Genomic DNA, 70,478 nt, shown 5'->3' with positions numbered 1-70,478 from the left:
ATAATATTCTTCACTACTATTTAAATTAAAATATTTTCTGCCATTATATATTTCCTCACAGCAAAAAAAAATTATTCATGACGACCAGATTGATGAGCTTACACCAGCAGAGGGCGGTAAACACAGCTGCAGGGACTCGCGAGACAAGGCAAATCTCACGACTTCGATTTGTGTCTTTAATTCTCGCGACACTTCCTACTTCCTCCTCTTTCACTCCCTTTAGCCAACATGGCAGTCGGCAAGAATAAGAGGCTGACCAAAGGCGGCAAAAAAGGTGCCAAAAAGAAGATGTAAGTAGAAAATGTACAGACTGTTACACTGCGCAATCTTTGTCCTTTTCACCAGTGCCAGTCTAGAACAAGAAATGTGTAGGATGAGTTCGATTTTAATGCGATGTTAGACGACCACTGCTACTCTCGTCGTCGCGGTCCTCTATGGTTCTTGATAGAGCGGTAACATGCTTAGTGTCTATAAGATGCACTTCATTAGCTACAGCATATGAATGAGTTTAAAATGAGAATTTGTACAGCCCGTAGCGAGTTTTGCGTATGCTTACTGAAATTATACATAACTGAACGTGTTTGTTCTTTTAGGCAGAAACGTTATATGCTAAGTGTTAGCATGAATTACCCCGAGTTTACTGAGCAACATGGCAGTCAAACTACGTTTAGCTACAAGCTAAATTGTATTCATCGTGGTTGCGTACGACCTAAGCAGACTAGTCCTTTGTATATCTTGTCGTTTGGGGTCCCCGTTTATCCGAGCAATATCATTTGTAGTGAACGCTTAGCCGGCTTGCTAGCAGTGAGTTGACCCCTTACCGTTAGCCCACATGCTGTTCACTTTAACGTGTTTTGGAAGGTTCTGTGTCTGCATCTAAACTGATGTCATCAATGTGTTTCCCACTCTCCTGCAGTGTGGACCCGTTCTCCAAGAAGGACTGGTATGATGTCAAGGCACCAGCTATGTTTAACATCCGCAATCTTGGCAAAACCTTGGTCACCAGGACTCAGGGAACCAGTAAGTCTGTAGTGTAAATCTTAATTTTTGGTCACAACGTGATGCGCACTATGATCCAGCAGCCATCAGACTGCTATTACCTTTTAGTCATTTGGTAGACACTTTTATTCAAAGCTGTTAGGTAAAGACAAGATCAATTCTTCGTAGGGTGTTGACAAATGTTGTAAATACAGATACCAATGGCAACATACTGAATTCCAGTTATTACTTTGTTTTAATTTGGACATTTGTTAATGCAATGGGAATGTTATGACAAACTGTTTCAGTCCCAAATCAGTACTGATAAGTTTAATGAGATGAACCGATTTGCCAGTCAAGTTCCACAACTCCAGAGATAGCTTGTATATTGACTACTACAGCTAGTTGTTTTCTAACCAGTACATTTTATTTATTTTTACCATAAACCAGGAATCGCCTCTGATGGTTTGAAGGGGCGTGTGTTCGAGGTAAGCCTCGCTGACCTTCAGAACGATGAGGTGGCCTTCCGTAAGTTCAAACTCATCACTGAAGATGTTCAGGGCAAGAACTGCCTCACCAACTTCCACGGCATGGACTTGACCCGTGACAAGATGTGCTCAATGGTCAAGAAGTGGCAGGTAATGAAGTTGTTATAAAGTGCTGAAGATTCAATGAATATTTTGACTGTTTATTAGAATACATGTATAACATTTAGCTGATCCATGGGAATGGTGAGAGTTAAATTAGCCAGTGACGGAGGCTCACGGTTTTTGGTTCCTCTCTTGTGATGAATCTTAAAGGTTGATTTTGAACTTGCTTCTTTGGATCATGTTTGGGTAGTACATGTATGTAAATGCCTTTTAAACTTCTCCTTGATGTCCCAATATCAAAATATCTCTACTTCTAGTTGAAACATGCCTCCAGATGACATCACTTGAAAGTAACCTTCAGTTCAGAACATGCTATGTTGTTGCTCCTACTATGGAGTTTGTCATCCCGCTCTTCCAGAGTTGCTCCAGATGACATTGTCTGAACTTCTTATGATGGAAAAACATCTCCAGGTGATGTCATCTGTGGGAGGTTTTCAGCTAGAAGCAGAAAAATATTTTAATTTAGGAAAGTCTGAGGGAAGTTTAAATCAATTAATGTACAATTACACCCTAAACTAAAGCTATAGAAAGCAATTGAAAATCAGGTGAAAGGTTGCTTTTCAGATTATGGATTTTGATCAAAAATATTGGTGTAATCATTTGACCATCTACTCCTACTTTGAAATGCCTAACTAATGGGACATTGAGTTTGCTTGGAGAAAGGCACCGAAACAGACATAAATGCTGCATTGAACCATAAGTAATAATTTAGCCATATAAGTCTTGAGCCATGAAACTCAAAGCCATAATTACAAGAGCATCGGACTGAGAGTCCAACGACAGTGGCTCACATTAACCTGAAAATGTGTTGTGCTTTGAAATTCAATGTTGGAATTAATTTTTTTAATTAAAACTGATAATAAAATAAACTGTTACAGGTGATAGTAAGTTCTCCTGAAAGGCATATTATCTTGCAGCTAGCAAATCAACTTTGATTAGAATCCTTTATTTTCACCTATTTAGATTAAAATATTAACGATGTACCAATGTCTTTATCATTAAGGCAAGAACTTTTCAGCCAAGACATTTATATGTAGCCTCTTGTAACGAAAACACAAAGGCGTTTATATTAGCTCTGTGTAGTAGGAACAAGTGTAGTTTAATATTTTTGTGTTGTAAATCAATGGGTTGGTGTCTCAAAAGCTGAATTACCTCACATAATTTGATTGTAGGATGCAGTGAATATCCAACTGTGTAGGTGTTAGTATGAAACTTGTGAATGTCATTTTACTGACACTAATGAGGTTCTTTTTCCTCAGACCATGATTGAAGCCCATGTGGATGTGAAGACAACTGATGGGTATCTTCTGCGTCTTTTCTGTGTGGGTTTCACAAAGAAACGCACCAACCAGATTAGAAAGACTTCCTATGCTCAGCACCAGCAGGTCCGCCAGATTCGCAAGAAGATGATGGAGATTATGACCCGTGAGGTTCAGACCAACGACCTAAAGGAAGTTGTCAACAAGCTGTAAGTCATGTATTTTGTCATTTTGCTGAATAGATTGATTTAAATGTATCAGCTGCACATTCAGGGGATGTCTGTCTTTTCCTGATGAACATCTTTGTCTCTGGATGAGTTCAGAGACTTCACTTAAAAAATAAATTATCATTTGCATTAATGTATTGTGTATTGTCATGATCCAGGATCCCTGACAGTGTTGGGAAGGACATTGAGAAGGCCTGCCAGTCCATCTACCCTCTACACGACGTCTATGTCCGCAAGGTCAAGATGCTCAAGAAGCCCAAGTTTGAGTGTAAGTTAAACAGCAGTAACACTGGTTGCACTCCATCCGACGTCTGCTGCTCCATCCATCTCCTATACTAGTTGTGGGAACATGTGATGACAAACTGTTTCGGTCCCATATGATGCCCTGATTACTGCCTTTTGAGATCAGCTGACGTTCCCTTGTATGGAAAAGTTTACTTTGCAGTGATCAAGTAAAAAGCGATAGGTTTGCTGATTTGGGTTTTAGTATGAAACCTGAAAAGGCCATTTTTATCTTAGACTCCTAGATATAAATCTTTAGCTCTGATACAGATGAGTTCAAAGCTTTCTTTCTGTTGCAGTGGGCAAACTTATGGAGCTCCACGGTGAGGGAGGTGCTGGAAGTGCTGCAAAGGCATCCGGTGACGACGCTGGAGCCAAGGTGGAGAGGGCTGATGGCTACGAGCCCCCCATCCAGGAGACAGTCTAAACACCCTGACAGATTTAATAAAAAATGTAAATTACCAACAAGCTGTACTGTTGTCTAGCTTCTGTTTTTGTGCATAATACCAAAACCTAAATCACATGTAAAAGGGATGGACAAACTTAAATCAAACTCAGTAACCTACAAAAGTTCAATTTTATTCAGTTTGAGACATTACCAGTGTGAATTGGTGAGAAAAAACACTGTTCATTATACATTGCCCCCATTCCTTTTACACTCAATGTGATGCTAAAACTGCATGTTACTCTGCATTAGGATACAGCAAAGCAAACTGGTGCTTTGAAAATGATAAATGTTTTTGGCAAAAATTAGTGGTTAATGATGTACAAAAGTCACAAGGTTGTGTCAAATATGGCACTGATTTTAATACAGCTCAAGGAAAACATTGTCAGGTGATGCCATAACTGCAGGAACCACTAGATGGTGCAAATAAACTTGGAAGAATCAAAAACAAGCTAGTTTTGCTGTCGGTTTTACAAAAGTAAACAAGTTAATGGTGAAGGTGAAACAATGTTACATTTCTTGGACATAAAATACTGTTTTCACGTTAAAAGGGTGGATTTCCATTGACGAAGCTTCTGTCATTGAATCCTGTCTCAGATCTGGTTGCCTCCATGTCCCCCTCTTTTTGTAGTGAAGGCCACAAGTCACTATCCCAGTACCTGTACATAGTTTTTAGGGACTAGGCCACGTTTTCCTCTCAGGTCACCCACGAACCATTCGTCATCAATGGATTCCACATTGGTTATAATGTTTCCAACCTGTTATAAAGGAAAACGTGCACTCTAAAAATCATACATCAGAATCTTAATTTTTTTTATGTGTGTGTACAAGCATCTGTACCTGCAGAGAGAGCTCTTCATCACAGTCCGATGTGAAGTTGTACAGTGCTCTGGCTTTCACACCACCAGCAGGTTGATTTTGCTGATTATTAGATGACTGCTGACCTGCTGAGGAAGGCTGGGAAGTCAGTGAACTGAACAATCCAATGGATTCTTAATAAGTCACAGAAAACCTCACTGACAAAATTCTTAGCTGCATAGCATGTAATCTGTAGTTAGTGACTAATAAAGACGCTGTAAATAGCAATGCTTAAATATTTTTACCGTATAAATACTTAGGAGGTACTGCAAATTGATGTTATAAATGAGTGTTGGAATAGATTTGCAAAATTTAAAAAAGTAGTAGTTACAATTAGGTTAAAATTACTCATTTAATAGGCAAAATTATGTTCAAGTATTTTAATAATGCCACAGCCAGATTTCCTTCTTTCCTGTGTCTTATAAAATTATAAATTCATTATGTGAGCTTTGGACATGTGATCAGTCGCTAAACAGTAAACAATATGTGCGTCACATTGGGATTTGGAAATTGATATTGGGCATTTTTCACCAGTCTGTTACAGTTTATGGGCCAAATGATGTGTCATCAAAATAAAAAAAAATATCTGTTAGTTGCAACAGTAATGCCAATCATATTGGGTGTTAATGTGAAATGCTACAGCTTCAGTGTTTTAGGCATGATAACCATTTCATCAACACCATCACACCAATGGCAATTTTGACACTTCTTTTAACACGTAACACACAATTTTAACACATTTTCTATAGCACCCACACTGCAGCACTGGGACACTCAGTCTAGCACTTTGATATTTGCCCACAAATGTAAAGTGCTTTATAAATAAACAGAATTATTGTTGTTATTACATAAGTATTTGTCCTCATTACCCTCAGTGATGGTGATTCAATGTAATTAGTGGAGATAATGATGAACTGTTATCTGTAGGTAGAAGAAAAATTATTTTGTTTTAACAACAACATTATGGGGACTTCATACCTGTGGTACTCTCAACAAAAGACCTGGGGAACATCCCCTCTCTGCCACTGAGCCTGCCATAACTCCAGTCAGTGTCAAGGTGATGGATGAGCTGGATATAGTCGCCCTGCTTAAAGGACAGGTCGTCGTCCGATTTCCCAGCATAGTCATACAGAGCCATCACCCAGGCCTCACTGGGCTGAGATGCCTACAGAGTGAGCAGGACACGAGAAGAGATGACAGTGACTGATTTGACTGAAGAACTGGCATCAATTTTTTTTGTCTGCCTTGTTATACAGGACCTATTGGTCTGTTTCATAATCAACATCTTAACTGATGGGCCTGCTGCTATAAATAATGGTTACCTCAGCAGGGGGTGCATTGAGAGGAGCAGTCATGCCTGTAGGGAAAAAAGATGTTTAAATTATTAAAACACATCTTATTAGGGACCAAAGTTTTACACCGTACTAATGGGGTAACACACCCTATTCAGAAACTTTGATTCTAACTGAATTGTGGTGATGATGTAGCTGAACAGGTGATGAATACAAATAGAAGATCATTTTAAGCAGGGGGTAGTAGCTATGGGGAGATGAGCCCTGACCTATGTATTCTATTTATTAACAGCCGTGAATGTGTTAAGGCTTCAAGTTCATGGTTGAGAGACTTTTTGTACACAACCATTTAATGAAACAGAAACAGAAGCACAAATTCCTGGCATGCCACAGAGGAGAAACTGCCAGCTGGCACAAAGGAACAGGAAGGATAAAGGCTCTTCAATGAGGGGACACAGCCACTCTCGTTTGGTTTGTGGATCGAGTGGAAAACATGCTGATGTTTATGTAAGTAAATTCAAACTCACTTGGCATAAATTAAGAATAAATGGACTAATCATACCAGGCAGTGGTATTCTAGAGGGCTGCTTCTGCTGCTGACTAGTAGGTGGAGGCAGATCTTCAATAACTTCCACATAGTTAAGAGGGAAGATTCCAGTTGAGGCACCAAGATTTCCCCGAGCCCAGTCGTCTCCCACGTACTCCTTCAGCTGGATCACATCCCCCTCGGAGAACGACAACTCATCACTGTGCTCCCCCTCAAAGTCGAACCTGGCCACACACCGCGGACCACTACGCAGGCCACAAAATAATTTCTAGTGTTAGGAAGATGAAGGCTAATTTTTAAAGATCAGTGTGGAGGTTTTATGATGTAGAAATTGTACCTGGTTGTTGCAGGTGGTGGTTTTGGTTTCCTTTTCGGTAGAGTCTTAGGTGAATCTGACTGAATGAAAAATTTACACATTTTAAACAGGCTTCATTTTCACAAGAGATGAGGCCAGTATTTTAAAATCGATTGGTTAAACCTACCAGGGCTTTGACGTAATTGATGGGGAAGAAACCAGTAGATCCTCTGCAAGTGCCTCTGTACCACTCGCTGTCCACCTGCTCCACCATGGTCACAACATCTCCTGCTCTCAGAGTCAGCTCTCCTGGACCCTCTTTGTAAAGAAAATACACATCAACTGTCTACTAGTTTCAAAAATAAACCATGCTTCCTTAATTTCAGCTTGTATTGTTTCCAGTCAGCCAGGTTTAAATACCAGCATGCACTAAATGGAAGTACAATTTCAAGTATGTGAAATTATGCTTTGAATGAATCCTTATTTTAGTCAGTTCAAACAACCGATTGGTTGGAAAAAAAAAAACAAAAAACTGTTATGTCACCTGGGATGAAGTCATGTATGACCTGCACCCTTTGTCCATAACCATCTCCACCAGAAGCAGCTGGACTGGCACTCTGTAGGAAACAAAGCCCCTTAATGTTAATGTAACAAAGAAGCAAGACAGCCACAGGTGTCCATGCATTTACTCATTAAAGGTGGGATGCGTTACCTGTGGTGGGAACACGTCTGATTCAAGAGGAGTTATGACCGTCATATGAGACTTATGGACTCTGCCCCTGGTTTCTCCCGCTTGGCACTCAAATGTATTGTGGTCAATCTCCTCTAGCAGCAGAAGTACTTCGTTTTTCTATTGAAAAAGGGCAACAAAAGGCATTAGATGGATTGGCTTAGTTTGGACTGTGGAAGAGGGACAGTGTCCATGAAAGCAGGTATGTCACCTGAAATGACAGCTCTCCTGCATTACTCCCATTGTAGTCAAAGCAGGCAATTCCATGGGGAAGTTCAAGCTGGAGGGAGAAAGCAAAGGTCTAAGAGACGCTCATCATGTTATATTTAAAACAAAATAAAGCAGTCACGCACAGAGCAGGATCTCTCACAATGTATTTGTTGTAGAGACGGTGGCCTGGGTTGGGCCGCGGAGGTAAGACAGGTCCTTTCCTCTGGGCCTTCTGGGGCAGGGATTTAGGCGAAGTGTCCCATGGTGTTGAATTTGATCGACCTGCTGCCTGAAGGCTCGGCGGGTGAGGTCTTCCTGGGCCTGGTCTGGTTAGAGGTGGACGAGGTGGTACGGTTTTGGTTGAACTGGCCCTCCTAAAGTACAAGGCCACCATCAAATTGAGTAGAGTAGAATCATTACAAAGTCCAGCAACATTTTAAACTTTATGTAAGAAGATGTTTTTTCCCCCCCCCTTTTACTTACCGAGGTGGTAGTGACGGCTCTGGGCCAAATTGGAAAGAGTCCTGCAGAAGATGGGGATTTTATTAGACACAGACAGACACAGTGTAAATGTCTAGAGCATTAGAAACCATGGAAACCAGGATACAACGCACAGCATTCAGTCAAGGCTAGCTCCAGCTCCACAGTAGGCAGCGTGCTCATGGAGCTACAATAGTTTCTTTGTTTTTGATGGAAAGGAGAGAAAATAAAGCAGGTGAACAACATAGCTGAGAAACACGATCAACCTGACTGAAAGATGTTCAGGAGTTTGAATGTCGTAGTCTAGGACTAGATTAAAAGTAGAAAAACTTTTGGAGACATTTGGACGGTGTCTGTGAAGTAATAAAGGTTTGTAACTGCACCGTGTGATCAAAAGCTAACCTGGAAGGCAGTGAAAGGCGTTGGGCTCTGTTTTTGGTTCATGGAGCTGATTAAGGAGCCGATAGGCTTCTGAACAGGAAGGGGTGGAGGATCCTCCAAGAAATTATCTGGGACTGAGAAGAGATCTGACTTTACCATGACATGCTGAAAACATGCGCTCCATTATGAATTAGAATACATTTCAACAATCATAAGCTTTACCAGAATCAATAGATTTGCTGGGGACCCTGATGGTGGTTGGTCTCCTTGTTATACTTTGTCTGGGGAAAGTTCCCCCGTTGCTGTCCACACTGCTTTGGGGCCTGACAGGGACGTGATCTAAACAAAGACACATCTGATGCGGTAGCTGTACTGTGTTTATATTAGTCTGAGAGCAATATCTCAAAAACAAAATCAGCCAAAAATCGATTTACCTGAGAAAGTTTTCATAAAGTCATTGTCACTGAACAAGGAGGCTGAGTTGTGGTTGTTCATGTTCAAGTTGGCTTTCAGAGGTTCCTTAAAAGGCCTCGATGGAAGTGTAGGAGGGACTGGTGGAGTTTCATAGGATTCGTAGAGGTCGTTGGCTGTTTGCTGCACAGGAGGAGATGATCTGTTTTGCACGGCCACCTTGCTGTGTAAAGCCTCTAGCTCGTCTTTTATCGACATCCCTGCAGGTTTCTTAGGGGCCTGAGGCCTGGGGCCTGGTGTAGGGTTTTGGGGTTCATAGGTGGGTGCTGCATTTTGATTATCAAAACTGTTGCTAAATTGAGGTTTAAGACCTACAGAGGGTTTAGCCGCAACTGGAGGTTTGACTGACGGCTTCCTGGGTAGCGGATCTGGTTTGGCTGGTTCAGCTGCATTCTCTTGCTCGGCGCTCGCCTGGTTCTCAAAGGCCTGGATCCTGGCCCTGATGTTACGCTGACTGTGGTTGATGTTCATTTCTCCAACAACATCCTCTGCTTGAAACACCTTGACTGATTGGTTAGTGACGTCACAGTTCTCCTCACACTCGTTTTCTGCACTGAAGACCTCCAACAGCTCCTTCAAATACTCATTTGTGTGAACGTCCTGTGAATCACACGGAGCAGCGTCACAGTTTTCACTGATCTTGACCAAAGGCTGAACTTTGACCTCCTCTTTAACCTCCTGCTTCCGAGATTTTATCCGAGGAAGTGGAATGGGGCGTTGTCTGAGTTCAGAGCTTGGAGAACAGGGGGGAGTTTCACTGGGGCTAGAGAGGGGTCTTGCAGGAATGTCCCAGTGTACAGTAACAGATCTGCTGCAGGTGGAATCAGCTGGATTGGGTTGTTGTACATGTAGCTTAGAGTTGCTTCGGTCCTCAGTGTTTGTGGATGCTGTAGTATTTGTTCCAACCTTCACCTCAGTGGATGCAACAGTTTCAAAGGTGGTTTCTTGTTTTTTTAATTTTGGCAGCGATGGCCTTAGTGGTTTTGGTGGTTTTTTACCTAGAAAACATCAAAAACCATTGTGTGGAAATGAAGTAAACTGAAACTGATAAGCACCCACTATCAACACCACTGATGAGTGTACGATTCCTCACCAGCAGATGTTTTCTCAGCTGGCTGTCGAGCAGCAACACGCTGTGGAACAGTACTGCTGGGGTCTTCCCTCACAGGGTCAGTCTGTGTGGCACTTGTGGCGGTGCAGGTGGACCGGCGGGGGGCTGCAGTGGGCTTGACAAGGTGCTCTTCCTGGGTCTTCTCTTGGATCACCTGGTCATAGGATGGTGGGGGCTGAGTCATGAAAAAGAGAGGTGTTCACACACGCACACACTTTATTGGCCCATATACCGATTTCTACTTATGCTGTGGTTAGTAATGTGTTTTCTTTTAATAATGTTAATATTGTGAAGTTATAGTTTTAAACATGGTGAGTAAAATTTATAACCTTATTTGAATAATTGCAGACTTAATTGTACCAATTTTTAACAAAGAATATGGAGGCAATATGGAGACAGGCTTCTTAAACACGTTTTAGTCACAGATTAAAAAACAAAAAAGGCAATTCATGCACCGGCATTCACAAACACTGGTAGCCTACATGGGAGACAGCCTGGACATCTGCAGACCAGCCTGACTGAGAAGGAGGAAGAGGAGGAGGAGTGAAAACCACAGGGGTTCCTGGGAACCAGTTGTTAATGGCCAGAGGCTCTGCTGAGACGATGGTGATCTCTGGTCGCCTTTAAGACAAAGCATAACAGGAATATAAAGACTGCACATCTACGGCAAACATCCACTAACATATGCTATTTGTACTCATTACTTGCTTTTGCTTGCTCATAAATCTTGGCCAGAATTGTGGTTTGCATATAGAACAAATAAGACGTCAATTTCATTCACCGTCTTTGAGAATAACAGTCAGGAAGTAAATATGGGTTTTAATTTACATTACCTTCTGTCTCTAGGATGGTCAGCCGGAGAATGTGTTCTTGCTAAAAAAAACAAACAAACAGCAGATTCATTTACATTGCCTTTTCCTTATTTTCTGATTGGAAACATATAGATTCTCTTTCCAGCAAGCTGGCATACATGGTATAATATTCAACGGTATATTGTAGACTATCACAAACCACACTTAATATGGAGGAGGAATTGTTAAACAACTTGACTATATTAGAAGGTATAACTGATTTTCAACAAAAGCTTATCTAAGAAAACAAACCCGCCGTGTGGTGCTGAGCTCGTTTCTGACAAACTTACATCGTTTGATAGCAGCTCGTATAGAAGACAGAGGTCCTTGACTGAAAAGAGCAGAGGAGGAATCACATATGAAGAAGCGAGAGATATACAGATGGGCAGGTTCATACATTTGTGGTGACAGGGTTGTTAAAAATAAATCTGTTTTACAATGATGCAGAATTTAAAATGATAATTGTTGCTCACTGAGAGAACAGAAAGATGCAGTGGAAAAGGCGCATGTAAATAAAAGGCACATTAGATAGAGTTAACGTGACATGAACATATTTATCAGATTAAGATTCCATTTCCTTTCTTGTTTACATGTGGAGGGATTAAAGATACACAAACAGCCTCTTTGTCAAAGCTGGGGTAAATTCTCCTGACAGAGGAGCCAAGTGCATGATGGCTGTAAGAGGATGGGAAAACAACAATCCATGGCTTTGTTTCATCTCACGTGGTTCATTTTTATTGATTATCCACTCTATAAATACAAGCAAAGACTAGAAATACCCTATATCATAAAGCATCGAATAATTTTCCATAATCAGAAACTTGTTTTGAGGGAATACTTTAAAAGGGTCAGTTATGAGACCGGGATTTATTTATTGCCATAAAGCAGCAATTCAAAAAGCAGTAGTTATATTTTCCCCCTCATGGTGACCTTCCCTCTGACAGTCAGTGAGGATACATCAGTGATTTGTTTAGTCCATTCACAAGTTCACCATCAACAGATCTCATTGTTAAACAGGTTAGTGTCCTGTTTCCAGCAATAGATACACTTTTGATGACAAAAGCATACAGAAAAAAACTGAATCTACTTCAAGTACTCATGCATAACAGAAAACATTTTAACAGTACATACCTGTAATGTAAATGTTCAGTCTTGCTTCTATCAATATGATCTGCGGAGAAAAACAGGCGGATGTGTTATAACAAAGAGGTCAGTGGACCAATGCTCTGTTATGGTATGGTTCATATTTACTGTCCCATTGGTGTAAACATGATGATACAGTAAACACATTTCCATTCAATAATTAATTAAGAATCTGTTTGAGAACAGAGTCACCAGATGGGAATTCAGTTTATTTTATCTTGTCAAGTGAACTAAATGCCTAATAAAAATAAAATCAAACAAAAGAAATGTTATCACATTACTGTAGTAAATTAAGTAAAGTAATTTTTACCATAAAACCTCAGGTTTGCACCTCTTATTTACACATAACAAATGTCCGTCTGTTCAGGTGTGTTGCATTTAAAATAAAACTATCAAGGTTAAAGTCCTAATATTCCTTAAGCAAGCTTACGTTTCTGGTCACACAGTATCATTGCTCCTAGGATAATAAAATAACCCAAACAACTCCAGACTTATCCCACCTGTCATCTAATATCATTTGTTTGACAAATTGAATTCCCCCAGAGCGATTAATAGTGTTACGCTGACCCTATATCAAGTCTTTGAAGACGCTGTGGTTTTAAACATGGGTGCATTTTTCTTAGGAATTTAGTTTTTCATGTTTAAGAAGACTGAGGTGTCCTTTTTCACTTCAATTCACAGCCATGGTTTCATTTCAGTTGATAGTTGTTACAACTTACAGGCAGGACTGTATGAACTAGAAATACAAGAACCTAACTGCAAGTCACAGGAAAAAACAGGACAAAATCCTGATCAACCAGTTAGCCTCAAAGTTAATGTGTTGCTACTTTGGAATTTAAAAATATGAAGAGACTGTTTTTACGCAACCACATATGCATGAAATGAAATATGAGAAAAGTGGTGCTGTCATTTTTGTATCTCATGAATGATAATTTAATATCTCTAATTCACGTACAGCGGTATCTGAATAATCCTCTGACCACAATGACTAAAACCTCGGCAAAGCAAATTTTCAGTTGTGTTAATATAAGGTCTTGATGAATGGGAATAGGAATGCTGGTAGCATGTACATCATGTTTGGGAAAAACAATGGACTGTTTGAACCTGAATGTTTTACTCAAACAACAAGCGGTAAAACTGGCTGCCAGGCCAAGAAACACTGGGAGGTACATTAACTCAAATCGGTTCCTTCATACTTGAGAGTAAGAAAACCACAGGTGGTTAAAGCCAGCTTTGTTGTTAATGCTGCTGACTTGAAACCAATCAATTCCACCTGTCGCACTTGTTACTTGCTATCTGCTGGTGCCCCGGTGCTGCTTCATCAAGTTCCACTTTAACAAAATGCGAGAAAAGGAACTGCTGCACTTTCAACTAATGAGGATTTAGAAACTGCAAGACAAAGCTTTAAGCTCCAGTACTTTTAAAAAATTGCTATCACTTCCCTTTACATGTGCAGTCCAGCATTACATACCACAAGGACACAGCTGTCTGACTGTCTAAGGTCTTACTACTTGTCTCTTTGGTGATGCCCCTACCTGATGATGAGTATTGATAAAGGATCTCCAGGATCAGCTGGATATTTCCACTAAAACCCTCCTTCCTGGTCCACCGAGTGTGAGAAAGAGCTTCAAAGTGGCAGTCACACACCCACAGAGATAAAAACAGAGGGCGGGCCCTATCACACCTGAGCTCTCCTGTTTACCTGGCCAATCTCGTGAACTGGAATGTGGTCACACAGGAAGTGGCGGTTCTGCCAAACAACACTGCACTTTGACAAAGTAAAAGGTCCCACAACTAAAATGCACTAAAATATTTTAATTTATCATATATTTATCAATGGACTGGCCATCAAACAGACTAACTCAAAGTACTGAGCACATAATGGATGTAAGAATAGTTGGTCAGAAGAAATATGTAAAGAAAGTACTCTAAGATTAAACCACTTTAAATTCAATTTATATTTGACAAATTATCAGTAGGAAGCCATAACACTTGGGCTAATTTTAACTAATTTAGTTTATTTAGGTAAGTATTTAGGTAAGTAAATAAACTGAACTTGAAATTAAATGCAGCACCTGGATTTTGCATGTTTGCTCAGTTAAGTTCCAGTAAGTTAGTAGAAGTAAGAAGTTAGTAGGCCCTTAGTTTGAAATGGCCAAGAGAGTAAAACAGCAATTGTTTTCTCCCCATAAATCTTATATTTAATGGACAATTAGCTTTTATAAATGTGTCTTCATCAGAAATTAATTAAAGTCCAGCTCCACCCTGGACAGGTCTCCAGTCTATCTCAGGGGACCGGAAACCTTCTAGGTGCAGCACTATGGATGCAACTGGACTGAGTTGTCCTAATTTTCCTACTTTTTTACACTCTCCTTGACCATTTGTATTACTTCTGATGATGAAGGAACATGTGTACTATGTACAACATTATTATGTTTAGGGTTAAGGTTTGCATCCCCTTACACTGAAACTGCATGTAGGGGGACGCAACCTCAACCCTAAACTTACAATAAATTACATTCAGCTACTACAATTTTTCTTTCAATACCAGAAGTAACAAAAATGTTCAGGGAGTGTGTAAAACAATGAAAATCACAAAAAGTGCAAACGTTTTTATCCCCCTAAATAAATGAAATAAAATTAAACTTTAGTGATAGTCAATTGTAAATTAAAAAATGTTTTAATTGGAAAAAAATACCTTGTTTTACTCTTTTGGCCATTTCAAAATATGAGGCTTCTAACTTTAGCACATGACTGTGTATGTTTGTATCAAAATTCAAAGCAATCCCTCCAACATCTAAATCTATAAAGTCACCAAAGTCATCTAGGATATCTGTTCCAAATGTTTTGCTATAGATGCTGTGTTATTTTACTGCACTGCCATCCCTGAAACCACACTGCTAGTATATTGTATTATTTGTCTTTTTTATTTACGACTTATTTTTATTTTTACTGCTTTTTATTACTTCTATAATACATTAAAACCTTGCATTTTATCACGACCTGCTGTTTTATCAACATCATAGTGGCACCATTAGGCCTTTTATAGTTTGTACACTCTAGTTTTTCAATGTGCTCTATAAATAAACTTTACTAGTTCTGCTCAAATCTTACATTGAAGGACTGAGAGCAATCGACTGGAGAAAACGAAACACATGGTGTTTCCAACGTGCCTCCTAAATACCATTTACAGTTTTAGACTGCATTAATAATTATGGCTACGCCATTTGTAATTTGAAGAGCATTGATGGCTGTGAAAAACATAGCAAGAGGAAGATGCAGCAGTAAGCAGGAAAGGTTTACCCTTCACAGCTGCACTCTCACTTAAACACATGCTGACACTACTCAGCACAGCAGCAACAGTCACAGAGCAGGTGGTGAAACGGGTGGCAACACAGGGAAGGAAAGGAAAACAATCTGCGGCTGCAATATTACCCCTCCCAGGGCATCTAAGAGGCGTATTAAGTTTGATAAAGGGTTTAACTTTGTCTCTTCTGTGGCATTCTTCAGTAGGCTTGGGCAAGTGTATTGAGCAACCGGGACATATCAGTGTGCTGTGTGTAGCGTGAGGTCTCGAACACGCTGCAATAAACACATCATTTACAGGTTTCCAACTAAATAGCGGCTCATAATGTAAACACAAAGCACCAGTGTGTCCAGAAAAGTCTTTGTTGTTAACTGGTGACTGCTCAAAAAAGATTTGGCCTCACTTGAAAAACAAGACAGGCTGACAGATCATGGTGTCACGCGTGTGAATAAGGGGATGTCAGCGGCGTAGGTAGACCTTTAGTAAGGGATGATTAGATGGTGTCAATGCAGACGAGTGATCTGAAATAGTCACTCGTGATGGAAAATGTCGTAACATTATTTTGAAAGGGAGAAAAACTGCATGAAGTCCCGACAACAGCTTGTTCATGACACAGCAGCTTGTCTGCGCAGAGACTGACAGGAATTCCCATCCAGGCAGCTGGTGGGGTTCAGGGTGGGGTTTGCCGTTGTGTTTTGTGTGTGTGTGTGTGTGTGTGTGTGTGCGTGCGTGCGTGCGTGTGTGTGTGTGTGCGCGCGCGATGGGGGGGGGGGACTAAAATGATACACTGGGTGCGGACAGCAGGGCAGAGCACACGGGACATGGAGGGACATTGTATCTAAGACACATGCAGGTTTACTGCCTGTGACCAGACCAGAGACTAAAGCCAGTTTTTGTTCATTAAATTACCAGGTTCGTAGGTTACTATAGTCAAAAATAACTGGATGAACAGTCTTGTTTCTTTTTTCAGCAATAAATGACACGTGTGGCCAAAGTCTGTGTAATGACTCGGTGCTTGACTGAAAACATGAATGATGTCATAAAGTTTTCAGCTTTTTGTCAGCACCGTGTCTTCCAGCTACTAAGATTAGTTGAATCGAAAGTTGTGTATTTTTACAGCTTGTGAAATTTCATAAATGCAATGATCATTTATTCACTGTGTTCCCACCAAAACATAACTAGAACTGAGTGTTCTAGTTCTAACTGAGAGTGGGCCATGCCACTGTTTTAGCTGCTTAACCCCTCTCCCCAAATTATTTCTGCTCTACATTTTGAATGCACTGGTTTCCATTAAGTTCTGGATGCTGGGAAAATCAACCAACAGACTCTCAAAGTGTGTTTTGTGACAGTTCCCTCATTTTGAAGTAGCATTTCATATGAATACACATTTAAAGCGCAAAAAAGGGCATGTTTTTTTATGTAGCTGATATCATCCAATCGCACTTGAGTGTCAACTAAAAATAAAGTTTCTTCTCTATGCTGCATTTCAACAACAGAACATTTCATTATAGAGACCTTTGTGTGTCCGTCTACCCCGCTACCAACCGTACCTGGTGTCTGACTTCTGTCCCGATCTCTGCGCTCCCGCTCTCCATCCTCTTCCCATCGGGCTTCGGCCATCAGGATTTTAAACAGAATTAAGGAAAACTAAATAAAGCAAACTTTCTGAGACGAGCTGGGTGCTCATTCGTCTGTCTACGACAAAACCTCAAAGACTGACCTGTCCACTAGAAAGTTCAGTGTGTCCTGCCCACAGCGGCGCACACCCTGCGGATGGAGGTGGTGCCACTGGCTGTCCGGAGCGCAGGGCAACCGATTCTGTTGCCAACCACAGTAAAAACATAATTATTTTTAAATACAAGCCATTATTTATTAGTTGATCTCAACCTCAACTGCATCTGTGTAAAAGACGTTCGTAGAGAATTTGGTTGCATTTGCAATTGTCTGCTCCCTTCCAGACAGCAGTAAAGTGTCTTCTAATCTCTACTTAGAACATTTTGGGAGAAAGATTCACTGTGTAAGAATTCAGCTGAAATAATTTTAACCTTTTTTTTCTTAAAAAACAAATAATTTCTTTCATAATGGGGAAGTTGCAATTTAACTACTATTCCACTAGATGTCGCTCACAGACTATATCATCTGTTTACCCTGTGTGATTCCAAAACAAAAGACTCCGGGCCCAGAAGTTGTCTGATGTCAATGTAGTAACCACCACCAAGTTACGTTTTCTTCCGTTTACATCGGGGTTAGTATAAAATTGAGCCAAACGTAAACCCTACTTGTGTTTTTTTTTTAATTTTGCATTATTATTTGATTATCCTGATCTCAGTGAAGCTGTGATTACTGAAGCCTTTATTAGGATGTGTTCAGCAAACAAATGCCATGAAACACACACAACGTATGTCCTTGTGGAATTATTAAGCCCTTCTTAACGTGCTAATGTACTGCTTTGTAGAGCAGGGACTCTTGTTTAAAAGCCATTGACTCAAAGAGACCCCATTAGGATTGTAGGGTTTGGTGGGACGGCTGGACGTTTCAATCCGGAGCTACAATGTTCTTTAAAGCATAGGGAGCAAAGTTTTTACTTTTCTGTGCGTTCGAAATATGGAAGGGGAAAAAGAGAATATGATTTTCATACAGTTTCAAGATTTTGGGGAAATTATTGTGCGTTTCAATAGGCCAATAGGTCTTATTGTGTTGTCACATTGACTTACAAGATGAGGTTTGAGGGGCTTGGTGGTCCGATCAGTGTGATTGCTCTGTGCAGACATGAAACGGATGAAGGTTTTAAAGAGGTGGACACTGCAGAATGCTGGCGCTTTTGGAATCAGGGACATCAAACAACAGACCCAGGACAAAACGTCCCCACACATAAGGGTTACACCTGCGCACACTGTACCATGTTTTGTCTTCTATAAGTCATTCTTACTGTGATTTGTTTCCTGGACATGTACTGTCCTTGGTCAAAAGTACATTCCTTCTACGTACAGGCATATTTACTCAACAAAACCGATATTTTGCCTTTTCTATTCTATCCTGGTGGGGTTGGATTCGAACCCGCGGCCCACTTTTGCATCGCAGCACATGAAAACACTCCTCTGAACGTGGCCTGTTGCATTTCTCAGGGGGAGGGGCTTTCAAGAGACGATTAGTGCAGTTGCACCTACGTGCGCGTGTGTGTGTCCGCGCGCGCCACGGACCAGGTTGAGTCGACCGGTAACATCTGTATCATTTCCGCCCCGTGTACTGTTGTTATCAGAGGACGTCGTTGTGGAGCTGTGACCGAAGTCGAAGACGGACAGGACGCAGTGATTCTGTAGGACAAACCTGCCGTCGCTGCTCAAAGTGTTGTGCGCTCTTTCCGTCCAACTGGAGGATCCGTCCCATCCCGACGGTAAGAAAGACGCAGCTTTTGCGCTTCTTTCGTCTGTCAGATGAAATTTCCCGTAAAACTACAAAATGACAAATTCGTTTCTAGCGTCGTTGTTGGACCGCGCGTGCGTTTTGTGGCTTTCTTTGACAGTTGCGGACTCAGATCGACATGTGTTAGGGTTGGGTGTCTCCAAAGTGGTGTCTCCTGGGTGAACTGGGGGATTCCAAATAAATTCTGACTAGTTTTTTCTTTCGTATGAGGTTAAAGAAGTGAAACTCCACACTGCGCATCGACTTCACTGACCTTTTTCACCGTGTTTCCACTGTGAAGTGTGTCTCACTATAGAGACCAAAGCCGATCCGCCCTGTCTGTAATCACTGGTCATAATTTATACGTCACTGCTTATTTATATTTTTAAAAACCAAATCAGGCTTTATTCCTTATGGAATAGTGAACCCAAGTGATTTTACAGCCCCACAGGAGACGCTGTGAGGTGCAGCTTTCCTGTTTCACCTTTCAGGCCTCTGGGCGCAGGTACACAGCGTGAGGGTGTAGAGTTACCAGCGAACACCATCAGTGTTTCCTGGCTGGACATCTTGTGTGAGTCTCATTCCCGCCCAGGTGTTCAGTCCACCTGCTAAATCAGTGTTAGTTGATTCACATGATGCAAAGGAACATTTTTTGACGCGAGTCCCTGGACGGAAAAGATGTTGAACAGGAACCTCTCTCTGGATAAGGTCCAGAGTAACCTTGTCCTCACTGTGATTTGTTATTGTGCTGCAGGAAAGGTTGTTTTTTTCCCCCGGGCTATCACAAACCTATATATTTTCACTGTGGACTAATAAATTCTCCGTTAAACAGTTAATTGTTTACAGAATAGCAAACCTTAGTTGCTGGTCTCACAGAGCCTAAAATGACCAAATGACGTTTTGTTACCACCAAAACCGAAGACTCAAAAGTGTTGGATTTTCCCATTGCTTCAACTTTTTGACAACTTGCTGGTCAATCAATTCACTAATATTTTTCAATTTTATACATATGGTTGATTAGACATTTAACAACTTTATATAAATGCACATTAGTGAAACAAATATCTCATGATGGCTCAGCCCTACATGTGTTTTCATCATCTTCTATTATTACGCACTGATGTCTTCTTCTCATGCCATGATGCCGAGATGAAGCCTCGCTGAGTTTAGATTTTGAAGGTCTCCGCCGGCATTAGGAATAGATCTACATAGCAGACCCCTTTTCATCCATCCATCACACTATAGTGACTATTCTCAGTTGTAATCAAGATGGTGAAGTAGTTGCTGCATAAGCTGTGTGGCATTTTTGTCCCCCTCTCACAGTAGACAGCCATGTGTCATCACGTGACCAAAAACTCCTATTTTAGTCACATGATAACAAGTTGTTTTTACGGTGTGTTTTATTTATTTATTTTTAATACTTGTTCAATTATAAAAACAATTGTTTCCTCCTTCACACATGGATACACGTCATCATCAGATTTGGCTGCTGTGGTCACTGAGCTGTTTGAAAGCCCACTGGCTTTTTTTCCCTGCTCTCTGTTTACAGCTGGGCAGCTCGGAGGGGACGTAAATATATCACAGCTCGGTTCTGAAGAGGTGTTCGGGCAGCTTTTTTTCAACGTCAGTTCTGTAAAGAATAGACAAGTGTGAGGTTTTGGTGATTGTAGGGAAGTACTGTTGGTTCGCTTGCTCTGGACTGTTTTATGGAGAGATCTCTGTGTCGCTGTCGGAATGTTTACAGTGTGCTGCAGCTCTGCCTCGTAATCTATTCCACTCGGCGGGCAGCAGCAAAGATCTAAATCTCAGCCCTAAACATTAGGGGTTCATAAATACTGAAGTGCTACAGGCATGATGAAAAATTGAGTCTATATTTTTCTTATGATGCAGTTTCTGAGGAATGGGAGGAATGTGTGGCTACTGACGTTCACAGGGAGTCACATAATGAAGAGTCTGTTAGAGACACATGTCAATGACCTGAAACCAACGTGTTCACACATTGCAGCAATGTGTGTGTGTCCATCACAGATCCGTAGACTGAATAATGGTCATACTAATGCACTTACATGTGTAGGTCATAAGTGTGTGAGTAGGATCAGGTTTGTCAATACTGAAAACAGTTCTGCACCAACACGAGGGACATTTAAGTGAAACTGGTTTTAAAGTCACTGTAGCAGGTGTTTTTGTGTGTTAACCTGATCCCTCGTTCCCACCCCAGACACTAGCAGCACAGCTTTGTCCCGTGTTTGGGATTAACCCCACCCTCACCAGTCATGCCCCAGTGCTCACCCTGAGGGAGATCGTGAAAACTATCTGGCAATGATTTCTTAAACACCCAGCGCAAACTAAAGAGTCACTGTTATTTATTTTTTATTTGGGGAAATGCACCTTACAGTTTTTTTTTTTGTTTTTTTTTTTGCAGGAGTTTAATTAGACAGGCGTTGCAACTTTTCTATTTGTGCAGTTTGTAGCCGAAGCTGAGAGCGGATTATTTAAGCTTAATAAAAAAACTCAGCAGGTTGGTACAGAAGATCTGAAAGTCGTTCCACTCTGCTCCACCCAGCCCAGATTATAGCTTTAGAGGTGTTTCAGAGAGAGCCTGTGTGAATTTGAACTCCATTTTCTTTTTATAGCTACCTGAGAGTGGTATCCATCTGATTTTAAATTGAACTCTTAGAAAGAAATACGGCAAAACTACATTTATTATCTAGAATGTTTAAATAATTAATAATAGTAACTCAACTGAAACTGAGGTTTTGTGTATGACTTTGTCTGACTTTGGGAAGCTGATGGTGAAAGTAAAAAAAGTTATGCAGACATAGAGGACGGTGTTTACTATGGCACAGTGACATCAACATTATTTTGCATGTCGTTTGCCTTGAAAATTATGATTGCGAAAACTCAGAATTGAAGTTTGTTACTTCAGATTGAGTATTTATCCTGTCTAGCGTGTCTAACAAATATTTCACAAATGAGCCTGTGAGACATTTTCATCTAATTTAGCTTTAAATCATATAATTTTGTGACTTACTTTTGGATCAAGTCTGCTAATTACATGAGTGCAGTGCTGCAGCCTGCTCTCTGATAAACATCCGTGAACTTCAGACATGCCATATCTTACGCTCTCCCATTCAACATGCAAACATGGCTTTTTTTTTATCAGCACATGAAATGTGATGTAAACGAGCTACAAAGGAAGCAGCAAGAGTAGAGATAAAATATACCCACACTAATCACATTCTTATCACTGACAGAGAACCTGTTGTAGTGTGGAGACAGACTGAAGTCTCCTCATACTAATGGGAAAATATGAATGATGTCACACACGCCTGGGTTACTTCCAGGCTGGTGGTGAAAACAGTCAGTGCTTATATACCAAATGTGTATATACAGTATATGGTGACGTCCCACTTTGCTAATATCAGAGACTGGAAGCAAGATTCTGTATCTGTGTCTGGAGTAAAGGGGTCTTCGAACTTTCTCTGTTGGCTTTAGACTAAACTCTTCTCCAAGAGTTGCAGTGAAGTTGACCACATGTGTTTGAAGTTGATAGCAGGGCAAAGGGGCTATTCTGTCCTCTGTATCTACTGTATGTGGAGCATAGTATGTAGAGCAGTGTATTCATTTCACTTTAGGGTCTGTGCTGCTGCTGAGCATGTTGACCTTCTTTTCCCTTCTCTTGTTTTTTTCTCCCTCCCAGCTAAACTTAAGCATTTGTGTGTTTAGACATGTTAATGAATCTCTTCCCATGATGACTGAGCCGTATGGTAGGAACAGCCTGTTTCTGGAACCAGTTTCCAGCCAACACCCTGTTATCCTTCATGCACATGTGAAAATCCACTGACATGATGCATGGAGCAACATTATGTGGTTACATAATCACAGTAATGCCTCACGAGCTACAGTTTTTGTTTAGGGCCAACTGGGGTTGTGTTGTTTTGATTAGAAACACCTGTAACTTTATATAGAAATTTATAATTTACAGTGTTTTGGTTCTGTCTCAGAGCTCAAAGCCCTGAGATTTGATGTATCTGCTTCATGTCAGACTGAGCACCCTGGTCACTCCTCAGCGGAAGCCCCTGTAGCAGTCTTCCTTTGTCAGACCATTTATCTATGACTTTCAACACGGCAGTCAAATTAATAGATGGGAAATTTGTCCACTACCATGGGTAGAAAATTATCTGCAAGGAATTTTTTGGAGTTGCACAAGTTGTACAAACACTGGGTCACAACAATTCACTGGTACTGTATTAGCCAATACTGAATTTTACCCCAGGAATCTTTAGAGCTCAAGATTTAGGCTGACATGGGACTTTGTTGTGACTTGTAAGCCACTGTATGCAACAGTCTAGGACAGGGGGGTTCAACACCAGTGACTGAAAGGCCACAGCCCTGCACAACCTTTTTCTTTTAGCTTCTGGTTGCCTGATTACAGGCCATAAACAGTGGGTGAGGACTGAAGTTGGCAACCCCTGGTCTAGGAAGAGACAGTCGAAAGTTCCAACCTAACCACTGACGTAATTTAGAAGCACATTTCACAAAAAAAATGATTGTTTTGCATGTAACAGCAATAAAACGAGAACTCCCCTGGTCTGCTATGTCAAAACAAAACTCGGGCCTCAGTCATTATACTTTACTTGATGCACTGTCCAGTCACGCACATACTGAGGCTTCCCCATTGTGTCAAGGGCATCTCTGCATGAAGCCTTTAGGAACATTAACAAAAAGGTGACCAATGTCTGGTGGACAGACCACTGCCTCTTATCTAACATATTGATGAAGGCAGCAGTGTTAAATATCCCACGCCTAAAGGCTGTAGTGTAATCTACATAGACAACAGGAAGTTCTTTGCAAATTAAAAAAAAAATATTATTGTACAGTAATTGTGTAAAATCAAACAGAGTAAAATTAGAAGTCACCTGGTGAACATAGTGGAGCATTTAGCAGCTAAATAGCCAGATTATCTCAGAAAACCGACCATAGTAACTTAAAAGGTAATAAAATGTCCCCGTTGTGTTCACAACTTGTTTCTGCTTAAGTTACCAAAAACTTGCTTATTGCAGGTTTAACTAAGCATTGCTCATGTTGGAAAAAAGAAATAACAGATTGTTCCTGGTATAGATAGTCTGACACCGTGAGCTGCCAGCTGAAGGGAATAATGAAGACATGTGAATGGCTTTTTCCTTTTTGCTTTGTTTTAGATTGGATGAGGATAGTGAGAGCTATGAATAGTGTGACCAGGCCTCATCTGGCCTTTCAGCGCCTTCACCTGTAGCCTTAAATATTTCAGCATCTGCTATCACTTGAACAGGCCTGTCTGTCACTGAGTCACCATGGCTGCCACCTGCAAGGCCACTGCAAGTATCTCCTCTGTGATGCTAAGGAGAAATGAAACTCTGCATGAAACCTGTTCTTCTATCCATCACCCAAAATGATGAAAAGACCAAATGTAGAATGTTACAAAGGAACTGTGGGTTTAATGCCCAAGGTGGATCAAATGTGTCTACAGACTGGAAGTTTAAAACTCCTGTTTAGCAAGAAAGATGATCTTTACTGAGAGTAAAGGGTGTGCCTTGCCTTTCAGCTATTTGCCCAGACCACGCCTGTGTGTGTGTGTGTGTGTGTGCGTGTGAATCTGGAATGGCAGAAGGCTAACAATGCCAGGAGCCAGATCAGACAAAGAGGAAAAACCTCTTGAGGCAATAATTTCTTTTTCATCTATACACTGAGTTAGCTCCTTTCAAACTGGGGTTTTATTTCCTGTTTTGATTTTCTTGTAACCAGATGCAACAGCACAGCCAAGCCCATGGTCTTATTTTGTCATCGGGTTTGCCTTGGGAGTGAGGAGACAAAAGCCTGTTGCTCTTTATGTATCACAACTAGTGGTAAATTCCAGTGTACGGCTGTATTTGTGTAAGAATAGTCAGAATTATTTAAGCCAATGCAGAAATTTGGAATGAGTGTTTGTTTGTTTGTTTGTTTGTTTGTTTGTTTCTTTAAACAAACCCTCACTATATAAACTCTTAATTACTTACACATTTTCTAATGATTACCACATGGCTGTAAACTGTAGAAGATGGGATTAGTTTTGCCACCCTCTGCCAGAGCCATTATTAGAAACAGTACACAGTGAGGGTAAAGAAACTGGGCTAAGGGTAAGATGGTGAAATTAGTGTACTAATTTGGTTGTACACAAGACACTTATATGTAATTTCTCTCTGTCAGTTACTGTTTTATTGCTATTTAAAGCTAAAGCGTTACAATGTAAATTATTATTTTTATCTAAAGCTACTTACAACTAAGCAGCAGACACTAGGGACAACTTGAAAAACCCTGGGACACCAAATTTATATACTAGATAAAGGCACATACAAATTCACCTTTTTGAGTGCAGTAAAACTTAAAAAATGAACTCAAAATTAAATTAACTGCTCTTTCTCCAAATCAAATTCTGATGATGAAGGGAGCGTTTATTACAGGTCCTTTTACATTGTAAAATATTGGTATATTTATTATAACTAGAATTGTGTTATTTGACCCTTCTGATCCCCTCCTGTAAGGAATAAACGTTATTGTAGGGTGCAGCTATGTGGATCTCCACTGAGGAGAAAACCTTGGCCCGATGAGTCTGCTCTGTTCATCGTGTTTTGCTGTGAACACTTGGAGGAAACAGGCATGTGATTATCAAATTGGTGTAATTGGATAATTGCAAATTACCAAATTGGTGGAATCCAGCAAGGCTTGCATTGCTGTGATGCCGGAGACGGCACAGTAAAGGGACAAATCTGCACATACACAGCACAACTCAAGTCTGTGTGATTCAACAGCAGCTACAGTAAATGAGAGCATGACATTAATTAACAAGCCTTCAGTAGATTATTTGAAAAACTCGTTTATTCTTCAAAATCAAGTAGCTCTCTCTGTTCTGCTGCATACAGATGTTCTTTTCTCCGACCTGTATTTAATTGCTAAGGGTATTATTCTTAACCTAATTGGCTGGTAGTTCAAGACACAAATATTCCAAACCAAGGGGGCATTTTTGAGCTGTTGCCTGTGTATTGTTGTCTGAGAGGGGCTAATCACTGCTTACCTCAGGCCTCAGGCTACAGCAGTCTGTTGTAACACCCACAAAAACTATTTTGAACTTTAGAGGCTCACTGCAAGAGAGTGAGAGTTTTTTTCTTTTTTCTTTTGGATAACCTGTCAGCATCATTAGCTCAGACAGCTGTACCAACACTGAGACAGCCGACCTGACCAAATGAACAGCAGCAATCAACTTGACTTATAACAGGTGTATATTGCACTTGTGAGGCAGCGTGGGGCAATAAAACAGGCAGGACAATGAACAGGCTGCTTTGAAATGTAAATGCAGAAAAGATAGCAAGCTGTGATGGCAAAATGTTGCAGCCATTAATAATTCTCAGAAAATAAAGGACCATATTTAAAGCAAAGTCTTTATGTACACAATATATTAGCTTTTTTTTGACAGTGCAAAAAAACATTTTCAAATGCCCTGAAAAATAAACTTGCCAACGGTCCCTGTTCGACAAACCATGTGGTGGCTGCATTACCTCTGTTATACATCTTTTTTTTTTTGCCATTTTTAAAAAGTAGTTTAATTGATGTTGCTTTTTTTTGTCTTATCAAAGTGTTTCATGTTTCGTTTTCACATTTAAGAATCAGGTGATTGACTATTTGATGGATCAAAGCAATTGTTGCATCATATTCATTGATAAAATTAAGACGAATAAATATATAAATGTAAAGCTGAGTCACAGCATCTTTAGTTGATTCCAATTTCAGTGAGAGGGAGACACAAACCTGCATTTACAATTTGCTTTGTAAAATAATAAACCTTTCTTTCTAAGACTTCTGTTGACCCTTTCTATCAGTTCATTCCTGATCGCCTGCCTGGGAACTTTTTTGTTTAGTTTTTTTATTTTTAAACCCGCTGTTTGGTTTTAAATAGGAAAATGAAGTCACATTTGGAGCAGCTGTATCTCAGCTGGTAGAGCAGGTTGTGACTGTAGCTAATCACAAAGTTGACGCTTCAATTTCCAAACTCCTCCTTGTCCATGTGTCGAAGTGTCTGCAAGCTGCCGAACTGAGAAATGACCGTAATGTTCACAGATGACAGAGAAAAGTAGACTACAGAGATTGTAATGTAGAAATCTCATTTATATATAAATGTCATGCAGAGCTTGGTGTGTGGTCTCTGTTTAGTGCTGCTGGGGAGAAAATTGCATGTGTGAGTCTAGGCCGTGGCACAAAACCAAGCTAAAAGAAAAAATTAGTTTGTAATGACTTTTCTTTAACACGCTCACCCACACATAGAGACACACACATCATCTCCCGCCATCTGTCTGTTTACACGACATCATGCTTTTATGAAAGGTTTTATGTTTTTTATAAACCCTTTTATTTTTCATTTGTTACCGGCGAGCCTCACATTAGAGCCCAGAGTTGTTTATGTGGTCAGTGTATAACTGTGTGCGTGCGATTTTAAAAGTTAGATTCTTTGTGGCTGCTGTGTCACATCTTAATAGTGGAGTGGAGCAGTAATGTAATGTTGGTTGAGGAATAGACCTCCTACAGCTGAGGAGGAAGCCAGTTGCATCATGCCGCTAATTGCAAAGGGACAATGGTGGTATTCTGCCATGACTGAGGCATCATGAGGATCTGACTTTGCCTTTTTTTTTCTTTTTTTTTTTAGTTTAATAGTTAAGACAGAGCTAAGTCTCCTCATTTGAATCTACAGATTTACTTTTTTCCGTGCATGTCACCACTTTTGCTGTCATTTTTCTGCTACCTGCTCTTTTCCTCTCACCCTGTTTTTTTTTCCTTCTTACTCCCTCCCCCTCCTGCTCTCTCCTCCCTCGCTCTTAACCTCCTCCTCCTCTGTCTCCATCCAAGTGGCGCTCAGAGCAGCTTAGTCATGTCCAGTCATTTCCCACCATGCCTCGCCTCTCACATGGACACTCACTTCCTACTCCTTTCTTCACATATCTTCATCTCTGCATTTTGTGTTTCCATACAGGAAAAGATTGAGCTCGACATCTGCTTTAGGGTCCCGTCACTAAGATGGTTCAAAGAAGGTAAGAAACCCCTCACTCAGTCTGACACACACTCTCCCCGCTGCTTTTACATTCCTTCTCAAGAATCCAACCTACCAGCACGCTACTCTAACTGGAAGCAGATGGTGGAAGATTGACTGTGTGCTTTACACATCCCCAGCAGCTCTGCGGTGGGTGGGGAGGTGTCGGTGGTGGTGGGGCAGAGTGAAATTATTAACAGGATAGAGCGAGCTGTGATTGGTTACAGCAGCAGGACATGAGGTACAATAAGAAAGGGAAAAACAATGCGCAATCCAAAGACAGTGGTTATACACATTCATACAGAGCATGTCTGAATGTTTGTATATTTTCTTTAGCACATGTCTTTGAACTGTTTTCATAAACCCGAGCACAGGAACAAACTCGATGTACTAGTAAGTGCAAAACAACTTCCTGTCTCTTCCTTTGTCCTATCTTTGCAGATTAATGATAGATGTCATAAATATTCACTGTCTGCAAACGCAGGAAACATGCTGTGATGGGCCACATCCCATGATCCTTCCTTCTGAAGTGTAGGCGTGTAGCTGGAAACCAGTTCAAGTAGAAAAAAAGAACTGGATTGGATTTATTTAGTTTGTTTTTGGTTGTTCAACATGTCAAACAGTCTTGTTTAACCAGTAAACTACACTCTCTCTGCTTCTGTGTGGTTTCACTACAGTCATATTTTCCATTAATGTCCTCACCAAGGGAAACTGGAAATTATTTCCTTTCTCTAAATTACTACCGTGCCAATGGGAGTGTTGGAACTGGTCTGTAAAACTATATAATATATATATAATATCCCAAAATCTACAAATCAAGCATTGTTCTTTTTATGGTTCCTCTTCAGTGGTTCACACTGTGTTGATATTCAGCTTCTGGTGTCAAGAAATGGCTCTTAATGAGAAAGGGGGAGGGAGGGGCAGGGAGTGGGAGGGAGGGGCAGGGGCAGAGAGTGGGAGGGAGGGAGGGAGGGGGGGGGGGGGGGGGGGGGGGGTGGGGGGGGGCTGCAGAAGTCCAGTGTGGGTGGATGAGGTATTCCAAAAGCAATTTGACAGCTCAGTCCCAAGTCCAGAGTGCATCAGGCAACTCTCTGAGCCAAAGTCGAGCGAGTTGTGTCTCTTTCCCCCCTCGACTGAGTTCTCTTGTTATTGTTCTTTCCTGCGTGCCTGTCATAGCTGCTGTCTAGCTATGCAGAGGCAGAGAGGGAGGGAGCAGTACACTGCAGTCATCAGTCATGTCATTGCATCAGAGCTGCTATTTTATTAAGCCACTTTTTTATGCTCTCTGTATGATTATATCTGCTTTTTTATTCTGGTTTTTCAGGTTTGTTGTGCTGATCCCTCATCCTGTCGTTAGAGTTCCACTCCTTCAGCCATTGGGAATGTCCTCCCTCTCCTGCCCGTGAGATGGTTAACTTGCATATGATTTGGTCACCATGATGGCCTCCATGGTTGCCAATGGAAACCGAGACAGGCAGTCTCTAGTCTTAAAAGGGGTGGATCCAGAGACCTGCATGATTGTGTTCAAGAACCACTGGGCTCAGGTAAACTACAGCATGTTCACTCACTTGCCGTATGAGAGTGATGCTATATCGCAACTCGCCAGCGTGTATAAAGTGGCCTGATAAACACACAGTATCTTATGTGGTTGATGTCCAGGCGAACAGAAATCAACAATCTGTGGTTGTACAGTGGAGACGATTATATGATGTAACTTTTTAACTTTCCTGTGCAGCACTTCAGCTGCACAGGAAAGTGCAGCTGAAGTGCAGCTGAAGTGAAGCTTAACAATGACAACTGAACTTGGCAAAGATTCATGTAACGCTCAGTAAAACCACAAATCTTAATTTATGTCTTTGTAGGTGCAGGTTAAACGGATGAGAACCAGGTTTATTAGTGAAGTTAGATGTGTTGTATATCTGTGTTTCCCTCTGCCTTTAATTTCTGCTTGTCCCAGTTTGCAAAATTGTGTTAGCAGTTGAGAGAGTTTTACATTTTTTAAATAACTTTGAGTAACTTTTACAGACCTGATAAGGTAACAATTACAGAAAAGTCAAAAGAGGAATTTCGCTAATTTATTCTTTCCCATGCTGTTCATTGTCAAGTTACCCTGTCCTTTATCAATTTAGATCCCCAATTTGGGAACAAGGTCACAAATTGGGGGTCGCAAAATGCAGTGAATGGAAAGGTGTACAGAAAACACAAACCCAATACACTTCTGCTGTTAGAAAGTGACAGGCTAACTCCAGTCCCTGCAAACTGCAGTGTGGTCATGGCAGTGTGAAGCTGACTGGCTCAGAGTCTTGGCTCTTTGCAGCAGCATGTGTCCCTGTTCACCACTATAGGACCTGGCAGTCTGCTAGTCCCACTTCTCCCACGCCAAGATGAACAAACGTTACACACATGCTGACCTGTGTGTGATACTTTGGGGGGATAGAAGCATGTGTTGGTAGCTGTCAGCTGCCTTTATGTCTGCATTAGCTGTTGTCAGTGTGGGGTCTGACTCTGTCAGTGAGGGGGCTCTGTGGGGTAAAAAGCTAAATGAAGTGAGCAAATACCACTATGTTTTTAATAAACTTAACACCGGGTGAGCTTGTAGGGATTAGTTGTGTTATTGTGTATGTGTGTCTAGATTTTTTTAATTGTCTTTCCATTTATTCAAAATGTTTTATTTTGTGTGTGTGTGCAGTATGTACAGTTTGACACTCTGACAGATGTTTTAAAATTTATCGGCTAACCGGGAAAAATTTCCTTGTGTTAATATTCAAGCTACACAAGTGGGATAGAGTAACTTGGGAAGCTCCGGTGCATATCACGTAGAGTGTAGAGGGTTTGTTTTGTAAAGTAGGAGACATCTTGAATTTTTGCATTTCACACCTACTGGATTTTACCCATAAGGGGGAAGAAATAGATCGATTTTTAACTAGATAGTGGAAATTTTTTTGTGCATGAAAATCGTCTGAATCAAATTATTTCAAGCAAAGTATTTTTATGTCCTTCATGGTTTGCCATAGTTTAGACAGTGCAGAGCAGTGACAGATGGCACAGAATAAATCTTAACCATGAAAACGGTGTTCACTATGCAGCTAATGCTTACAACACATACAGACTCAGATTCATATACAGCAGGCAGGCGTTTGTCACGATACCTTAGCTGCTTGTTTTTACTGTGTTTTTTGTTGGGTCAGGATAGGATTTATTGGGACCAAAAAAGACTGACTGGTCCAGCTTCTGACTCTCGAGAGAAGAAATGAGAACTCCCTGTTCCAGATTAGGGCTTGTTTTGTTTTGAGCAAACTGGCCGCACAGTTCCACTCCTGCAGAGTCTTATTACCATGCTTAGCTAATCTGTACTCTGATAAGAGGGCTCCTGACTTTGGTTTCACTACGGAAAACCTTGAAATCCGAGTAACATGTCATGAGTAATATTGGTCTTGTCCTTCTGTAAGAAGCTGTGTCAGAGTTGAAAGAGTGGGGTTTCTGTTGATTTGCTGTGTCTTATCTGCTGCTCTCCAGGCCTCACTGAGCTCATTGTGTTTGTCGTGCAAAGTGATCTGTTGCTGTGGCTGCCAACAGTCTGACTATAGACAGTGGAGTGTGTTTGTCACCATGGCCCTTCAGAGCTACTGACTCCTTCATTCATGGTCGATGCCACGTGACCCCCCCAGAAGCCTGTCAGTTTCATGAATGTTGTTGTGTTTTGTTTATGGTCATTAGGTACATTTGCCTTCAGCTTTAGTTCTCAGACCCAGGAGTAGATGGAGCCATATCTTGTCCTTTTTAGGCATCTACCAACTAAAAAAAAAAATTGCATGTCATTTTGCATCAAACACAACACATGGATCCAACTCAAACAATCTTTAAACCCCGGAGATTTTAAAAAGAAAGCACAGGACAATCAGAACTTTTACTTTGGAGGGTGTTGTTTTTTTTGTTTTTTTGTTGTTATTTTTTTTAATTCAGGGAAGAAATCACTAGGAGAAATGTTTTTAATGATGGCTCTGTTCCCAGCTGTGGAGTTTCATAGATTTCCATAGACCTAGGAGCTGCCCAGTATAACCACAGTCTCATCTGCAGGCCACTGAGCAGCTTTGCCGGAGCAGTTGAGGATTAAGGGCTTTTTACGGTGGCAATAGTATAGAGGTATACACCACACTTTTGCCTTTTGCCTGCCAGTTGTGGGCTGTGGTTGTCTTATTTTTAAAAATAAAGACTTAAATGCAGCCGTTTTTATTTTGAAGGTCAAATGCATGAACAAGTTTTCCGTCCCGTGGAGCTTACGTACACAGTTACCGCTGCTGTTACTGCTTGATCTGCTTTACTGGAGTCCTGAGTTACCTCAGCACAACACCACCACAGTGAGGATATGGAGCCTGGCACTGTGTCGCCAACTTCAGTTTGACATTATAGGTCTTCCATCACACCTACAATCTGACCAAGCCATCCCACCCATTTTTACCTGGATGCCTTTTGCAAAGCGTGTTCTGAGATTAAAAATCAGAACCTGGTCCTTTTTCATGTTGGCCCAGCCTATGCCTAGTGCTTGGTCAGATGCTTAGGTCCACTTACATTTTTGGGACCCATATTCTGCAGGCTGTCTGCTGACTTGTCAGCATGTCAGGAAGACTGAATACAATAAACATTCACGCTTACATGCAGCTGCTTTGGAAATAACATGTAATGTGTTTTACTGCAGTGACCTTAAAAATGTCAGGATTATATCAGCAGCCAGCTCAAGACCACAGTCTAAATCCATGTCCATTATGTAAAATCCTGGCTCCTGTCTGTCACTTGAATAATAACTGGAGATCCTAAACTGGCCCCATCAGGTTCATGTTGGAGGTTACAAACTTTGTTCTCTTATTTCCATCAGTTGTGCACAGCCTGACATTGTCATGGCAGCAGCGGCAGGCCGGGGACACTAGCTCCCTTTATTGTGTCTCAGGTTTCTACGTAGCGGACTCACAAGGGAGGGACTCCATACACAATGGACTTTTTCACTGTGTGCCAACAAACTGAGTTTATCTGTGCTGTGCTGCTGGTTTGTTTACACCTCATATTTGATCATACCTGTCACGAACAAGGGAATAAATTAACCTGCACCAGGTAAACAGTCAAAATTGTTGTTGCTGGTCATTTACTTGATTTTCTTGTGTGACCCACCAAAAGAATTGACCTTTTCCAAACAGAGTTTTGCAATAATTTTTTTCCCATTTTTAAAAAAATATTTGACCTAATTAACCTCAGATTTTTAAAGTATTATATAGTTATATGTTTCGTTTGATTAATATTTCTGTTGTCTATTTCTTATCGTAGGTGGTGAAGATCCTAGAAAAGCATGATCCCTTGCGCAGCAGCTCCAGCCTACCCTCCCTTGGCGTTATCAACCTCAGCGGTGGCTCCGCTGGCAGCCCCCGTTTTGGGCCCGTCCCTGGAGACGAGGCGAATGCGGTGCAGAACTACGTTGAGCACATGCTGTTCCTGCTGATCGAGGAAGAGAGCGGTCAGGGCGGGGCCATGGGACCCATCCTGGAGTTTGTTGTGATGGAGAATGTGATGGAACGCCTCTTTGTTTGGAGCCTTCGCAGGGAGTTCACAGATGAAATGAAGCTGGAGCAACTGAAGATGTACGAGATGCTGGTGGGACAGGCACACCAGCCGCTGCTGCATCACAAACCCATCCTGCGGCCTCTCATGATGCTGCTGTCTTCCTGTTCAGGCACGGCAGCACCCACGGTCGAAGCCGAGCTGGTGCTGCTGCTCAACCAGCTCTGCTGTGTTCTAGCGAAGGACCCTTCAATTCTGGAGTTGTTTTTCCACACCAGCGAGGATCAGGGAGCTACGAACTTCCTCATCTTCTCTCTGCTCATCCCCTTCATCCACAGGGAGGGCACAGTGGGCCAGCAGGCCAGAGATGCCCTACTGCTCATAATGTCTTTGTCTGCTGAGAATGAGAGAGTCGCCAAACACATCGCACAGAACACCTACTTCTGTCCGGTCAGTTCCAAGTGATAAATTACATTTCCTGCATGTCATAGTCAGGCTGAAAACCTGCAGATTATTTCACTAAATGTTAAAAATATCACATGTAAATAATGAAATTTAGCTGCAGCTTTAGGCAGGGTTTTAAAAAACAGGAGGAGTCAGAATTTAATTGTTTTACTGGCAGGCTGCAGTGCTAATCCTATAGACTATGTTTACATCAATGTAAAACTGATCATTGAAACCCTACCTTCTAATATACCCACTAACCTCTCCATTAAAAGATATTGATGATTGTTATGTGGAGATTCTGTTTAACATTTCTGCATTAATTGGTGACCTTGCTACTATATATCTGAGATTATTGCAGTCTTATAGGCAGTAAATCCTTTGCTGCTCAAATATTTATAAAGGCATCTGAGCTGACCTGTAGGAGGCATAAATCTTTACTAATGTGAGGAGAAACAGTTGATATGTGAGCTGCAGTGCTGTGAATTAAAAGAAATAATTTAGATTTGTGAAACCCAAGGAATAACTGACAGCAGAGGAGCTGAGCATTTATCAATTAGGACAAAGACTGCATCATCATCATCAGTGAAGCCTGTAATATTCTCTCTAAATCACTTCCGATTATTTTTCATTATACAGTATCAGATACTAGTTAGTTCGTAGCACAGTCTGCTTTTTCTACATTTCAGGTGAAACTTCTTTTTTCTACATTGTAGGGAAAAAAGATAAAAAGCTGTATGGTGTTAGAAAGCTTAGTATTGAACTCGTTTGCTACTCTAGAAAATAGCTGTTACATGTATCCATATGTAAAATAGATAATTTAACACATGGCCAGCTGATTCGGGCAAATGCATCAGTGTTGGCCCAACGGTTGCTGAAATGGCTTTTGTTTTGGGTGTATGGATTTGGGCCAGTTTGGGCTGAGCGTCGGCACAGTTATCTAGATTCCGTCCGACCATGTACCAGGACCCCAGGACCCCAGGCTAGCTGAGCCAGACCAGTCGTGGCTGTTGTGGCCCAGTGCATCATTCAAACTGCACTGGGGCTGGATTATTTCTTTTGGTCTGCCAGATCTGGACCATTGCAGGGCCAAGCCAATTTTAGCATACTGGTTATAACAAGATCAACTGTCTCCAGACACTTTCAAAGGTCTGAGGCTGTCTTTGACCTAAATGCTCACAGTGTGCATGTTTGCATGCTAAAATTAGCCACTAAATTGAAATTACAGCTGACTTTGACTTGATGATGATGAAGATGAAACATTAAGGGATGATCAAAGTTTTTATCCTGATGGGAATATACAGAATTTTCTCAGTCCATCCACATTTTAGTCTACAATCAGTGTGGATTTCAAGTTGACACTAGGGAAAGTGTTATGATCATCAGTGGATTAAATCTAAAATTGACTAAATGTCATTGATATTTAGTTTGTGACCTTATCTCAAGTACTGTCATATTTCTCCTCTCAGGTGTTAGCCACAGGGCTGAGTGGCCTGTACTCATCTCTGCCCACCAAAATAGAGGTTCCCAGTGAAGAGTGGCACTGCCTGAACAAGGAAGACTTGCTCCACATGCCAGCGCTTGTGCAGTTTCTTAATTCACTGGAATTATGCAATGCAGTCATTCAGGTGAGTTCACCTGAGTTCTCATCATGTGATGAGAATGCACAGCCTTCAAGTTTCTGTGTGATTCAAGTCTTTACGGACATGTTCCTCTCATAACGACTGTTCCCAGGTGGCCCACCCTGATATCAGAGACCAGCTGGTTTGTTACATCTACAATGGCTTCCTTGTCCCTGTGCTTGCACCAGCTCTTCACAAGGTCAGTATGCGGCTTTCTTTTCCTCTTCAACTCCATGTAGCCAAGTTCAATATTTCCCATAACTGAGTGCTACATGTAGCTTTCTATTTTACATGACAGCAGCATCGATCTAATCAGTGTATGACATACAATATAAAAATCACTTCTGTTCTTATAGAGAAATGCCACCTGTCAGTAGTTTCAATCCTAACAGACAATGGAGATTGTTCTATTTGCCTTTTTCTCTGTATAGCAGAAAAATTGCAATATATAAATTAATACAGTAAGCATAAAAGGTTTGTCTTATTTGGTCAGTGATCCACAAAAACATACTTTCTTGCTGACTAATGATTCCTACCCTCATGAAGCTGACCCTAGAAGAGGTGATGACGACCACAGCATATCTCGACCTCTTCCTGAGAAGTGTCTCTGAACCGGCCCTGCTGCAGACTTTCCTCTCCTTCATCCTCGTCCACAGACACGAGAACATCCACATCTTAGACACTCTGGTCAGCCGCATCAACACCCCCTTCCAGGTACAGGATGAACCTAACAAACTGCAGAGAATGTACTGATGTACATGTTTTGTCAGTAAAAACAAACACGCACACACACACATATGACTCACATTTATTAAATCCTGAACAGGTTTCTTAGATTCGAAAACGTCTCCAGAAGCTCATGGGGAAACTTTATATCTCAGTTCCAAAGCTGGCAGATTGTTGCCATGGTGATGCCTCCGTTACAGCAACTTATCCTGTTAATAGCAGGATGTTAATACAGCCCTACATGCTGCAACATGTTGTTAAAATATTTTGGTACTGTAGACTTGAACATCAATAAATAATGTGTTTTTACTTTGCTGTATGCCTGCATTAACGGCTTAGGGAGTTTCCTCTGGTGTTTGCTATCAGTCAGCTCGGACTGCCTGCAAGTCAGGGAAAATGAGAAACAAATTTGCTTTTCATTTTTATCGTTTTACCTTGGGACAAGTTAAATATTGACTAACATGCAAACATCCCACATTTCTGTAATTTTTATTTTCCACTTGGCTGCTTTTACCTTTGATGTTTAATATCTTTGGCATGTTTTAGGAAGTCACGCAGTTTTTTTAGAGATGGTTTGACTTTCAACGGAAACATCTAACACTGTAAACAGGGAATGCATTTGAATTTTTAACTGCACGTTTTACAAAAAGTCAAAAATATTTACTCCTTTCAACCTTTCTTGGTTAACCAAATCAAAAGTGACCTTAATTCTGAGACGGCATTTTCTGATTAGCTCAGGAACACAAAGCAGCCATCATGCCAGATTTTTGTTCCAGTTACTCGGATGTTAAACTGCTGTAATTTAAATCAATGAAAAGCTTTGAAAATTCCGAGAAGTTGAGAAGCTGTAGCTTTGCTTAATCTACAGCTTAAACAGTGCGTTGATTTTCAAACGTGTTGCTGAATTTTTGACTTATAATTAAATTATTTAAAAAAAAAACTACCTTGAAACATTTTCCTTTGTCTTCCCTGTTTGTTGTAGTGTGTTTATTGTGTCTTTCGTTCCAACACTTTAGCTGGGCACTGTGTCTCTGGCGCTCTTCCGCACTCTCATTGGCTTATACTGTGAAGATGTGATGCTGCAGCTCATATTGAGGTGAGTGACTCATGTGTTGCCTTGTCTCAGTTATGAAACTGCTGCATTTAATTGGTTTGTGAAATGAGGAGCGTTTACTCTCTACCCCCCACCCTGCAGACTCGTGCTACCATCTGTTTTCTCTGTCTCCCCCCAAACCTCCTCCTCCTTACAACCACCCGTCGCTTTCCCCTAACAGGATCTGTTCCCATCTGCCTCCCCAGGTACCTGATCCCCTGTAATCACATAATGTTGAGCCAGAGACGTGTTGTGAGGGAGAGGGACTGCTACTCTGTTTCAGCAGCCAAGATCCTGGCATTAACTCCATCCTGCTGCTCCCCTGATCACAGCCCCCCGCCCCTCCGACAGCTGGACTCCATCCTATTCTCCAAAGGTGCCGAGACTCCTGACAGAACCAACTCGTTGCCTCCCACCACAGGTAACAAACCAAAGGTTGAGAAAAAGTGTCAGAATAATTCACAGGCGGAGGTTTCAGTAATAAAATTTTATTAAGATGGTAAAATCTTTAAGTTCAGTTTTGGCTGCAGAGAAGTCAGAATCAATTACTGCGTTTATCTATGACTGTTATCTGCTTTTATGGATGTCTGTTGCTGCTTTCAGATCTGCTGAAAGCCGAATTCATCCTGCAGATTTTACTAGGTATAACCCATGAGTTAGTGGATGTTGCAAACCCAAAAGTGGTGTGAAGTAATGATGGAACATGGGAAGTCCTCTGCAGCCTCACTTCCACCAAAGGGACTTTCCCCCTGGTCTCGGGATAGTACTGTGGAAGGGTCAGGATGATGCAGATTGCTAATTGCATTTTACGCTTAAGCCTTTTTTTAAATACTGTAACAGACAGCGGGGGAGGTTGTTGTTATGTTGTTGTTGTTGTTCTTGTTTTTTTTTTTTACTACAAGGAAGTAGCGACTGGATAATAGATGAAAGATTAAATGGTCATTCAAAAACCAATGCAGGTATTGTGGAGGTAGTTGGGACAGTGGTGGGGCTTTATTTGTGTTATTGGTCTGTGGAAATATACAGGTGAGGTTCCTGGAGTTTACCTTCTGGGGCTGTGGCCTTTCTGTGTTTAGTTTTCATGTTTTGGGTGCTCTGGATTCTTCTGGGTGCTCCGGTTTCCTCCCACAGTTCACATGCCTGTTAGGGTTAATGGGTGACTTTACATTACTCGTAGGTGTCAACGTGTGTGCTAATGTTTGTCTGTAAACGTCTCTGTGTTGGCCCTAAGATAGACCTGAAGTGTACTCTGCCTCTCCCCCAATGACAGCTGGGATAGGCTCCAGCCCCCCTGTGACCCTGAACACAATCAGCGGTTACAGATAATGGATGGATGGATAATTTATTTACAATACATTTCCAAAATCTGTTCAGACATATGGTTTTGAGCACAATACACAGCAAGGTGTTGATCATTTAATTGGAACATGAACATATAACAGGCATGATGGGTGTTTTATCAAATAGTGAGATCACCTGCTGTTTTGCTGTATTACATCACTTTGCCCCCTGTGGTTACATGTCAAACTCATTAGTTCTGCTCTGTGTGAGTGCTGCAGTGAGGTGCTGTGCACCAGACTTGATCATTTCTTATCTGTCTTTTCCAGAGGAAAAAGAGAGCTTCACAGGAGAGGCAGATGGTTCAGGCAACTCCTGCACCATTGGGTCAGAAATATACCTGGATGTCAGCTACCTTCATTATCTGTACGACGCCCGTCTGAGCGCCAGCAGGTGCATGCGGGCCTGTCAGGTTTGGTCAGCCCCATACGATGGAGAGAACCCTCCTTCCGAGAAATACCAACCCGGTGTCCTCGAGGAACCGGGGCTGAAGAGTCGACCAGCTCAGATCGGCTTCAAAAGAACTCGACAGCCTCTATCACCACACCCTCAACCCTGTCTGCCGCCAAATACAGAGCCGCCCACTGTCCAACTGGAGCTGGAGTGGGATGATAGTTACGATGCATGCCCGGTGCAGACTAAAGATGCTCCTGTGAGTAAACCTCTACAGCTGCCTCCCACTGAGGCCCCAAAGCACATCCAGGAGATGAGAAGAACAGCCATCATGTTGGTTAAAGGCTCATACATTGAGGAAAATGAGTTCCAGGACGATGTCATGGTGTACGACCTCGTTGCCAAGAAAGACGTGCGAGATGAAGAGCACAGGAAGCACAAACCGATTCGATGTGAATCCGAACCCCAAACGGGCTCAGCAGAGATTCCTCTAAAAAACGGCCTCGGTCTAATACTTTCAACCTCTGGGATGTCTGATAATGATGAGAATAAGTTGGACTCAAAGGCCAAAGGTCAAACAGACTGTAATTCAAACCTCCAAAAAAACACTGCTGCTGAGCTGGGTGACAACCTTTTGGCTCAGTATGAGGAGCTCATTCGTACGTTGGATACAGAAGCAGGTGGAAACCCGGTTAAAGCCGACGGAGAGTTGAAGAAGCCCGTCACACCTGTGGTGGTGGAGGGGAAGGAGGAGGAGGAGGAGGTGATGGATTTTACCTCTTTTTCAGCTGAAACCCCAGAATCTGAGAAACTGCATTCCCCTTTTGGGACCAGGTTTCGTAGCGGAAGCGGAAGTAGAAGCCATTCAGTGCCTTTCACAGGTCAGTTAATGTGAAAATCTATAAAAATCCAGCTACAGCCTCATTATGTACTGAAAGTTACACTTGGACTGAACAAATAAGATGTTTCTTAATTCCACTCTCCATAGGTCCATTTGTAAGTGTGCTGTTGTCTCGTCTGGAGAACATGCTTTCCAACTCACTTCATGTCAACTTGCTGTTGACTGGCATCCTGTCTCAGTTGGCGGCCTACCCTCAGCCTCTCCTGCGTTCTTTCCTCCTCAACACCAACTTAGTTTTTCAGCCAACTGTTCGCTCCCTTTACCAGGTAACACAAACGTGTAGAGTGAGCCTTTAATTTCCAACCCTCCCACTGGGATTTGTGTATCATCAAGTACACAATAAGATGAACAATGAAGCTAAAGATCTGTTGGAACTGGAGGTTGTTGAAACATGCAGGTTACTTTCCAGAAGTGGGATTCAAAATGGCAAAACAATAAATCAGTTTACTGTAACGTAACCGAACAACTGAACAAGGTCCTTCATTAAGACAAACATCAGCCATTCTCAGGTTTTGGTTGTTACCATTAGTGTAAAATAGTAAAAGTGTTTTTTCTTTTGTCAGGTACTAGCTATGGTGAAGAACCAGATAGAAGAGCTGGTTGCCACCAGAAAAGACTTTCCAGAGCTGATCACTGCTGCCCAGCTCTGGCTTCTGGCCAGGGAGACTTCATTCATGGCAACTGGTGAAAATCTGCCCACATCCAGGATTTTTCTTAGTATGTCAGCTATGAGTACTGTTTGTATTTGTCCTTGTACTGCTGTAGATCTAATTTACTCAAAACAACACTTTTTATACAGTTGTAATTGAAATCCAAGTGGATTTTTACAATTATCTCCATTTGGGGAAATGCAGTCACATACCGTGTATAGTGTATATTTAGTGAAACTTGGAGGAAAAAACCCCCCCAAAAAATCTGATAGAAATCTGGTTATTAGAACTGACTGCTCTGTCTATTTTGGTATCACTCACTCGCAGAAACGTACTGTCAACATCTCCATTCATTATTGGTTTGTGTTTTAGCTCCTCTGTTTGAATTGTGTCTCTGCAGTTGAGTCACGGTCTCTGCTAATCCCTGGGGTTTTAGGCCTGTTTGTGAACTTGGTTCCCTGTGCAGAGTTAAAAAAGCTCAAAATGTTGTTAGAAGTATTTTTATGGAAAGATATGAGTGTGATGTGAATCTAAAGAGAATTTTTAGTTGGTTAACTGGATCATTCTCCTTTTAAGCGATCAGTGTTTTTAGAGAAGCAGGTTCTACTTTTTGGATCAGATTTTTAAAAATAGAGAATTGCATGAGAACACATTTTTTTTGTTTGTTTGTTTGTTTAATTTTTTTCATTGTAACTCATTAAATCCCTATTTATTTGTTTTTAGATAATAACAGTGGCTCGGCCCACAACGAGGCGGGGAGAATCTTAAAGAGTTCACCGCTACTGAAGCCCAAAACCAGCATCTCTCTGGATCAGACGGAAGTCTTCGCTACCGTCCTCTTCACAGAGTTCCTTAAAGAACTGGCTGCATTTGCACAAGAGCACTCCATCCTATCTTACATTCCTATGGAAGAGTAATCATGTCTCAAAAGGACTCTGTGATGAGTCCAACTTAACTCTTGAAAGACTTAAAAAGACTCTCTTTTATGATAGTTGTCTATTTTTCTAAGGAACTACTGCTTAGACTCAGTGATTTATAAAACTGATAAAGTATTTATTTTCCAAGCAAAGAAAATCACTTTCACATGCCTTTTAATTTCTTATTTCTGGTTCTGTAAAGTCTCAGGCAGCCGAGGAAAAATTTTGGCCTGTTTGCTGAAGCCTACACCAGCTGAAAATGCTCATTAAGGCCGAGGTCCACCAACCAAATACTGCAGAGAAATTATTTTAACAAAGTGCTATTTGTTAGCAATCACCAGCCTTTATCTGAACCTCAGGCCTCTGCCCTTTATATGGGTGTCGCTTACAACCAGCTCCAACCATAGTACGACATCTGCTGCTCAGTGTGGTACTTTAAAATACTCAGGTGGTGAGTTTCAGGAGTGGTGATGTCTCTTTGTCGTAGGAGTGCACACCTAAAATTAACAGTATGAAAATGCCATTTCATTTCGAATATCACTGAAACTAACCCTAACTTGGTTCTTATGCAACATGATTCTGAATTGTTTTGGGCAACAGGTTGGTCACGTTTGTCTTTAAAACTGTACTACGTGGTCGTGTGTTACACGTGGATTGTGTCAGCGTTTTTCTGCTGATTTACGGTGGTACCTCAGGAGTCTTTCACGTCCTGCTCTTCAAAAGCCTTCAGTGAAGCAGTTTTCCTGCGATGCACTAGTTTCCTACATGAAATGGTTCTACTTGTTCCAACCACAAACTGAGGTTATTCTATATTTATTTTGCCTTACTTTATAATGTACATATTGTAAGAAAATTGTTCCAATTACATTGAACACTATGCAAATCAAAAATATTGTAGGTGTAATAGGTTCACAATGGGAAGGGGTATTTAAGTTTTGTTGAGTTTCAGTTGCCACAATGGTTTTGCTTTCCAAGGTTCCTTTGAGTGTAATGGTTTGTCACTTCTAGAAGAAATATCTGTTGGGACTTGTGGCTTGTCATTAGTTGAAAACTAAAAAATGTTGTTACAGTGGGTCACCTGTTGCAAATTGCCTTCATTTTGTTAAAATGAAATGTTACAAAGCAAGGATTCATTACACGAATTTACCAGAACATAAACATTTAAATTGGTGCCTAAATGATCATTTATATTTACATTTTAAGTACCAAGGAGGAGACAAAATACATTATTTTTTCTAATTGTCTTTGTCAGTGTAAAAAGGTTTACACTAAATGACACTAAAGATGAACTTTATGACTTAACCGGCTAATCAGGATTCATTCTCAGAAATCCATTCTGAGCTAATGGACTTCTTTGAGTAGACCCAACAAAAACCTGGGCACTTTTGTTGAGACACACTGAAGAAATCAGGAGCTGTAGTTATTTACCCTGAGCGTCAGTCATCTCAAAAACTATTATAAGATTTAGAATTGTTTTAGTTTTTAATCAAGTTTCTGTATTTCTGTTCCTGTTTAGGCCCATACAGTTTCTACATGATGCAATGAAGTGAATAAATTATGCAGTAGGATCTTTGTGTGCTAATACTTTTTCACAAACAAGGCCTGGAAATGTATATTTGTATCAGTCAGTTGCTTTAGAAGTTGCTGAAGTCTTTCTCGCTAAATGAATGTTGCAGAACACAATCAGTCCTTTTGTACTACAATTCTGCAGTGCTGACTCAGTCTCTTGCCCAGCACACATTTCGACATCTTTTAGCAGCATTGGAGTGAAAATGGGTATAATAACCAAGATTATAGCCCAGTTTCTGTGTCTGTAGGAGCCAAAGATGAATCTTTCTGGCCTCAGTTTTCTATGAAAGACGTGATCAGGTTGCTGTTTGTTGCTAATGTCTGGTATAGCTCTTTCAATAAAGACAACTTCTGGTGAATGAATTGTTATGACTTTTCCCTTTTTTTTTTTTTTTTAGAAGCATTTTCACTAACACCTGCCAGCATCAATATATGTAGTTCTTTATTCTGAAGCTGGTTTGCACCTTGTGCAACCCCCCCATTCCCCTCCCTCCACATTCTCCATTTCCATCATTGGTTTCCCATTTCAAATACAGGAATCACCAAGTAGAGAGATTTAAAGATTGTGTAGGCAATGAGGCATTTTCAATACACAGTATATTACAAAATTGTACAATATCACAGAGCATGTTTTACAGGATAAATATCATCCAACCACAAGAGGGTGCTCATTGATCATTTTAATGCGCCTGGAATAGGCAGAGCTTGGGAGAATGTCATGTCAGCAATTTCTTTGTGTTATTTTTAGACCTGGGAAATGGCCACTGGTACATAAACTTGTATTGAGAGCTGTACTGAATTATATGTGTGTGGGTTTGGAGAAATTATAGATTGCATGCTTCCTTCTTGTCAGAATCACTTTTCCTAAATTGGTTTGTTTTTATTGGTTGCATCTGTTTTCAGAGGTGAGTTCACTTACTGTACAGCTTTTCACTAAGTAAGTTGTCAAATTTCATCTCCAGGCAAGAGCATCAAAACAAAAGTACTCCACGTGGGCATTCTTATACACTTTATTTTGACAAAGTAAGCCATATTGTGATACAACAAGCTTTATTAACTTTTAGATAACTGATGTAGAGGGTTGAAAACGTCCAATATTTACAGACTTTTAGGAACTAAGGATGGCATCTTGGGCGACTGGCGCAGGAGGTAGAGCAGTCGTCCACAAACATAGACTCCTCCGGTCAAATGTCGAAGTGTCTTTGAGCAAGACACCGAACCCCAACTTTGGTGCTCCTGGTGAGCTCCCCCATAGGTGTGTGAGTCTGATTGTGAGTGCGAATGGCTGAATAAGAAGTTGTATAAAGTGTTTTGGGTAGCAGTAAAGTAGGAAACTGCTATATAACTTCAGACCATTTCCCATTTATCTTCTATTTGAGCTTCACCAATTGATTTATCATCCGCCTAGATCAGATACTGTTTACTCTGTGTATGTGTACTTTCATACAGGGCTACAACATGATTCATTTTTTTTTCATAAACTCACTGCATGCCATGCCTTGATGCCTTTCGTGGTTTGTGAAATGGCCTGGTCTCCTTGAATTTTATGAAGTCTTCTCTTGTAAAATTGCCCTCACCAGAACTGGGTCAGCTCTACCCTTGGTCTCTTTCTGAACTAGGCCCATCAGCTTGTTCAAAACTTTCTTGTTTCCATTTCTGATGGCATAAACCTACAAGGAGGCACAGCAAACACTAAACATCGCAAATGTGCAAAAATAATTATGTTGCAAATTAGAATAAGCATGTGAGTCCTTACCTCATCAGGGTGCGAGTCCACCACCTTCTGGCAGATACTGTGCAGCTGTGTAGTGTCACTAACAAGCCCCAAATCCTGCTCCTGGATGATTTGCAGGGCCGTCTTGCCTGAAGACCTCCACATCACCTGGAACACCTAAGAGATGGAAGAAACTGGTAAATCACAGGTGATAATCAGAATACAAGACTAACAAGCACCAGCCAGGGTTGTGTTTATTGACAGAAAAAAATAATTGCATGGTCTGTGCAGCTGACAGACCTGCTTGGCAACCGATGAGGAGATGTGTCCTGTTTCCTGGAGTTCCAGCAACTCAGCCAGGGCAGAAGGAGAGATTGGGCTGAAATTAAATAAAGGGGTAATTTAATTACACTTAAATAGATGAAATAGAATAGAATTAGTGATATAAATGGACCAGAAGAAGAAGAGAGAAAGAGGGGTAGTGTCAGCCTGAGAAAAGACAAGACTCTTTTAATGTTGGTGATTCAACTATAATGTGTTTGTCTCTGCTTGTTTATTCCCCAGGCTACCACACAAAACAGAATCAAAAAACCTGTTAGAATATATTAAATGTACACAGAGCTTCAGTCAGTGTTCTGCAGGTCAGGTAAATACATACGTCGCCTAAATATCATTAAAATATGAACACAACATTGTGAAAACATGTTTACAACACAACAGTTTAAAACACTGTGTCTTGTAGCTTAATTGAAGTAGAACTTGTAATTTTATTTAAAAATATATCTATTGTATATATGTTTGTTAAGGAGGAAATTAAACAGCATCCAGACTGGAGCCGAATAATGCTGTGCAGCCATACATCAGTAACCTAAACAGGGGCGAGATGAACAGCCCTGGAGAATGCTGGTGCTCGTGGTCGGTGGTGGGTGGTGGGTGGTGGTGTGGCTGCCCATCAAAATGGACTTTTGTTGATGCTTAGCGTCTTAAAATTAGGTGTTTTCTGATGGTTCGGTTGAATGTTGAGGTAATGTCGGTCAGTATCCTTCTGAAATAAATGTTGTTTATCTCCAAGGGGGACAGGGCTGGGACAGTGGAGGGAGTCAAGTGTGATGCGATGTCAGGATGTTGTGTGCTTCAGGTTGAGCCTCTCAAATCACTACAAGATGATATGTGGGAGTGCTACTGTGTGCAGTGGTTGCTATTCGGACAGCAAAGGAGAGACTTCTAGGGTGCTGGGATAATGCTGGTTGTTTTGAAGCATGTGCAATGACAGTTTGCTAAGAATATTGATTACCAGTTTCAAAGAGTTCATTTTTGCCAAAAGTAAGGAATTAAGAGTGGAAGCTGCATAAAGTAATGATATGGAGTTGAAAAAGCTATATATAGTTAATAAATAAACAAATCTTACTTTAGGCTGTGTGAGATAGTTCACAATTCTGTCATCATGCTGTCGCTACCCTGCCACAAATCTTCCTCAGGACCCACATTGAGCTTCCCCTCAGAGGCATCTGGCAGCCACTTTACTGAGGGGGAAAACCTGGAAGAGTGACTTGTCTCAGCTGCTGGAAGTGCCCAGGTGAGTTTTTAATGATATGTCTGGAGTTTTTTCTCTCTGCCTGCCTGACCAAATGCTTCCCAGTTTCTTTTATCCTCCTCAAGAACCTGGAGCCAGAATAGGCAAAAGGAATTTTAGACAAGCTTGAGAGGACAGCAGGGAAATAATTTGACTATGATTTTATGAACACTAATGAAAATATTTCCAGTGCTTTGACTCCAAGCACTCAGGATATTTCTTTGTTTTTCACCCCGTCCTTCTGGCCATGCTTAGTTTTTCTTTAACTTTTCTCTTTTTACCCAAAACAAATGCAACATTATGCATAAATAAACACCAGCTACATTGTGGTTTACTTTCACACGAATGTTTCACAGCAGTCTGGGAATGCTAGATAAAGTAAAGCTCACAGCATCTCATTACTTGTTTCAAGTTCATTTGCTCTGTAATGACACTGAGTTTATTTCAAAAAATAAAAAATCCCAACTACACTCCTCAAATTAAAATCTTACACTCAAATTAAAATCTTACACTCAAATTAAAATCTGGTGACTCTAACACACCCAACACCTGCATAATTCTTTTAGTTTCAGTCACTATTTACCTCCTATATAATCCACATTTTTACAGTGGAAAGCATTGAAATATGTGTTATTTAGCATCACAGTATGTGATCAACTCAAACTGTGGGAGACAACTGCTGTTGTTTTATTCAAAGCTGTTGGCTGGATAGGCATCGTCGTGTTTTTTTTTTTTTAAACATAAGAATAAATGATACCACAGCAACGTCTGTTTGCTTTAAAATATCACAATTGATCTTCAAGGGTGAGAGATGCAAACAACACGTTCTCCCACAAAGTAATGATTTCACTAAGGTAACTGGTTTGATAAAACTCTCATGGGTTTTTATCACTGACAGACAAAACGTTACGGAATCTGTGGTGATTTATTCACTTGTGTTATTGTTTTATGGAATATAATTGTTTAATCAGCATTTCTGTACATTAATGGTTCTATCTTATTATCCAACTGTTCAGCTAAGTAAGAAAAAGTAGTGACTATAGTTTTCTTTAATATGACATTGACAACCATGACACAGACCGTGGTCACAGTCATATCCAGGCGTTAAGCTTGTGTGAACTGATTAACATCGGTTGGTTCATCAATGCTTCTTTATAACTGCCTCATTTATAGCTGTGACAATCAGCCGACATCCCATCATATTTAAGCATGTATACAGCCCACATTAGTATGGCACCGGTTACTTGTCATTCTGTATACTTGATACTCCACAGTACTGTGGTGTGAAATCATGTGCGTTTGAGTCCCATTAACACGTGCGAGGAGAAGAGACACATTTGGTTCCACTCGTCACTGTTCGTCATTCTTGGTTTCACAGGTAAGACGGGATGCAACCACAGTGAAAGAGGTTCAAACTAGTAGAATTAATTTAAATTAAGTTTTATGTAATGTTCATATATTTTATTCAGAGGTGATCATTTCTCTCGGCAGAATCCATCTTGCTGCAAAAAACTCTTTTAAGGAGAGGAGCTTTTTATGCCTAATCTACCTGTATAAAAACCTGCTATAAATAGCTAATGACTTCAAGTAAGTATCTTGGACTGAAGTTTAGTCACGACTTACAGGATATGGAGCTGAATTTCCAATACTGGATGCACCAAATTGCATTAGGTGACAAGCTCTCAAATCAATGTTAGGTGACGTTTCAGTGTGACATGAACGTTTTTCACATGAGTTAAAGCCTTGAATCTATGTCTTGTGACACCTTAAAATCAAGAGAAGCCTCAAGGACAGAAACTTCATCTGGAGTGTGGGAAAAAAAAGTATTTTTGGCCAGTTTATGCCATCATTATAGAAAGTGAAGAGGCGACAGAAATTAAGGAATAGAAAGATGCAACAAAGGTCATTCGCCAGATCTGATCTGGTAACGTCGCGGTTCATCTCCAGCATCTTAACCTTTAAGCCCCTGGAGTGCCCAAAGCATGAGGGGATTTTTTATTTTACTTCTCACCTCTGGCTCACGCTAACGTCTTGTTGTTTGAGACGACCCAGCAGCTCATTTGTCAGCCAGCCAACCACCTTCCTTGGCTCCCTTTTAGTTGCCTTCAACACTGCCTCAAAGTACTCCACCAGTCCATCCTCATTCTGCAGCAAAACACAATGAAAATGCTTTTTAAAAAAATATTTAAATTCCTTTCACATTCACATTATCTAATTATGATCATCATTATGATTATCAGTATACAGCTGCCTCCTGGATTCAAGCTGAACTGCGTCCAAGCTCGTCTGCTAGAACTTGATCAGACTGCAATTAAAGGAAGTATGCAGGAAGCGGATTTAGTGAGGGAATTCACTGCTGTCTCGCTGTTTGCTTTCACCCACTTATAAACTTACCACCAGTGTGAAGCTGTGCTCGGGCAGGATGCCGTACATTTGCACCAGCCTGTCTCTTTTTACACTCGGTAGCTCTGGCAGCCTTTCCCTTATCTTCTGCACCACCACCGCCTGGCATGCATCAATGCCAGTGGGCAGCGATGCACTATCTTCATACACAATCAGAGGGGGCAGGTTGGGCTCCGGCATAAACCTGAGGGGGAAAAAGTTAGGTAGAAAAATGAAAGGCGGGCAATGCTTTATAACGAGTACAGATATGCTTAGAAATAACAAGTCTGGCTTATTTTGTCAAAATGTCCTATTGATGCTACTACACTTTTCACATGCTCCCCTAATCATTTGATTCCATCAACCTTTATCCTGTCAATCGTTTTCCCTCCTAAGCACACACAAACGCACGCATGCACGTACACACACACACGCACACACCTGGTAGGCCTATTTGTAGCTATTTAGCCGCCACATAATAGCTCATCATTCAGTCTCCAATAAGGACAAAATTATTATAATTATAATAATTATTATTATTTAAAAATTATGACCACATTAATAAAAACAAGCTCCTGGGATGAAAATCATAAGGAACATGCTGAAAGCCCACAAACTCACACTCACCTATAATCCTGAAGCCCCTCTTTGTCCCTCATAGGAATGGTCTCCCTAGTAGATAAGATATATTAATTAAGATTTTAGCATTTGCAGGTTGAAAGCTTTTGAAAATGTAAAAAAAGACACAAGAAATTAGACCGGATGAATTTATCTTTAGCTGCTACTGTATGTACTAATACTTGTACTTCAAGTTTCAACAATTACTTTATTAGTTTCTAACCAGAGAGCAACAACCATTTAAATACCTTTTCGAGCAAAATTACCAAATATTTCCTGGTTCCAAAGTCTCACATGTAGAGATTTCCTTTTATCTACAGTATTATAGTGATCTGATTATCTTTCCATGATTCTGGTCAGACAGAACTTGTCTTGTGTAGGAAGTATTAAGGGCAATTTCAATGTTTTATGATCTTTCATAAATCAGACCATAAAAAACATGTAGTAGTAGTACAGCCACTGCACAGAACAAAATTGAATGCACAGAATCTTTATGTGTCGGGATGTCTTTCATTCAGGCTAGTTGTCCGAACACTAGAGAAGTCAGATCTGTAGCCACCTTTGTAGAAATGAGAAGGCCAAGCAAATCACAAACCATCACCCTCTCAGACATGCAGGGCCACATAAGACGATCAAGGCCTCAGCTGTGTGGGAGCTAGCTCATTCTCTGAGCAGCACGCAGCTTACAAATAACGCAGGATGACGGCGGCATCCAAATGGCTCTATTCATCATCATTACCATGATGGTTCTTCCTCAGCAAAGCTTGGGACTAATGAACCAGGCAGTGATCCCAGTCAGAAGGTGTGGCTAAAGCTTGGCATCATGGTGCTGCTCTTTCATCCTCTTACCCTGATTTGGAATCATACGCCCGGGTCTCATTTTGCACCGTCCCCCCTCTCAGCAGGACATCAATCTGTCTCTGGATCTCATAGTCTGGTGATAAAAGCAACAACATGAATACAAATACAGACACATTATCCTATGACACTGCATCACAAATACAATTTTGAAGTAAATGCCAAGCACCAGCTGTTATAAACTGGCTATCCTCAGGTCTCTGACTAGTGCCATATTACACCTGTGATAAATGATGTTTTTCAGCCTGACTTTTAAATACCAGATCAAGCAGAGTAAATGTAAAACAACTTTAACGTTTAATAATTCAAGCACAGCACCACAGCATGTCAAAGCATAAATTTCTGGCTGTGGCTCTTTGTCAGCTTTTTAAGTGAATCCCAATTAACAGTCAGAGAAGTTAAGAGTTGACATAGCTTTTTTAAGTTAGCAGCTGCAGGAATGCAATTCAGTGACCTACGCTGCTATCACACAGCTAATTGCTTGTTAACGGTTGTCAGTCTTAAACTTATGCTTCACATGTCACTGTCAGTGGTGACTTTGGTTCCTGTTGTGATTTCTCTTCATAAATCCAGCTATATTGTTTGCGTTTCAACTAAAAACTGGGAGTAAAGTGATACAAATATGACATTTTTGTTATACCTGACACAAGATTCAAGTCGTTTCCCTTTGAGTTCTTGTACATATGCTTCTGATCTTAAAGGATGTATTTAGGTTATGTTTTCCATTACTGATGCAAGTAAAAGTTGCAATACTATTTAGTAAAAATGCTGTATTACAAATAATATACAAATATGTCGTATCAAAGTAATATTTTCATTATAAAAGTTCTATTTCCAAAAGGTACTCGTTATGCAGACACAAGGGCCACTGTGGATGTTCTTTCAGATTTAAGAGTTAATAATAAATTACCTTTACAACTTCAACACTAAAATTTTACTAATTAATGCATCATTAAACAATAACACCACACTAACAAAAACAACAACAACAACAACAACAACTGGTTATAATAACAAGTAATTATAATGGAGTATATAATTTAATTTTTCATCTAAATGTAGAGTAGAATGATAGGGGAGCATGAATTGAAAATATTAAAGTAACTAATTACAAGTAATTTTAAAGAAGTATATCTGCCAAACAATTTCTTGGCCAGAATCAGTTGCCAGGCAACCAGTGAAGACTCCAGGAAGTTACTAGTCCCAGCCAAGAATGAACCTGGTTCATAACACCCTATAAAATGGTGAAGTGTTGTTGTTACACTTTGGTCTATTAGGGTTTTAACAAGAGAGATACAATGTGTTAATTTGTGAGCTTTGGGGTGCTAGTGGGTGGATTTTGTTAACTTGGTAAAGACCAAGGTATTTTGTAGACCTCAGCGAGAAAGCAAACAGAATATTTCCCAATAGTGAAACTTTTTCTGTAAGTAGACTACTTAAGTAAATGTACTCAGTTACAATTTTCCTCTGAGTAGTTCTTTCCACAAGCATTTGGCAATGCCAACTAGTTAATTACTATTCACATAGAACAGCATTTAAGGAACGTTGCTAAATATCCTTTTTAACTTCATAGGTGCTTACCTATAGCCTTGGCTAGGTATCGAACACTGTTAATGTTCTTCACCTCTGTCCTGATGCCCAGCGGCTCACCTGGTCTGTGTACGGACACGTTTGCGTCTACTCTCAACTGGCCCTCTGAGGACACAAAGGTAAAAGATGTACTCTAACATGGAAATAAGTTTGGGTTTAGAGGTATGGCAGCTTAGAAGTGGGAGAGGGAGACACACAATCATTTCCATACCAGACATGTTGCCTTGACAGGTTCCCAGTGCTTGCAAGATGAGCTGAAGCTCTCTGACAGCTGCAGCAGCCTCCTCCCCACAGCTCATGTCTGGCTCCATCACCAGCTCCATTAGACCTACACCTGATGGATGTGAAGACAGATGTGTTTTATATCTCTTAGGTATGGATCCCATGGAGCCCTGCGAGGAACCTCAACAGTTCTGACTTTGCAGAGCAATTTAAATCGATTGAATAATGTCTGTCGGGTTTTATTCAAGTGTAAAAGCAAGAGTTGGTGTTATAAAAGATTTTGTTGCTGTCGATAAATGTGATGAAACAACCTAAATCAACAATGTGTTAGTGTTTCTCTCAAGATTCTTCTGACTTCTGAAGATGGTAAATGGACTCCACTTATAAAGCACTTTTCTACCTTAAACAACAAAGCACTTTTCAAAGCACAATTGCCTCTCGTTCAAACACTCGTACACTGATGGAAATGGAGCCACCATGCATGTCATCTGACTGGTCCGCCCAGAGCAAATAGCGGTCTACAAAAAGTGAATTTATTTTTTTATTTTTTTTAAAGCAACATGTATAGTTTCTTCTAACGGCACAGTTAAAGAAAGCTAGATCAGATTCTATGCACATTTTTCTTTTCAAGGGATTTGTTGATAATAAGGAAATTACAGAATATCAGTAGCCCTATATTTAAACTGTAGGGCACAGACAAAGGCTCTCTTCTTACCTGCTCTGTTGAGGTCTATGAGTGTCTGAGTGCGGACATCATCATGGAGACTCTTGCCACTGTCCTGCTCCAGCTGAATCTGTTTGATAAGGACATTTTTCTTGATCACCTCGCTCCTCTTTTTTCCTCCAAGGACGCTGTAAGTCAGCATGCCATCTACTGCAATGGGTTGCCGCTGCTGGGTAATCTGGTATCCAGCCTAAAAAAGGAAAATACTATAAAATTCAGGGAAGTAATGTTGCACAGTGATTAAAGGACACAAGTCTTAAAAATCTTTTTAGCAAGAAACTGAGCAATATTTTTGACTTCTTTTTGTGCCTGCGAGTCCCCTATTAACTTTTTGATTAAAAGACACAAGGACTGCTTATTATGTTGATAAAATAAAAGGTGAGTCAGGGACGACAATAACCGAAGTGTTTCCGCACTTATGAACCCTGTAAGATTAGGAATAAAAACAATCAATTTACAGGCATAATGACAATTACGTATAGGTCAGTAAAAGATTCAAATTGTCAGTAATTCAGTTTAATTTATTATCAGCCATATTTCAAATACTTTCTATTCTTTCATTTTGTGTAGCCAAAATTATTTTTCAACAGGAAATTAATTCACAGTGGAATAACAATGATGCTGCATGTGAAGGCAAAGCAGGCAACGCTAATTAAAACAGTGCTTGCTGTGTCTTCATTATAATGCAACAGGAGCTCTGCAATTTCACTCAAGGTTTCTCCGTATAAAAGTACCAGAATAAATGTTTCATATACTCCTTTATTTCTAAAAGAATCTGCTGCCCCAAGTATTAATTTTGTATGTTACTATGGCAACCACAACACAGAAACTAAACATTAATCATACTTATGCTAAAGAGAGCGAGGACGTGGGAGAAGAGATTGAGGGGATGTTAGTCACTGGCTTTTTGTACAATGGGCCTGATCAACACAATCAATCATCTCTACACCTCCTCCTTTTAGAACAAATGGAGGGAAAAAAAACAGACTATAGGAGATTTTCTTTTTCAGTTTGTGTTCTTGTTGGTGGATTCAATCTTCAAATGTGCTGGATTTTTTGAGTGGTGTTGCAGCTAATCAGAATTCCTCTGTTCTTTACTCAATGTGTCTCTTCCATTAAGAATGTTGGCTCTGCTGGCTGAAGCACAATACACACCACTGGGAATTAGGAAACATATACTGTATATACAAAAGATATTTCCTGCATTATAAATCAACTATGCCAAGCATGGGGCAAAGTGTTAATAGGATTCTGGGAGACACATTACATTTTTACATTTACAGTCTGACAGGACATTGAGCATTAATGAACAGTGATGCTCAAAATGTCTCTTTATAGTCACTGTTACAGATGCAGGCCTGATTAGATACTGTACATACAGGAGCAGACACGCACACACACACGCTCCAAACTCATTCATGTGTTGCAGGGCACCATATCATTTCAAAGTCACTTATCCAACTGGACCATGTCCTCCCCTCCCTCGCTGCTCCTCCACAGTGATGTTCTTCTCAGAGGTCACGCAGACATCCACTGCTCTCATTAAACACGTGCTTCAATAGCCAGGCCATATATGTTGATCTGAAAACTTATATGCCAATGAAATTGTAATAATTTGCATTTGCTGGTAGATCAGTGTGGGGCTGCTGAGGCATATCATTAAAGGGTTGTTAAAAACTTTATGCGCCTCGTCTGCCATTTCAACTCAAAGAAGGAATGCTGTTTGGGCAGTGGCATTAATCATTTAATGAGCAACTGTGGTGTTTTACAAAATGCAATCAGGGAATTCTAGTGGAACATATCAATAATGTACAACGCAATTTACAAATGCATTTTTCAGGGGCAGGATCATTTCTCCCTTGGCTCTGCTAGTGGTATAATTTTACAAGTGTGGACGGCACTCAAACTTTACATCGAATATGAAAAATATCCCATCATTTGCATAATTAAGGCCATTCTGACATCAGTTTCTCAAGCTATTTCACACAACACTCAAACAGATCAATCTTTCTTGTACTCAATCTTTCTGATGGGACATGTAGTGGATTTCAAACACAAATGAACGTTTCAGGGTCAACCTGCTGGCACCGATTGTTTGGGAACTCTCATAGAAAAATAATACCTGTAATCAGCTATTATCGTCCCTGCTGTGTGTCAGCTGCTGAGAATGAATCCAGTGGAGGTGATGCAATCTTCACCAAACACAGGAGGGAGCAAGAACCCGACATTAATCCCTGCCCATGGACTTTCTGGGAAGCTAATGTTTCTTTACTATGTTTATTGAAACATGTAGTACTGCCACTTTGTAATAAACAGTAAGTCTCTGATATTGAATGGAAAAAATAAATACAATTTTACAAAAAACTATTGTGCCTCATCAGGCCTTGTCAGTCACATTTTCACAAAATACTGAGGTCAGCTCAGAATAATCAGAAATATCAAAGAAAGAAATAATTTGGTTCAGTGCAAGAGAGTATTAAAAAACTTTATATTGAATTTACTTTCAGCTGCTGTCTGAGCATATTCATACTTCAAGTCATTTTTGAAACACCACCAAAGGAAAATGCAATCTGTCCCTAAGTTCCTCAGTCCATAATTACCCTCCTCATTATCTTGCCCAAAGCTGTGTTAGCATAATATCTTAGCAGGGAAGGACTTACTTTAAAATTCCAAATACAAATTTCTCTAACACCTTTCTTCTGAGAATTTCTGTATTTATTAGAGTGGGTCTCTGTAGGACAAGCCACTGTAGAGTTCTCATGACATTTTGTCTCTTCCATCTAAGCCTTAAAATGTCACTCATAATGGCAGTAAAATTACCCTGGGGCTCTGAGGGGTGGTGAAACCTCGCCATGCGAGTAGTCCATTACAGAGAGCAAAGTGAACATCACTTGGGTAAGACCGATAAATGGAAATATCAGTGTTAAAAAGAATGGTTGTGGATATCTGCCAGCACCATACCAAGCTGAAATAGTATGCTGTTAAGACATTTAAATACGAATCACACAGTATGCCCTGTCATGCCCATTGGATTGGTATGCAAGTACTGTTTTAGCAAGTTCTTAATTTGTTCAGATAGATTTGTCCAGCTTCCCACAATCTGGGGTAATATAGCACACACACAGTTTCTAAGTTATAAAACATTACTGGGACTTCATGACTTCAGTAATTATTCAGATTATGCGAATTTAAATAAAGCCATTCCCAATTATCAGCAAAGGCATGGAGAGGGCAAAGACGTAGATAATTTAAAAATAGAAGTGCCCTGAAGGAAATTGAGCTGGTTGTAAAAGAAGGAAGGAAAACACTGGCCATTTCCCTAAACAGCTAGTGGTATCATTCGTTTGTACACATGGCAAATAGCATTTTTGCTGCTTCAGCAACACTTGATTACCACTTAAATTAAAGCTCATGGCTGACAGAGTTCAGCCTGAGTACTGTGATGGAGAAGCTGGAGGCTGGAGACAACGTATATTGAAAGAAAAGACCCAGTGCGGTATTATGTACAGGACAATAGCAGCTCTACACTGCTCTCGATCAGTTAAGGTAAAACAAAACCCAGGATGCAACACAGAAAGCAACAAGGACTCAAGGAAGAAAACTCACTGGGAGGTCAGCATAGAAGTAATGTTTCCTGTCAAAAAGTGATTTCTTGTTTATAGTGCAGTTGAGGGCCAGTCCTGTGATCACTGCTGCCTCGACACATCGTCTGTTCAGGACCTGGGGATACACAGGGATAATACCTGACAACCTGACAATAGAGGGAACAATTATATTTATTATATTTGCTTCATTTCCATTAAACAGCACTTACAGGTAACGTGCCAGGCAAAGACGCATCAAAGAATGACACCAGGGAGTTTGGCGGTGCTGAGAAGCCAACCGGTGAGCCGGAAAACAGCTTGGTGTTGGAGTTAATCTGAGCATGGATTTCCAAGCCAACTACTCCAACCAGATGCTGAGGTGCACTGAAGCAGAGAGGAGCAAGACACGGTACAGACCTAGCCAAATAAAACAAACTTCTCCTATAAATGTGGCCTGAGGATTAAAAAAAAAAAAACAAGCAGAAAAGTACAACACTTATTTCAGTGTGGCTGAAAAGTATCCATTGAACAAGGCCTCTTTAAACAGAAGCTGCATCTTAATTCTTTACTAGACAATCTTTGGAAGCAGGTCATGAGTATTTATTCTGTTCACAGAGAGGCAATGAAAAAAAATCAGCAACATATATTAAAAAAACAAAGAAATTTGACTTTGTAAAAAATACTATTTGTGCTTTTGAGGTACAGTATAATGCCTCAATGCAATGCACAAAGTTTAACAGTAAAGGCAAATAGAAGTTGGAATTGGAGGAAGGACAACTCCATAACCAATATAAGGACATTTTGTTTCTATTTAAGTTTATAGAACTGTGAAACTCCAACAACAATAACAATATACTGCTTAAGTGTATGTAACACTTGTAGGCACACTTACTTTATTAGGTACACCTCTTCATCTGCTTGTTAAAGGAAATCTCTAATCAGCCAATCACATCGCAGGATCTTAATGATTTAGGCATATAGACCAGTCAAAACAATCTGCTTAAGTTCAAATTGACCATCAGAAGGGAATAGACAGGTGACCAACTGTAAATATGGCATCGTTGTTGGTGCCAGAAAGAGTATTTCAGAAATTGCTCATCTACTTGGAGTTTCACATACACCCATATCTAGGGTTTACAGAGAATGGTCTCAAAACGATAAAGAAAATATCCCGTGAGCAGTAGTTCTCTGGGCAAAAATTCCTCGTTGATGCCAGAGGTCAGAGGAGAATGGTCGGAATGGTTTGAGCTGATAGACAGGTATCAGTAACTCACGATGGCCACTTGATAGAAATGAGGTTGAAACAAAAACCATTTCTGAATTCACAGCAATTCAAACCTTGAAGAAGATAAGGCCTCTGCAGTAGAAGACCACACAAGGTGCCACTCCTGTCAGCTACGTACAGGACACTGAAGTTACTATTCAAAAATTGCTCACAAAAATTGGACAATAAAAATAATGGGAAAAACACTTTGAGAGGTTTAATTTCTTCTGCTCACTAGGATGGGTGGGTGAGATTTTGGCATTTACTGTACTCAAATAGCCTCCACAGTCATCATAACTCAATCCAGTAGAGGACCTTTGACATGTGTTGGAACAGGAGATTCACATCATGGATGTGCAGCTGACAAATCTGCAGCAATGGTGTGATGCTATCATGTCAATATGGACCAAAATCTTTAAGGAATGTTTCCAGCAACTTGTTGAATCAATGTGACTAAGAAAGAATTATTGCTGTTCTGCAAGCAACACGGGGTCTAACACTAAAAGCAAGCTGTAACTAATAAAGTGGCACGTGAGTTTATAATAGCTATAACAAGTTAAGAAATAGCTTATAATGTGTACAAAACTATGTAGTATGAAACTGGGACACAACAATAGTTTGGTTTTATGTCACAGCCTGTTTTGGCTTAGACTCTATCCCATAGTGGTGCCCTCCTCGGTTTTCATTGTGCTGATGTGACTAGGAGTCTAGAGATGTCTGGAAAGTATAGATCAAGCAAAATATAGTTGTGTTGGATTTTAACCCAAGAGGACACACTGGTAAACTACCATTCTACCAGCAGTTCTGTGGTCAACGTTTTAAGGAAATAGTCTCATCAGTAACTTGAAGTGTGGTTATTTTTCCATTATCCAAAGCAACTTACAAGTCAAGAACACACACACCAGTGGCAACTTAGTGTTCTGTGTCAGGGACTTTTGGATGACCTGCTCCTGAGGTGCAGCCATCTCTTATAAGAACACAAGAGTATCTCAAACACCACTTGAATCATTGTTGTAACCTCTGCTTGCCAAGGTGCAGCCAATGTAAGGATTTGTGCCTTTTTGATTTTATGGTGCAGGAAACATACACAGTGTTTAACAACTTGATTTTGCTTGAGATCCTCTTGTGTTCTTGGAACTGAACGTTACGACCTCTGCAATTTAGTACGTTTTTATTCTATTTTCTCCTATTCTAACTTTTATTTTCTAAGACCCACAACTTCAAATATTATAATAACTTTAATGCTTTTAAAGTAAGAGGAAACATAAATACTTAGATGATAATGACAGCCTGTAGGTAACCATAGCAACACCTTTTTCCCCACGCTACCTTACAAGTCAGCTAACACAACAGTTTAGCCAAGCTATGACCTAAATGGTAACTTTTACATAACAAGTGACCATTGCAACATATCCTTGTTTGGTTCATGACTTAGTTTAGCCAAGTTTAAGTATGAGGTTTTTTGTTTGAATATACAGAAAAAATATTAGTTCTTAGCATCCTTTTCCTCAATTCAACAAACACAAACTACTTCGCATTAGCAGCATTTCTTACCTTTTCGCCCGTAGCTGCGGTTGACTGTGGCATAGTGAACCTACTGTGCTTATTGGTCTAAATACACACGAAGCCTTTGGATACAATATTAATATTCGTTTATTCATACTATGTAACTTTAGCAGCTCAGTTGCTGCAACAGAGGGAGCAGCCATGTTGTCGATTACAGTGGATTACAGCCTACACGGGAGATGTAGTCCTTAAAGTAACAGTTACTGTGGACACTCTTTGAGAAAACTACAAATTGCAAACTTATGCGAATTCCGGCTTCCGTCATACGTTTTATCACATCCGGCCTGACAACTGGCGGGACTTCTTCACGTGTTAGGTGAGAAATAGTCTGTTTACAGACGTTTTATATGTTGTATTTAAACAACACGATGGCTACAAACGGAAATAAAGCAAGTGGACATCCAGATGAAATGTTGCCAGTTTCTTCAAGCGGCCGCAGCAACGGTTTTGGTACGTCGCAGCCAGTTTTGGAAAATGGAGCAGCCACGGAGTCATCGTCTCATTCCAACATGCTGAACGGCGGGACAGCGCAGCCGGAGAGGTTCACCTTCAGCCCCCAGCCCACCATTGAGGACATTCGGCGGTTGCAGGCAGAGTTCACGGACGAGCGGGACTGGAACAAGTTCCACCAGCCCCGCAACCTTCTTCTGGCGATGGTCGGGGAGGTCGGAGAAGTGGCGGAGCTCTTCCAGTGGCGGGGGGAAGTGGCTGAGGGCCTGCCGGACTGGAGCGAGTCGGAGCGGGAGCAGCTTGCACAAGAGCTGAGCGACGTATTAATCTACTTGGTGGAACTCGCCGAGAAATGTCGAGTCGACCTTCCACAAGCAGTGATCCGTAAAATGGCCTTAAACCGACTGAAATACCCCGCCAGCAAGGTGCACGGATCTGCCAAAAAGTACACAGAATACAAGGACTAAGTTTGAAGATGACAATCAGTGGTTGCACGACTATTTACACGTTTCGTTGCAAAGACTCCTGTAACCGTAGCTGCTTTTCACTTTGTTGCCAGCATGCTACAGTTTACCTGTGGTCTGCTGTTACCACACAACGTTTTATCCCATCGTTCAATTGAAGAATTTAGTTGGGTTTTTCTGAATGGACTTGTTACATGCTTTCATGAATGAATGCAGTTATTTTGGGATATGCTCTGTAATGCAGATCTGTTAGTTAGTCCCACGTGGAGAAAATAATGCTTTTATTGATCTTAACTGTCAAATCCTGTTTTATTCTGATCATTAAGTGTTTGAGTCAATTTGAGCCGCTGCATATTCTACAAATATTAGTTGTGCAGTGCATTTGGGGGTTAAAATGACTGAGTTCTGAGTTTGGTTTCAGCATAGGAGTGGATTAGTGAGGAAGTGGAGTTTAAGCATACAATCATTGCCTTGAAGTTTTCTGACATTGACGGTGTAATGCAGCAAAAGAGTAACTGATCTGTTTTTATTAGTTTTTTTTTTAAGATGGTCCACATTTCCTACCATGTTTGCATGACTACACCTTCTGGTTAGTTCACAACACAACAGTTATATTTTCCTTCAAGTAAAAACTTCTTTAATTCCATCCTTTGCATTTTTTACAGATTTTAAAAAAGAATTAGAGTTAATTAAAAACAAAGTGATGGTGGGAGTAGTCTGTTTGCTGTCTGGATACTGTACTAGAGATTTACTCTCTTTCCACTGCATGGTACACATTTAAAATGATGCAGACAAACACAACAGGCATGCAAAGTTACTTCTTTACCTATGTTAACTTTTTACAGAGCTGGTTACAGAGGTTTATTTTATAACATGGTCATTTTGGAGCATATTGCTTGTGAATTGTATTGCTTTATACTGTGTGTGTGTGTGTGTGTTAGCCCACCCTTTGAAATGGGGACATGCTGTTATAAAGCAAATCCATTCAACAAAAAATAAATCCTATTTCTGACCTTTCAATGAGATTCTATTGGTTTATCTAAGAAAACATGGAACTCAATATATGCAGCCAATTTCTCTGATAATTCAACCAGCTATCTCTGGTAGGTAACATGAAACCATTGCAGCCTTCCCTCTTCCTTGATATCATTTTATTTGGTAAGATGCTGCATTACATGTTGCCTGGAAATGTTATGCTGTTAGGCCTAAAAGCATAATGTTATGGAGACATAATAAAACGTGCAGAGGGAATGATGGCTTACAGTAATTAGTTACTTGGAGCTTGTAATCATCTCATTTAAATTAGCAGAATTTAATAGGGAGTTAATGGGGGGGAGAGTGGATATGATATTGAGTGGCTTGTCCAATATATTCCCACCTGAAATTAACAGTTGATAAATTCTTAAGCAAAGATTTGAAAATCAAAACTCGTGTATGTGAAAGAGACAGGGATTTAACACAGTGATGAAAACATCTGTCTTACTTTTTCTTTAATGTGTTAGGAGACAAACATTGCCCTCAGCTGTAAATCCTGATATTCACCTAGAAGCATGAGTCATCCATGGGCTGCAGAGAGGAACAGTCATGCATCACTAAAGTGTTGCACTGTGTGCAAGTGGAGCCACTTCAAAGTAAACAGCTTTTTACTTAAGCAGATATGACACAGCATGCCACATTAAGAATGAGCAATTGTTCACTTTCTTGGTGAGTATTCAAAAAGTTGAATATGCAAATTCCCCTCCTCTGAAACTCTGATATGTAAAGGCATCATTTTAACGTTATGCTCTTTGGTATGACTGGATATATAGGAAGAAACAAACGTTAGGCTTTCTGTTTTGATCACATGAAGCAGAATAACTATAGCAGCCCGATTAGTTCTTTGATGATCATAAATCCTTAGCCCCGCCATTATTCCCCATGAATTCTGCAAAGGTTTGTGCCTTAGATGGTGAAATTGTTTTCAGCAGTAGTTCATCCAGATCTGCCTCGCTTATGGTTGGAATTTTTTAATGCACAGTGCACACTAATGCAAAACAGTGTGCACCATATTAAATCAGAGATTGTGACACTTCGTAGGTGCTATCTCAAGCTCACTGTCTAGAAGTGTGCCAGCCGCAATTACAGATGTCTCAGGAGAGTAAAATGTAAAATAACTGTTCTTGCCGTTTTCTTTAGCACTGCTTCTCTGAGAATACACAGGTACTCCCAAAGGTGTTCAGGAGTAGCTTTGGTGAGAACTCTTTACTTTGAAAAATCCTCATGCAATATTTCTGTCCAGATATAAGAATAAGCTAAAATCTGCTGAGGGTCTTGTACAAATGAAAAGTTAAATTCATAAGCAATAGAAGGGGCTTCGCTGATACAATCTTTGATGAGTAGTTTCCTGAATTAGCATCTCTACCTGTGCTAATATTACACTACAATTGCAGTCTTTTATAGAGTCTCTATTAATATAAAGATTTTTGAGTTCCAAAGAGTGCTTATTTATCTTATAATTGATCTTTATGAAATATGTCATCTGATTGAGTGAGTGATTGTGGAAGTGCAGGCCCATGTTTCACTCACTTTTCAACACTTTTAGACTTTATAGTTGTTAAAAATGTTGACAGTAGAAAGTTAATCAAGGAAATTTGGTTCCTTCATCTTTATGTGTTTTGATGTTAGAATGTTCCCATGGTGCCATTTCAGGAAGTTAGAGCTGAGAACTAAATTACGCTCAAGGGATTTGATGAGTTTCATTCAAGATTTTCTTGAACTTTATAATGGTCAATCCAACAGATGGCACCAGGCCTGTTGTTGCTTGTTGTTGCTTTCAGAAGGCTGTGGGGTGTCTAGTTTTTCACATTACACAGATAAGCTTTCAAAGACACATTTACTTGAGTGAATGTATTTATTTTTTAAGCTTTGGTGTCTCTCTGGCCACTTCCTGCTTCCTTGCACTATCTGAGTCACACACACACACACAAACCCTCTTTTATCCTGTCATAGAAACAGCAGTGGGAGCTGTCAGATCTCACACAGTGGGACTACCCAGCAGCAGGGGTTCACATAACATAGCAATAGACACGTGTAGATATATGCAAAAACATACAAAGACCACAGATTTTTTGGACAACTGCTATTGGCAAGACATGATTTTTTCCCCCTGTGTCCCTCTTTCAGAGGCAACCACATCTTAAAAGACCTAATCTGATTCTGAACATGAACAGCAATTTTCATAAATCTTAAAACTCATTTTCAACAGCAATGTTACAAGCCAATTTCCCTGACAACAGTTGAACATTTATATAAAAATGTTCTAATGTTTTAAAGTCAATTTAATCTTTATTGTTTGCAGTGGGTATTGAGTTGCAAACTATTCCTTATCTATAAAATACACAACTGTAATATTTCCCATCCTATATCTCCATCTATCCACGGATGAACAAAGAAAGTATCATTTCAACTAACTACCGTGACATTTTTTTTAATTGACTTTGATTTAATTGCGATGATCATGCTTTGAAAGTGTTTTAAGAAATTTTGTGACTACACTGTCAAATCAAATAACTGTCCTACCTTACATACATTTATTAACGTTACATAACAATATAAACTTCTTAATAGTTTTCATCATGTTAGAGTTAATTGCAAGGCAAAAACATAACGGATGGATAAACATAATGGATGAATAGACAAACTCAATTATTATTCAATTATTGTTTTTGAAGGAAGCTAACTTTAAAAAAATCAAGTACCGTAGAAACTAATAGGCAATTACAGAACTTCACCAGTGGGAGGCTGAAATTCAAAAAGTGATATCTAGTCTGCTGGATCTACCAATTTAAGAGATTACCTTAGTAGTGTGGTATAGAATAGTATTGTTACTATAGTAATGAGCATAATACATTTTTGCGAGTGAAATTTATGAACAATTACTGATGAGAATGTGCACAAAATATAAAGTTATGTATAACATATGTTTGGTATATTAAAGTTACACAAGTAACTGTTGCTTTGTAAATAAATCTGATTGCTTCATTCATAGATGCAGAAAATGTAGTTTTAGTTGTGTAAACTAAATTGTAAGTGTACTACACTTAATAAGTGTTTGTAACTACAACAATTGATATTCTAATTTAGGCAAATGTTAGTTACTTTACTTTAAAAAGCATGCTATTTAGAATTTACAGTGGATGGTTTTATATCACATCCAACAAATAGCTTTAATTTGTAGTGTTTAATGTCTTTTATTCCAAAATCTGATCACTTATGCAATTTGTTGGTATATGTAACAGATCTTCATGGCATTTTGACATGCATTTGCAGGGAAACACTGGTGTAATCAATACAATTATTAAAGCGACATTGCTGGATCAATGGGAGGGATTCAGTGTTATTAGATCTACCTGCTTTTTTGTATCTGTGGAAAAGTCATTTTTCCGTTTTTGATTGCCCTAAACAGGATGGATAATGGGTGGATAGATGACTGCTTTATTGAACCAGTATTATTTACCACATTTGTAGGGGATCTTAAATGGTAAATGGTCTGCACTTATATAGCACTTTTCTACCTATTCACACTCAAAGCACTTTACACTGCTTCTTATTCACCCATTTGCACTCACAACCCCACACACACTCATACAGTGATGGAGGAGCTGCTATGCAGCTGGCCAACACTCACCAGGAGCAAATAAGTTGGGGTTCAGTGTCTTGCTCAAGGACACTTCGACATGTGACTGGAGGAGCCGGGGATTGAACCAACAACCGTGAGATTGTCGGACAGACATTTTATAAAATTTGATGTGGACTGGTCATGCATATAAAAATTTTGAATAAAATTAGACATGTTTATTTATAAAGCACCTTTTAAGAGCAGACATCACAACTACTTGACAATGAGAGGAATTAAACAGAAGGCAGAGATGTGAAAATGCGGGCATAAAAGCTGCTCTAAACCATAAAAACTTTACTATAAGCTAAACAAAACAAGTCTGAACAAACAGGTCTTCAGCTAATTTTTTTAAAGGCATCCACAGTGTCCACAGAGCAACTTTGAGAGTTTAGGAGCAAGAACCACAAATGCCTCCTTTTGTGTTGAGCCTGGAGTGAAGGGCAACAAGCAAAGGATTGTAATAAGACCTGAGATTTTTCTCATTGACGTAAAGCTGTAGAAGCCTTTAAAGTATGCAGGAGCCTGACCATGCAAGGCCCAACGTAATCACAAGAATCTTGAATTGCATTCTGAATTTAATTGGAAGCCAATGTAAAAGAATTAAAATAGATGTCACATGAGACCTTTTGGGGAACTTTGTCAATAGACTGGACGCAGGCTTTTGGACCTAGTGTTATCGTCTATATTTGATCCAGTAACATCTTGCAAAAGCTTTAAAAAATTGCTAAGTAAGATAGAAGGAACATATGAATTATCATTTCCTTTTCACTTCAGCACTAGCATCCAGATGAGGTTATCTGGAAACTGAGTCATGCCAACTGCACTTTTTACTTGTTAGGTTTCTTGCAGGTTTAACAGATGAGAAATAAGAACCAATGCCTTATTTCATCCTTGGGATGAAGTTAGCTGGGGCAGAAATAAGAAATTATGCTTTGTCAGCATTTATAAATGTATGGTCATCCGTTTTGTAGAGTTAAGTCAAAACGGTTTTCAACTATTGGGGTTTAGACAATATGTTTAATTAAATATCGTCCGCATTAGTGGTGAGAGATTTCTTCGTGGCTTATCTGTCTAATAGGAAGCATGTAGAAAGCAAACAGAATCAATCACCTGCCGGCCGACAAGCCTTATTTGTGAATGACTAACGTGGCACATTGATATTATGTTGCTGTAGACAAAATAAATGAATAAATAATTAAAAATAATTCAAATTTATGACGGCTGAAATGCAATTAGGTGCTTCAGTTTTATGGTACTGTATTAATCTCAGACACACCTGTGCTTTAACCTCTATGACAAGTAAATATCTAATATGAAGAAGTTGTGAATTATGGAACAAACTCAGATGCTCATATGGGGCCACAAGGGCCAGGGGCCCTTGGCTTGGTAAACCTAAACACACCTTATCCGGTTAATCAGCAGTAGGTACGGGAGGAATAGTTGGCAAACAAGTAGGAATGTGGCACTCGAGGTCCAGTTTAAGTACATTAAAGTACAGTATATACTGTAGTATAGTGTTGGATCCTCCATCCTATATTTTGCGTCCCACATTTTGTGATAGACCCTGCTTCAAAATCTAGTTTTAAGACTTTAATTATTTTGAATGTTCAGCTGACTGGTTGTTTAGTTCTGATATTTTTTTTGTTAATAAAAAGCTTAAGACCTTATTAACTTCCAAACCCCCAACAATTCTGAGTGATGTTTATTATAAACAGAAAACTAGCAAAAATTCACAATTAAGATTTTTCTCATAAGTAAGTTAATCGTGCCACAATCTAAATAAAACAGCAATAAAAGTAGGAAGTGTACATTTTTATACCCACTACAGGCCTTTTTCAGGTGATCACCTCTTGTTGGCTACTATCATGTGATATAATCAGAAGGCTCAGAGGAAATGACAGCAACAGGCAAAAAAAAAAAAACCCAAAAAATAAAAAAAACATGGCAGGTCACATAAGTCCTGTAGCTTAGAATAGTTCAAAGCGGATGACTGAGATCCACTATCTTCTATTGAAAAAAAAAAAAAAGGCAGGACGCTGGACAGGTCGTCAGTCTCTCTCAGGACCAACACTGGCAACCATTCACAACAATGGCCACATTAGAGTTAAACCAGTTAACCCAACATGACAGTGTGTGGACTGTGGGAAGCCAGAGTAACTGCCAGCATGGGGAAACATGCAAACTTGACACAGAGAGGCCGCGGCTGGCAGGGGATTCGAACTGGGGACGTTTTAGTTGTTGGTTGTACTCAGGCTGCGGCTGTGGAACTATTTAATTTACCCATCGGCCGCCATTTTTTTAATAGTCCTTTATGAATCCAACTCCGGGCGGGCTGCACGCCAACTCGGCTAGCTGCTACTACATTCGAACGGCGGCAACAAAACCCCTTCAACACAGCTCATACGAGCATTAAAAAAAAAAAAAAAAAAGCAAATCTGCCAGAAAGCTCGCTCACACGACCCGAAGTTTTGTTTACTGGACTCCATTAGCTTGCTATTTTAGCTTTGTCTGCTAGCAACAGCTGCGCTGCGAGGCTCAACCATTCTCACCTGCCAAACCTGCTGGAAGCTCGGGAGATGCAGCTCCACTTTCATGGGTTCATTACTGCTTCGTTTCACCAGGCCAAGGTAAGAACTTGCTGCTTTTGTTGACATGCTAAAATCTTGATTCTCACAGGTTAACGTTACCAATAACCTGTTAGCAAACGTTTATGGAAGCAAAAACTGTCCTGTTAAACATATTGTTGTCCAACGCCTCTTTAAATTTCCATCATGCTGTAAACGTTTGGGCGAACAGAAGGACCCACCAAAGGCTTAGAAGGCCCCTTAGCCGATCTTCAAATATGATATTTTGTCAATCCGTTTCGTGTTTGTCATGGGTGATAAAACATTTCTACTTAATATAAAAAAAGGAAAAAAAAATGTTTAGCTTGACATGTTGGCTATTTTCTTACCATTTGATTTCAAATTGCTGGTTGCTAATTTCTGCTCTCATGCTGCTGCCATCTATTATATACAATATTTGTATTGTTACTGTGAATGAATTCTTTGCAATATCTGTACTTGATGTCTGCATTTGTTTTTTGCAAATGGATTAAGATAATGATGATGATGCTTAATGTTCGTTTTTTCTAGCATATTTCCCCCCAGGTTGTGTTTTTGTCTAGTTGCCAATTGGCTCACTCCAAATTGAGTCTCAGGTGGAGGATGTTATTGTATAATGGCCTTACACCATATCATTTATTGTATAATGGCTTTCTAAATGTAAACAAAAGTGCTTGCACACTAATCTTGCACCAGCCTAATAACATAATTATTTTCCTGTAATAACAGTTTGAAGAGAAGCTCAACATAGCTATTGTCATTAATGGAATCAGTCAAATTCACATTCTCTCCCTGTACTTCGTATTTAGCGAAGCATTAGAGGAATTTATGAACTCAAAGGAATTAGGTATGTAACTGATTGCTTTACTATTATTCATAAGTGAAGTTCATAAGTTAAGATACGTTCACAGTAACAGCTCAGTGCCTGTTGTTTGCACTGCTACTGCTGCCTTATTCCTAACTCAGGATCACTTAATGGTTATCAATATAACATAAAATATAACGGGTAAAACGTCTGTCTGCCTGCTGCATGCTGTGACAACTTGTAGTCCATTAATGGGGAAAACACAGACTGTAGAGTCTAAAGTATTGAATGTGGTTAAAATAATATTTATGGGAATGATTGTTAGTAACTCGATCTTGAGACTTTAGTAGAGCAGAGCTTACAGTCGGCTTTACTTTGGTAAAACCATTGACATTTTCACCCCTTCCTACCTGCTCAACCAGCACAAGGGTAACGTGGTATCGGGTGCAGTATCAGAAACGTTTTCTAAGAACAAGTACACAAGGGCAGTATCGGCCACAATACCCGATGCTACTATCAGGACGTCTCTAATTGTTACAGCAGCACAAGTGACATGTCAAGTTAGCTCCTGCATGAGGTCCATTGGTGCATTCAGATGTATCAATCTCATCTTGCTGGTATTGTTTATCACCCACATGGTCTGAAGTGCATTTTTGGAGAATGACTAAGTCAGCTGCAGCATAGTCTACACATATTGCTGCCACCACTTGGGCATTTCAGAGGCTAATCAAGCATTATACAAGCCCAAACCCCACCCCATCATCCACCTGTAGACTCCGATTCCCATCTGGAAGAGTTTATCACTGTCACTTCCTCCTCTCCAATCTTCTGTGCTGACCTTGGTGTTTGCTTACAGGTAGTGATTGAGGTCAGACTCTATATAGCAAATACACTTTGTAGTTTTCTTTATTCATTTAATAACACAACCATTTGATTTGAGGTAACTAAAGTTAAACTTTTCTATACTTGTCTAGATCTGGTCTTTTTCCCCTGACTTGATTCCTTTACTTTTAATTGCACTACTTTAGCAGTAAATTCTTATGTCTACTATTTTGTAAGCTTTATTGTTATGTTGTGTTTTTTTTTTCAAACAAATTGCATTCCTGGGTGAATGCCTTTAGATGAATAAATGAATAAGGGTCAAGTACAGGCCAATCTCTGACTATGCTATTTAGGGCCCCTAAACAATACTAACTAAATGAATATCTTCCATGGTAACATAATGTGATATTGACGTTTCATTATATATGAAACCTCTGATTTCATGCACAAGGAGGTTTTTTTTCAAACATTAAGAGGTGGCTGATATATGAATCACATCAGAGATGGTGGAGTTGTTTGGGAAGCATCTTTAAAAACGTCTCAACAAAGAAACTGCGGAAAAATGGGACAGCTCATAAAGTGTGAAACTGACAGGGTAATGTTGACTTCAATGTGTCATTTTTACAAACTCTGCGTGAAAAGCAGTGCAGCCAGTGTGGTGTTTTAACAGGCTCTATAGCCAATGTTAACCAGGATCTGTAAATTAAACACAGTTTAAAATTTCTCAATAACAAAGGATGGAGATTATCTTCATCCTTTGTTATTGAGTTTTTGGTTTTTAGTCCCCGTCATGCATAAGGATGTTTATTTAAAAAGAAACACCGGCCCGTTTGTGATTCACTACATACCTTGGCTAACGGAGAGGAACTGTATTTAACACCAAAGCAGTTTTATGTTTGGTGCTTACATGAAGTAATGGCGAATTGTGCCCATGCACTGCTAAGATTCATTTGGTGAAAGGGATATACTACAGTATGTGACTACTCTTTACATGGAGCTGACAATTGTACCAAAAATCCATGTCTCATGCATACTATGGGGCTGACACTTTTGCATGTTTTTTCTGTTCACGTAAATGGTATCCCTAAATATCATCCAAGGCAATTTATGTTCATTGAATATTAGTGTTAAAGTACTTTATTTTTATTTTTTATTTTTTTTTAATTATGAGAGGGCACGAATAAAATGAATATAATGAAATAAAAATAGTCCTAAATAAAGTCATATCTATACAAGATAAACTAGATAACTTGTGTGTGTGTGTTTGTGGCACACTGCTCTGTTCCAAATTGTTTTGGGGGGATTAAAAGTGAGCTAGTGGGCGTGTTGATGTTTCTATCCCTCAACTCAAGTGATAGAACCATTTTAT

At 40.1% G+C, this 70,478-nt stretch overlaps 5 protein-coding genes and 1 non-coding gene across 12 annotated transcripts; 4 read left to right on the top strand and 2 right to left on the bottom strand.

Moving 5' to 3' along the window:
• Positions 1-138: 138 nt before the first annotated feature.
• On the top strand, positions 139-3,864 carry rps3a (ribosomal protein S3A). The gene is made up of 6 exons (XM_067499824.1): positions 139-290; positions 917-1,020; positions 1,429-1,616; positions 2,888-3,096; positions 3,273-3,382; positions 3,696-3,864. The coding sequence occupies exons 1-6, from the start codon at positions 229-231 to the stop codon at positions 3,821-3,823; spliced, it is 801 nt and encodes a 266-aa protein (XP_067355925.1). The 5' UTR covers positions 139-228; the 3' UTR covers positions 3,824-3,864.
• Positions 3,461-3,531, top strand: LOC137124718 (small nucleolar RNA SNORD73). The gene has a single exon (XR_010914028.1). It is a non-coding gene; the product is annotated as a small nucleolar RNA SNORD73 (small nucleolar RNA).
• Positions 3,865-4,178: 314 nt separating the features above from the next.
• On the bottom strand, positions 4,179-17,198 carry sh3d19 (SH3 domain containing 19). Of its 5 annotated transcripts, none has more exons than XM_067499810.1 (21): positions 17,068-17,198; positions 12,199-12,238; positions 11,358-11,398; positions 11,050-11,089; positions 10,699-10,837; positions 10,199-10,370; positions 9,069-10,103; positions 8,857-8,973; positions 8,656-8,780; positions 8,257-8,297; positions 7,934-8,147; positions 7,775-7,843; positions 7,546-7,683; positions 7,378-7,450; positions 7,021-7,151; positions 6,876-6,934; positions 6,554-6,783; positions 6,022-6,056; positions 5,678-5,864; positions 4,682-4,788; positions 4,179-4,599 (listed from the first exon to the last, which is right to left on the bottom strand). In XM_067499810.1, exons 1-21 carry the CDS (start codon positions 17,135-17,137, stop codon positions 4,489-4,491), a joined length of 3,174 nt encoding a protein of 1,057 aa, XP_067355911.1. In that variant the 5' UTR covers positions 17,138-17,198; the 3' UTR covers positions 4,179-4,488. The 5 variants fall into 5 exon arrangements, with proteins under 5 accessions (XP_067355911.1, XP_067355908.1, XP_067355909.1 ...); XM_067499807.1 differs by having other exon boundaries at positions 10,199-10,391; positions 17,068-17,195; XM_067499808.1 differs by having other exon boundaries at positions 4,682-4,785; positions 10,199-10,391; positions 17,068-17,195.
• A 1,495-nt stretch (positions 17,199-18,693) lies between these two features.
• On the top strand, positions 18,694-43,572 carry fhip1aa (FHF complex subunit HOOK interacting protein 1Aa). The gene is made up of 13 exons (XM_067497177.1): positions 18,694-18,911; positions 27,957-28,014; positions 29,338-29,557; positions 33,330-34,010; positions 35,474-35,632; positions 35,739-35,825; positions 36,173-36,340; positions 37,369-37,448; positions 37,652-37,866; positions 39,053-40,057; positions 40,165-40,343; positions 40,641-40,794; positions 41,451-43,572. The coding sequence occupies exons 3-13, from the start codon at positions 29,450-29,452 to the stop codon at positions 41,642-41,644; spliced, it is 3,030 nt and encodes a 1,009-aa protein (XP_067353278.1). The 5' UTR covers positions 18,694-18,911; positions 27,957-28,014; positions 29,338-29,449; the 3' UTR covers positions 41,645-43,572.
• Positions 43,573-44,207: 635 nt separating this feature from the next.
• gatb (glutamyl-tRNA(Gln) amidotransferase, subunit B) lies at positions 44,208-59,597 on the bottom strand. 3 transcript variants are annotated; one of them, XM_067497178.1, is made up of 13 exons: positions 59,297-59,597; positions 56,709-56,895; positions 56,501-56,614; positions 52,886-53,084; positions 52,160-52,282; positions 51,940-52,053; positions 50,350-50,434; positions 49,510-49,554; positions 48,895-49,087; positions 48,512-48,645; positions 45,228-45,306; positions 44,970-45,104; positions 44,208-44,883 (listed from the first exon to the last, which is right to left on the bottom strand). In XM_067497178.1, exons 1-13 carry the CDS (start codon positions 59,449-59,451, stop codon positions 44,758-44,760), a joined length of 1,689 nt encoding a protein of 562 aa, XP_067353279.1. In that variant the 5' UTR covers positions 59,452-59,597; the 3' UTR covers positions 44,208-44,757. The 3 variants fall into 3 exon arrangements, with proteins under 3 accessions (XP_067353279.1, XP_067353280.1, XP_067353281.1); XM_067497179.1 differs by having other exon boundaries at positions 56,709-56,862; XM_067497180.1 differs by lacking the exon at positions 51,940-52,053.
• A 58-nt stretch (positions 59,598-59,655) lies between these two features.
• dctpp1 (dCTP pyrophosphatase 1) lies at positions 59,656-61,242 on the top strand. The gene has a single exon (XM_067497182.1). The coding sequence runs from the start codon at positions 59,656-59,658 to the stop codon at positions 60,223-60,225; it is 570 nt and encodes a 189-aa protein (XP_067353283.1). The 3' UTR covers positions 60,226-61,242.
• The last annotated feature ends 9,236 nt before the right edge of the window (positions 61,243-70,478 follow it).

This window comes from Channa argus, chromosome 3, assembly GCF_033026475.1.
Source record: "Channa argus isolate prfri chromosome 3, Channa argus male v1.0, whole genome shotgun sequence".
In the NCBI taxonomy this organism is placed as follows: Eukaryota; Metazoa; Chordata; class Actinopteri; order Anabantiformes; family Channidae; genus Channa; species Channa argus.
Note: the sequence above shows the minus strand (reverse complement) of the source record. Positions and strands in the feature narration are given on the sequence as shown.

Excerpts from the sequence above, each read along its gene's own strand:
- rps3a (XM_067499824.1), top strand. The coding sequence starts at position 229 with ATGGCAGTCGGCAAGAATAAGAGGCTGACCAAAGGCGGCAAAAAAGGT. Across the intron at positions 1,021-1,428 it reads CACCAGGACTCAGGGAACCA|GAATCGCCTCTGATGGTTTG; the intron begins GTAAGTCTGTAG and ends ACCATAAACCAG. Across the intron at positions 3,097-3,272 it reads AAGGAAGTTGTCAACAAGCT|GATCCCTGACAGTGTTGGGA; the intron begins GTAAGTCATGTA and ends GTCATGATCCAG.
- sh3d19 (XM_067499807.1), bottom strand. The coding sequence starts at position 17,137 with ATGGCCGAAGCCCGATGGGAAGAGGATGGAGAGCGGGAGCGCAGAGAT. Across the intron at positions 7,684-7,774 it reads CAGGAGAGCTGTCATTTCAG|AAAAACGAAGTACTTCTGCT; the intron begins GTGACATACCTG and ends CTTTTTCAATAG. Across the intron at positions 7,152-7,377 it reads CATACATGACTTCATCCCAG|AGGGTCCAGGAGAGCTGACT; the intron begins GTGACATAACAG and ends TTCTTTACAAAG.
- fhip1aa (XM_067497177.1), top strand. The coding sequence starts at position 29,450 with ATGATGGCCTCCATGGTTGCCAATGGAAACCGAGACAGGCAGTCTCTA. Across the intron at positions 35,633-35,738 it reads TATGCAATGCAGTCATTCAG|GTGGCCCACCCTGATATCAG; the intron begins GTGAGTTCACCT and ends GACTGTTCCCAG. Across the intron at positions 40,058-40,164 it reads CCATTCAGTGCCTTTCACAG|GTCCATTTGTAAGTGTGCTG; the intron begins GTCAGTTAATGT and ends CACTCTCCATAG.
- gatb (XM_067497178.1), bottom strand. The coding sequence starts at position 59,451 with ATGGCTGCTCCCTCTGTTGCAGCAACTGAGCTGCTAAAGTTACATAGT. Across the intron at positions 56,896-59,296 it reads CCGCAGCTACGGGCGAAAAG|GTCTGTACCGTGTCTTGCTC; the intron begins GTAAGAAATGCT and ends TTATTTGGCTAG. Across the intron at positions 52,283-52,885 it reads CATAGACCTCAACAGAGCAG|GTGTAGGTCTAATGGAGCTG; the intron begins GTAAGAAGAGAG and ends CACATCCATCAG.
- dctpp1 (XM_067497182.1), top strand. The coding sequence starts at position 59,656 with ATGTTGTATTTAAACAACACGATGGCTACAAACGGAAATAAAGCAAGT.